General features: G+C 44.5%; 3 protein-coding genes across 5 annotated transcripts; 1 reads left to right on the top strand and 2 right to left on the bottom strand.

Annotated features, from left to right (window-relative positions):
• Positions 1-11,484: 11,484 nt before the first annotated feature.
• LOC311214803 (aldo-keto reductase family 1 member B1-like) lies at positions 11,485-18,685 on the bottom strand. Its single transcript, XM_084295580.1, is given in 12 exon segments — positions 11,485-12,134; positions 12,869-12,951; positions 13,734-13,817; positions 14,323-14,404; positions 14,622-14,722; positions 15,240-15,362; positions 15,932-16,009; positions 17,281-17,370; positions 17,372-17,398; positions 18,164-18,202; positions 18,204-18,332; positions 18,601-18,685. Coding segments are annotated over 12 exon segments (942 nt in total). The 5' UTR covers positions 18,664-18,685; the 3' UTR covers positions 11,485-12,091.
• A 2,410-nt stretch (positions 18,686-21,095) lies between these two features.
• Positions 21,096-26,802, bottom strand: LOC311214811 (aldo-keto reductase family 1 member B1-like). The gene is given in 11 exon segments (XM_084295598.1): positions 21,096-21,216; positions 21,738-21,820; positions 22,291-22,341; positions 22,343-22,375; positions 22,556-22,637; positions 22,801-22,907; positions 23,378-23,500; positions 24,131-24,208; positions 25,538-25,654; positions 26,138-26,305; positions 26,698-26,802. Coding segments are annotated over 11 exon segments (951 nt in total). The 5' UTR covers positions 26,764-26,802; the 3' UTR covers positions 21,096-21,173.
• Positions 26,803-36,471: 9,669 nt separating this feature from the next.
• On the top strand, positions 36,472-52,735 carry BPGM (bisphosphoglycerate mutase). 3 transcript variants are annotated; one of them, XM_084295626.1, is made up of 4 exons: positions 36,472-36,608; positions 39,029-39,088; positions 41,473-42,128; positions 49,687-52,735. In XM_084295626.1, the coding sequence occupies exons 3-4, from the start codon at positions 41,528-41,530 to the stop codon at positions 49,863-49,865; spliced, it is 780 nt and encodes a 259-aa protein (XP_084151752.1). In that variant the 5' UTR covers positions 36,472-36,608; positions 39,029-39,088; positions 41,473-41,527; the 3' UTR covers positions 49,866-52,735. The 3 variants fall into 3 exon arrangements, with proteins under 3 accessions (XP_084151752.1, XP_084151754.1, XP_084151753.1); XM_084295627.1 differs by lacking the exon at positions 36,472-36,608 and adding an exon at positions 38,820-38,836; XM_084295628.1 differs by lacking the exon at positions 39,029-39,088 and having other exon boundaries at positions 36,535-36,608.
• Positions 52,736-61,808: the final 9,073 nt, after the last annotated feature.

Genomic DNA, 61,808 nt, shown 5'->3' with positions numbered 1-61,808 from the left:
TTGTAAGGGGAGAACAGAGCCCTGCAGAGTCTGGGCTGTGTGCTGCTTGCAAGCAGGGCCCTGCGCAAGAGAGGAGGGCTTTGGGATCTGCTAGTCAAGAGCTGTGTGGGGCAATGGCCTGATCCCGCTCATCCCACAGGTGCTGGATATGCCCCCAGGGAAGAAAGAAGTAATTAACTGCAGTTCCTTGCACTGCTGGATTGTGCTTACAGGGAAGGGGGAGGGGACTCTGAATGGGGTGGGTGATCCCTGATGCCATGGCCCAAAAGCCCCAAAGGCTGGGTGGTTACTAATGCCCCTCTGGCATTGCCTGATAAGCTGCTGGGATGTTGTGTGTTGTCCTTATGTAGTGTACTGAGGGGAGCATGCCAGAAGACAGGTGTGAAATCTGCAGCATGGCCAAGGATAATGTTGGGAGCCCAGTAGTGTCGCTGACCTGGGAAAAAGTGTTAGAGAGGGGTAGTAATTTTCCATGCTCCCAGCTGTTATGCAGGGACTGCGGTACCGTGGGTGTAACGCATCACACTGAACACTGCTGCCTTGTTTCACTCAGACATCCCTTGGCTGTGACTGCAGCTTGGAGGATGACCCCGAGGTGCAGGTTGAGTGTCTGCACCTGTGCTGTGTAGGCACCTAAAGTTAGGCAAGATGAATCTCACTCAGAGCCTTTAGCAGCTGCCTGTGACTTATGAGCAAAAGTCACATTTCGTTCTTGGCCTAGGGGGTTGTATATAACTTTTTTTTTTTTTTTTTGAAAGAAGTTTTAGTTGGAAAAGAAATATCAATTCTGTCTACAAAAAGCAGAATCTTGAACTCATGAAAATAATTGACCATTGAAAAGAATTCAATTCCTGCAGCCAAATTGTACACATGGTCCAACATCCTGTCTCACTCCTAACTCTAGTCTATGCAAAACCATATATACTCAGATTTTTAAAGCAGAAAATATTTTTGATCAGGCAGGATTCTTATTTCATTGTTGCATTTAAAGATTAATTTTGTGTGCTTTGTTCGTTTGTTTTTGTTTTTTAAATATGGGCATTTGAATGAATTTGTATGCAAAAGTTTGGCTTCATTAATAGTTTTTACATAAGGATAGAATTTCACAGAGAGCAATAATGTGAAGCACATGTTGAAGTAGTTATATCCAAAAGAAAGTCACCACTCTGCTGTATTTTGACACACAGAAGAAAGCCTGTGTAAAGTAGTGCCCAGTACACACCTGTATGTTTTCTGCATAAGGAAAATTTAGAAAGAGGGATAAAAGGGGTGGCGGGTGGGTACATAAGGGAAAAACAAATGAACAAACCAACTCTTGGGGTTAGTTTTAAAGTGGTGAAATTCCTGGTTGTCTCCCTCATCCACAGGAACCTGGTCTTTACTTCACATTCCTCATAGGAGGTTTTTATCCAATGTTCCCAGGTGCTGTCTTCTTCTGACTGTTGCACTGATGCAAGACTGAGTACAAATGTAAATTTGTATTTCAAGGTCTCTCTGTGTTTTCTAATTCCACATTTGGGCAGGAAATTATAACAGCTCACATTTTGTTCATAGAATCATAGAATCATAGAATATCCTGAGTTGGAAGGGACCCTTAAGGATCATCAAGTCCAACTCTTGACACCGCACAGGTCTACCCAAAAGTTCAGACCATGTGACTAAGTGCACAGTCCAATCTCTTCTTAAATTCAGACAGGCTCGGTGCAGTGACCACTTCCCTGGGGAGCCTGTTCCAGTGTGCAACCACCCTCTCTGTGAAGAACCCCCTCCTGACGTCAAGCCTAAATTTCCCCTGCCTCAGCTTAACCCCGTTCCCGCGGGTCCTGTTCTTTAGAACTAATTCACTCTGTCCTTTTTTTCAAGGAAAGTAAAAAAAAAAAAAAAAAAAAAAAACAAAAACTAACGTCACTGAATACATATCCTGTGACTTCTTGACGTGCAGCAGGAGGACAGATGCAATAAGAAAGCTGGATAAATTAGTAGGAAGAATATCAGACCAAACTCCAGAGGAGGGCAGGATATGACCATCTTCAGTATTTTGCATTGAAATGGCACTCCTCATCAGTTTTGCTCTTGAATAGAAAGGAATTCCTTTCAGCCATCAAAATAAGTTGTAGAATTAATTTACTCCGGATTTGTTTTCCTGGAAGGTATGAGCCCTTTGTATGCTGGGAACACCTTTGTCCCGTTGTCATTCAGACTCTCAGCATTCTAGGCAGTGTTCAGACATAAAATGTGTATATAGTATTCATAAAATAAGGGTTTTGAAAAATAATAATGACCACTACCACTTATGTGCTCATCACGTGGGCTCTCCGGTTCCTGTTAAAGCTGCTAATGGTTGCCATCTCTTTAGTCAGTTCAAAGGCAAACACGCAATAAGTAACAGCTGGAAATCACCCCTGAACATGAGAGATTGTAAACAAGATTCACAGAATTAAAGAACAAGTCCACGCTGGAGTAAGTTAGTGAGAAGAAATGACTGCTTCATGAAGGAGGGAAAGGAAAGAGGCATCTCTGGATTTCCAAGACTTCAGTGGCAGAGGGAATAAAAATCAGAAGCTGCAGTTTTATGTGCCAGCTGTTCCAAGAAGCTTTGTGAGCCCTTTGTGTTGCAGAATGCTTCCATTTCTCAAAGTTGCATCTTCCTGCCCTGATCCAAAGGAAGATTTACAAGGCTTTCATATTCCACTTAATCCAACTAAGCATCTCGTGAAGTACTGATGGCCAGTACCTGCAGTACTGATTAACACCACAGGAGAGCACCGTAGTTCACAGGGAATGAAGAGCGAGGATCCTTTGCATCCTTTGTCATTAGCTGTCCTTCATGCTGTGTATCCCCTGGCTTAGCCCTACGCAGAGAAAAGCTATCAGCACAAACCTGTACCTAGATCAACAATCAATGGTGCATTTGTAGTATCAACCCTTCAAGCACAATCCATGCCAACATCCTTGCTACTTGCAAATCAGTCTTACCATGGCCTGTCAGGAGAGCCAAGGGGGCTGTATGCCAATGAAGCGATCCCTTTGGATTGGCAGTACTTGATCAGCTTCTCCTGGGTCAGGTATGAATGGCATTCAGTCTGTCAACACAGAACTACAGACATTGATAATAATACAACTGATGTAACTTGCTGCAGGGATAATCACCCAATGCAGTTACAGGCTGATTTTTTTCACACTGTGCCAGTTTTGCAGGATATTATACAGCCCTAGTTTTGTATAGTGCCTACTTACAGTAAGGCTTCCTGCATCTTTGGCTCTTTGTGCTGGGGAAGAAGGGTTTCCTGAAGCTTATCTTTGGGTTCCTTCACCCCAGGAAGGAATGTTCTGAAGTACTTCTCTGAGATATCTAAGCTGCAGTTTAGCAAATACTTAAAACCCCTATGCCTTGTACATACAGTAATAATTGTAGAGTGAGATTATAAGGGCATGCTGCATCTGCTATTATTTCATTTTCTCTGTTCTTGTCATAAAAGCATAAAAGCCCCTTTTTATGATTTTGTGTGAAGGGATTCTGTAGGTTTGGATGAAGATGCATTTTGTCTTTTCAGCCTGCTCTTTTTTTTTTTTTTTGTAACTATAAGCAGAGAAAGTGTTAATATATCTAAGGACTGAAAAGCTCAGGAGACTAGTGCTCTTAGTAAATCTACAAGAATTAGTGAATTTGGAACTGTAAGAGTCTGCTGAATCTGTACAAGGCCACTTGGAGAAATAAGCATCTACAGCAGGTGTGTAGCTCCTGCATCCAAGAAGGTAGGGGCTGCTATAGGTAAATGAAGAGTAGGGTGATTTTAATATATATATGTATATACAGTTTATATTTTATATATATATTATATATATACTATTCATATTTTATACATTTTTCAGGGCAGATACCAGGGTGCCTCTAGTGTCAATTCATGCTCTATTTCTGCACATATAATTAAAATTGACTTCCCATTTTTTATTCCAGCAGCATGACTCAGCAAGTTGTGCATGTGCCTGTGTGCGTGCACACACACAAGAAGGAAGAAATGCATGCATTGTATAAACAGTAATCTGCTGATACTAGGAGCTTGATTCTTTCACTAATAGCAGGTCAAATAAGGAGCTTTGGGAAGTTCCAGTTGTAATCCGTGTCCCCCAACTTCAGCCCCATCAGGATACAGGAGATCCAAAACATCCTTATGTATATTCAGAAATAATCATAGGGTGGGATTTAGAGTGCACACTATGTCCACTTTGTTCCCTCTTTTTCCATATCTGGATTCAAGTGCAATCAGATCTTTATAATCCCTGAAAACTAGTCACCTGAGGGCACTTAGCAGTCACTTACCTGTTTGTTTGCAGGCTTGTATTTCAGTCCAGGCTTGTTCAAGGTTCATTCAACCTCCTCATGGTTAAAACTGGAGACACTAGCGGCTTTCACCTGACCAGCATCCAGCAGCTCTTCCATGGCCTGACAGAAAGAGGAGCAAAGTCATCATCTGGAATAGTAGACAGGTTCCGAAGTGACATTCTGATGCAGCTTGTTTCTCTTCATGAGAGGACATGACAACTGTTTGTACTTGGAACATCTGAGGGAAGAGGGGCCTGTGGTACAATTGTGCCATGTCTTTTGTCACACCCGAGCCCAAAGGCTCTTTTCTTAAGATGGTGAAATTCATGCCAAGTTACATGTGGAAAGCAGTTACACTCAATATCCTGCTCTTGTTTAGGCATGAATAGAACCTAAAATGTCTTTATTCCAGCAAAATATATCTGAGCAGTTCAAGGACTGTGGTAAAGTCAACTGTGATCATTAGTCAGGTCCTTTGATCTATAGCTCCACTGAAGATTATCAAGTTTGTTTTGAAAAGCTACTTTGTATGCCATGAAATCAACACATAAGATGTGACTGCTGAAGGTAATGAAGACATGGAAGAGACTGCTGGGGACAGAAAACATGGTTCTGCCACTGAGACTGAGCTTACCTGCCACATAGTGTTGCTGGGTATTGACCTGCCTTTGTCAACTATGGGAAAGGGTCCCCTCCTGCCTGTCAGTGAGAGAACACACTTGAAACATTCCCTGTTGGGAGGTTAGGTTAATACTGCGACAACTGAGGACCATAATAGTTTAAATGTCTAGTGCAGGAAACACTAGTACTTGTCTGTATCCTTCATGCAGGGTTATGGCATTTTCTCTTTAAAAACAAATAAAAGGAAATGCTTAGGTATGAAGAACATGTAGGTTAGGTCTGTGGTGAGTCACACCTGTGGAATAAAATATACTCTGCACACATGCAATTCTTTTGTGGGAATCCTCAGTTCATGTCAGTGGCACAAGGAAAATTGTATCCCACTGTATGAGAGTAGAGCCGTATCCCCACATCTCCATACTACTCTACACCTAGTTTGTTTTGCAGATGTCTTAGTATAAAGCCATGACACTTTCACTCAGTGGCTTTGTTCACATAAAGCTAATCACGACACCTTTGAAAGTACAACGTACAGTTGACAAGATCAAAAGCAAGAGACAGAATGAAGCTCTTGACTTGGCTGTAGCAGAAAGGAAAAGCTAAGGCTAGAAATAGGCTGAGGTGCCGGCTTCTCTGAAGTGCAAGCAGTCTGAAAGTCTCACCTTTTGAAATCTAGGGCCTGTGAAACAATGTGAAAGCTCCTACAGCAAATGTCAGCTCAATCTGTATTGCATTAAGGACTCAGTGATTAAAAAGTGAGACAGAAATCAGAAACATTGTCTTTCCTCTAGTAAGTCTGTAAAATGCAGAGGAAAGAATTACTGTCAGACAGCAGAGTACAGCTCTCCTTCCCCTAAAGAGGGAGCTAAGTCATTGGCAGGTGAGCATATTTTGGATTTGCAGAATGCAATACATAGACAAAAGTAAACCAGCAAGCTCATGCTTACAGCTGGAAGGCCTGACCTTAGTGCTAGGTCTACCTCTCCCAGTATCAAGAGGGCAGAGGATGCCAAGCAAGCAGCAGTCTCAGCATCAGGGTTCAAGAGCCTGCCTCAGGTGGCCAGAGTAGGGCTGAATGAACGGCACCAGAGCAGTGCTGGTGCACACCACAGACACGTGATCTTTCTGGACTGAAACAGCAGTAGTGCTGTGAGCATGACTGTCAGTTTTGAAGAGCTCTCCCATGTAGGAAAGTCAGTGGAGTTGCTGTTGCCGCACCTTGAACCCAAGAGGCCAGTGCATGAGGCAGAGATCCAGGTAATCCAGTTTCCCTTCACCAGATGTTTTTCATAAAACATGCACCACAGCTGGAGACAAAAAGCCAAACCACACTATGACCTGCTGGGTTAAAGCAGTCGTGTGCTGTCCTACACAGGACAGGAACACTCTGTTGTCTTTGGAAGGCCATGAGGAATTAGGACATCCTATTGCTCTTCAAAGGGGGCTTGCTCTGTGAACAGGGCTGGCCTCTGACACTGAAGACAGGATGTGCTGTGGTGGTAAACTGAAAAAACAATCCTGTTCCTTCAGTTAAGACACATACAAGCCACTTCATATAGGCAGATAGTGTTCAAGTTAATAGTTTCTGTGATGAGCCAAATCTAATATTTCCCACATATGAGAAAAAAAAAAAAGAAAAGAAAAAAAAAAGAAGAAAAAAAAAAAGGAAAACAACAACAACAACAAAACCCCACAGTACTCATTCTGGGACAGCGTCAGCTTGAGTTTATCATGCATTTTGAACAGTTGTGGAAATAAAAGAGACTGTGGAGCCTATCTTGCATAACTGCCTACATGATGAAGTGACAATAAGAAGTTTATATCAGCTTTGGTCTGAACTGTGTTCTGAACTGCTCCATGCTGCAGCACAGTCTTTCCCTACTGCTTTGAATTCCCTCCTATGAATGTGCTCTATACACAGCAGATCCTCCCCTGGATCCTACATTGCCTGCTCCCTACCTTACTGGCCACAAAGAGCTCCTCTCGTTCCACAGCACCTTCCTTGATTTTCTGCTGAATCCCTTTTCCAGCTTCCTTCTCATTCTGGTGCATGTAGGGACAATCCAAGTGGTGGTACTCAGCATCTATAGCAGCCATCAGTGCAGCTCCTACCTTATCTGCTGGGGACTGAAAAAAGATAGAAACACGTTCAAAGGCCTTTTTTTTTTTTTTTTTTTTTTTTTTTTAAAGAAGAATTATGCCATACAATGCTCTTAAAATTATATTCATTTTATACGTGCAGGCTCCTGGGCTTGAAGGCAACCCCCAGCCATTTCTCCACAGCCCCACTCGCACGGGCAGGCGGAGCCGAAGCCCCAGCGCCAGGCACTGCTCCACAGCTGACCCAGGAGGAACCGAGTTTTGTGCCAGGGAGCTCTGACTCCTTGCTGCCATTCCTGAGAAGAAAAACAGTCAGCAACTGCCCTGCTGGAGAATTTTAGTTTGGTGGAGGGGGGCATTGGTCTGTACCGTAGTCATCTACCACACTGGGTTTTCAGGCACTGCACAGATCACCATTTGGTTTTCGGTTCTATTAACAATTGCGCAAATCTCTATCAGAACCTGCTTGAAACACCCGAATTGTCTCATAAAGCTGACAACTCAAGGAACTCAAAGTAACCTTGACACACATTTTAGATTATGTGCCACAGAGGCAGCACTCGGCAGTGCTGAGTCTCGCTGGTTGTGCCTCCCCATGACAGGCCGCAGGCTGCTGCCACCACTGCCGGCCCCGTGGCAAGCACCACTTCTCTCTGTGCTGTCAGAGCAGCTCCTTTTGCAGCCAAGAGAGCCTCGGAGGGGCCCTCTGGGGGAACAGAGTGTCCCCCAAAATAGTGGGGGCCAACCGGGCTCCTGCAGAGAAACCTCAGCACATGCGGCCTGCGTGGTTTTGGGAGCTTTCAGCCTTCCATTCCCCCACAAATGTGGGATGGATTCAGCCTTCGTACATCATCATAGGAGAGAAAAGTGGGCTGTTCTGTGGGAATAATATAGAAAACACTGTTTTTAAGAACTTTATTTTGAATGTTGGGAGAAGTTTCTTCTAATTTATTATTATTTTTTAAGTTGCAGACTACTGGGTTTTTAATGAGTGGCATGACGTTCATCACATTGTCCCCGTTTTCAGGCAGGTGCAGTGTTTCAGAATAAAATGTACAAGTGTATAAACAGTAGGTGGCCTGTAATTGCTCATTAGTAGCTGGCTTTAAAATGTTGTGGATAACAGTATGCTGTTCTGTTGAAGGTGTCACAGCACAGCGAGGAAAACAAACATTTACCTGCAGGAGCCACTAGATAGACCAGGATATTACGTCAGGGCTGCCTGGAAGGTTTTGCTGCTTGCTCACACTTGGAGAATTTAGTCAGGCATTTAGTCCATTATTTGGAAGTATAATATAGCATTTTTCTCTGGGTGCCTCTCCCACAGCAGATGTCCAGGTTCTTTGCAGCATCATGCTTTTTGCTCCACTTACCTGAGGGCAGACCTGCTAACTGGTTGGCTCTTTAATCTTCCCGTTTTGTGTCAGCACCACAGCCATCCCCAGCAGGATGCAATGTGTCTCAGTTGTATCAGAAAACAGTTATATAATGCAGTGTTTACCTTTCCATTTTCCGGATTCCTTCTCTGTAAATGTGCTCAGTCTCTTGGGGTTTGGTTCAGGGGTCAGTGAAATCAGTGGAAAGCTTGCAGTTAGCCTGAGCCTGTTCCTCAGTTCTGCCGACAGTATTAAAAGCAAGCTGTTTGCACAAGAGTGAGAACTGCCAGGGAGTGGGCTAACTGGTGTTAGCTGGGTTCGAGGAGAACAATTTTCCATGCCTGACCTCTGGCTTGACCTTAATTATTAGCAGGAGTTATATGGGCTTGTCCTGACAAAGATCATCTCCCTCCAGAGAAGCCACCCTTGTTCGAAACTTCAAAATGAGCATCCATATCTTTGATAGGCAATCCTTTTTTTTTTTTTTTTCCTTTTTTTTTTCTTTTTCTGATGAATGCTAATTTTTACATAGAAAAAAAAACAACACTTTTTTTGAAAATGACATTATGCCATGCCTGTGATTTGCTGAGAGCAGCCTAAAGACCAGATGAAGTACCAGTTTGCCTCTGAATGCTTGAACTAGTGGTATTTTGCTGATGATTTGTTAGTACCAGCAGTGTCATGTTTCAGTGCCAGGTTCAGGAACTCTTGGTGTAGGAACTGCCAGAATCAGTCAGATTTTGCACTGGGACAGTAACAAAGTGAATTGTTAACACCAAAGAGACAGACAAGACTAGGTGGAGAGCACAGATAGAAAATAAAATTTGATCTTCCTCTTATTTTCTCTTAAGTTTTTTATCTTAATTCCTCTGCAAACAGTTAATGTCCTGCATAGGCTGGTGCTTGATTTTCCCCAATCATTTTTTAAATGAAAGATGTCTCAGCCTTTTAACAGAGGATTTGGGACAGAAGATTTGCCATTTTGCACCCCCGTTTGGGCCTATTGGTGTGGGACTTTCCTCTCATCATGCCAAGGCATGTGAGCCATCAGGTCTTTCTCTCAGCTTCACTGGGGTTGTCAGACAGCTGTACGGCCTTTGGGAGAGAAGTATGGCACATGACACTGTGTATCAGCTGGCCTGGGAAATCCTACAAACTGCACGCTTGGTAAAATGCCCAAGGGTTCCTTACAGTGAATGTTGGAGATAAAGTCTGTGTGAGGAAGGGTCTTATTTGATCAAGTGCAGTTTTGTACTGAAGCAGGATGCTTATTCAAGTTTGCTGACATTTGGATTCAGTAATTTTAAATTACCGAAAATCATAGCTTCAGGAGACAAGCAGTGGTTCGTACCAGAGAAGAGCAAGAATCAAGATGACAGAAGCAGGCAAGTCCCTGTAATCTTTACCAACAGGAAGGCTGCCTGATTTGCTTCTGCCTTGTAATAGCAGAGACATGCAAGTCTTCTCCGAGGGCTGGCTGCCCTCTGATGGCTGTAGGGAAAAGCACTGTATGGTTTTACTGAGGGAAATTGGCCCAGGGAGAATTCACATCCATCACGTGCAGATGGCTACAGCTGACCACCTCTGTCACAAGACACTGAGGAGCGTTTCAAATGTTGAAGAGTTTAAATAAGTAAACAACAACCCCAAAAACCAAAAGGTCATTGTGTCCTTGTAAATTCTTTTGTTCCTAAGTAATATTTGTCCAGAGAAGGGTGATGAAGCTGGTGAGGGGCCTGGAGAACAAGTCCTATGAGGAGCGGCTGAGGGAGCTGGGCTTGTTCAGCCTGGAGAAGAGGAGGCTCAGGGGCGACCTTATCGCTCTTTACAGATACCTTAAAGGAGGCTGTAGCGAGGTGGGGGTTGGTCTGTTCTCCCACGTGCCTGGTGACAGGACGAGGGGGAATGGGCTTAAGTTGAGCCAGGGGAGTTTTAGGTTAGATGTTAGGAAGAACTTCTTCACTGAAAGGGTTGTGAGGCATTGGAACAGGCTGCCCAGGGAAGTGGTGGAGTCACCATCCCTGGAAGTCTTTAAAAGACGTTTAGATGTAGAGCTTAGGGAAATGGTTTAGTGGGGACTGCTAGCGTTAGGTCAGAGGTTGGACTCGATGATCTTGAGGTCTCTTCCAACCTAGAAATTCTGTGATTCTGTAATATTAAGATTCACATTCTTTTGGAAGTATTGGTTACATTAACCTTTATAAAAAGCAGCTTTTTTTTTTTTTTTTTTATCACTTTGTTCTTTATTAGTTGTTTCAACTAGATACAAAGTTTCCAGAGCACTGCACCACTCAAACTTCATAAGCTTTTGTGGCATTGTACACCAGGATCTGGGATTAGAGCACAGCAGTTGTCCTGCAGTTGCCCTGTGTCCACCAGCCCAAGGCATGCTACAGCCACAGACCCCTGAAATGCCATGCTGTTGAAACCCCTGCTAGCTCTCCTAGCACTGAGATGTCCTCCTTTCCTTCATCCTCCACCATGAGGGACAGGCTTTTTCAAGGAAAGCCTTACTCATGTGCATAAATGAGTTACAGTTAAATGAGGCCTGTCTGTTACCATGCCAGTGTAGCCTGGAGGGAACATGATGCTCACTTCAGTGAAGTGCATCAGGCTCTGAGCAGCTGCTCAGTATCAACACTTCATTCTACCTTGAAACCTCTACTTCTATGCAGCGTTAGACATCAGCATAATGCTGCCTCCTCTGTCTCTCTTTTCTCCCTCCCTCACTGTTACTCTTGGTATAGAAAGCATCAGCACAGGCTACAAAACAAGTCTGCAGCAGTACCACCATACAGCTTTCCAGGTTTTGTTCTCCTGTTGCTTCTTGATACACGGCCCAAACTAAGGCACATCATACTCTACTGATCTTGTCTGCATTGTTCTGTCAATCAAAGCTTGTTATACTGAGGCATTCAAATCTTGATCACGATAAGATCCTGATGCTCCAATGACAGTTTATAATGGATAATTGCTTCATATGGCAAACCAATGCCCTTGCATTAAAAAAAAATAAAAATAAAATCAATTTTTCATGTTAGACAAGAACTTCCAAACCATCAGTAATCTGTAATCTTTTTTTTATTTTACTTTTGGATAGTATACAAACCCAATCAATGTTCAGTTTTGGCCTGTAAAGGATGTGACTGCAATACAGCCAGTATAAACTGGTATGTAGGTCAGACATTTTTCCTATTTATTCCTCTTTCCAAAGAGCTTTGGGCTGTGCTCTGCAAGTGAAGTTAATCATCGTCTTTCATCTTCAAGCAATGATTATGTAGTTCATTCTTTCAGGATAGATCTTTCTTCTGTGCTCACATATCCCTACCCTACAGGGTTAAGTAGTGTTGATACTAGACAGGATTAAAAAAAGTCATCTACTACTAGTTCATTCTTAATGTTTTCTACTTTGCCATTTCAGCCAGATAAACACACTTATCCAATGAGTAGAGAATTATCACAGCCAGTTATTTTAGCCCATATTTTGTTCTTTAGAACAATTTTACTGTTTTTTTCTACCAAAGAAGAAAATCCCAAACAGTCACTGAATATATGCTGTCTTTGCTGACAGGACAGATACAGTGTGTAAGCTACGTGGTGGACCACCCCAGGCAGTGGTATAAGCTTGTTAGGCCCCAGCCACCTGCAGGTGGACAGGATAAAACTATCTTCAGTATTCAGCATGGAAAGGGTACTCCTTGTGATTTTTGCACCTGAAGGAAAACAAAAGATGAAAGATTACTTTTAAAGATAAAATAAATGCTGTACAGAACTACAGCAGATGTGTCACTTGTTGTGCAACAGCAGAATTAATTTGGGTGTCTTCTGCTTTTACCAGTGTGCAAGTGGCACACAAACAACATATGCAAGTCTTTTCCTGTTATTAAGGCACTGAGCATTTAGAAGTGCTGGAACCAAGTCACTTCTAGATTAAAAAAAGCTGAAGTTCACACTGCTTACAGACCATACAGCAGTTTGTGGCCTTTCAACCAAGGCCTTGTCTGGATATGTTTCCATGGGGCACATCTGCAAGCAGCAGCTCATAGTGCAGTTTAGATAGTCATTCCCTCCCCCAGCCACCTATGAAAAGCTGACATCAGTTTACCACGATCTCAACAATAGAAGAATCATCATGCGTTTAAAACTGCCTAATGCTCACTTCTCTAATACAGAGACAGCCAAAGCTATTAACTAGAACTCTCCTTCCAGCATTCCAGTTACACGCTTCCTGGAGAAAGAAGTCACAAGTACATACTATGACTTAGGCTTATCCTTCAGGCAATACAGTGAAGATATAAAGCTACTAAGATGCTAAATAACAGATGCTTCGTCTCCCTTATGATTTCAGAGTTCAAAAACATGCCCAATTTAAACAATTACACAAGCACCTGTGAGTTCAGAATACAGGGTATTGAAAGGAGTTTGAAAGAGAAAATCTGTCACTTACATGACCATTTCACATATTCTCCAGTTTCTGTTTAAGCTGAGAATGGTTGCCATCTCCTCTTTAGTCAATTCAAAGTCAAACACCTAACAAGGAAAAACAGCTGGAAATCACCTTTTTGAACAAACCAGAATGGAAGCAAAATTCACAAAATTAAAGAACAAGTCCACACGGGAAGGTGTGTTAGAAATGGCTTCATGAGTGGGGTGAAAATGAATTCTCTTTGCATTTTCAAGACAGAGGTGAAAACAAAACAAAACAAAACAAACAAAAAAAACCAACACATAAGTTGCAGTTACATGCATCAGCTGTTCCAAGATGCTTGGTGTGCACTTGGTGTTGCAGGATGCTTCTACTTGTGGGTTGCATTTCTCTCCAATTCCAAAGAAACATCTGGAAGATTTCCATATTCCAATACATTCAGCTATGTTTCTTTTGAAATCCTGATGTCCAACATCAGGAAGACACCACTGACTTAGCAGTGAGAGGAGCAGTGTGCTTTACTGACACCAGTATTCTTGACACTGCTTATATTATACAAGACTTTTCTGGCATGCTACTGCACTTGGGCTCCAGCAAGCCCTGATGCCAATTCATCTACAGTCTGCAGAATAGGAGACTGCATGTCAAGGTTTTCAGCACACTGTTTCCATGACCTCCATCAACCTCTCTTTGCCAATTGCACTCTTCATTTCAGCCCTAGCTCAGCCCTTAGTAGAGTGTACATAAACATACAGAGAGAAAAAGCCCAGCCCTCTTGTTTGAGGAGGTCAGCATGGGAAAACTAAGAAAGGATCCCTGCTTGCTCTGCAGGGGGAAGGGATGCCATCCCTGCAGGGCAGCACCCAGGCCACTTGTAATCACCCACCTTGAAGTTCTCCACAATGCGCTGCGGGGTGACAGATTTGGGAATCACAGCCACATTTCTCTGGATCTGGAAGCGAAGGAGAACCTGCAAGAAGAGACCATCGAGTCAGGGAGAAGGCAGCTCCTGTTGGCACAGAAGCTGAGCCTGTTCAACAGCTGCTTGCCTGAGCTATGGCTACTTCTGCAGAGCTGCATTTCAAATCACTCCTGTCCTGTGGCCTAGGTAGCACTTCCTAACAAGCAAAGAGGGAAGTGGTGGAGCCTCACATGGGAAGCCTCCTTTTCCACCCAGCTTCGGGACAGTCAATTCCTTCTCTTACCTCCTGGATTTTCAGTAACCTATGCAAGGCTTTCATTCTCTGCAACAAGGCTAGAGAGGGGAAGTAACACCTTAAGAGGGCTCAAAAATCTATCTTTTTTAAGCATATGCAGGTTGCTTCCTCTGCAGCCTGCAATATTGCTCATTAACACTACAGAAGACATCCACAGTTCACAGGGAACACACATACAGGCTCTGTAGCCTCTCTTCAGGTCTCTTTTCCTGAAGAACTGTTACATGAAACAGTAGTCACTGTCTTGCACCTACTTACCTGTGCTGGAGTTTTGTTATGCTTGGCTGCAATGTCTTTAATCTTGGGATCATCCAGAATGGGAGGCTCCTCTGGTGTGGCCCTACAAGAGAGAAAAAGTAAGAAACTGTAAAGAAGTACTGCAGAGAGATTCAACCACTGCAGAGAGATTCTACTTAGCATGAATAATTTATGTGGGGGAAAGAGAGAGAGCACTGTGTAATTGTTACATGTGTGTATGTACACATACATGCACCACAACTCTCCCAATTAATCTGAATGATTTGAACCAAGAACACACTAACCCATTGATAAGTTACCTGTCAGGGCGCCCAAGGGGACAATACGCTGTCACAGTGATCCCCTTGGATTGGCAGTAGTCAATAAGCTTCTCCTGGGAAAGGTATGGGTGACTCTCGATCTGCCAACACAGGAGCACAGACCAACAGTTGCAGAACTACTGTTATGTCCCCAGTACTCCAGCGACTTTTCTGAATCTTAATCTCTCATTTACAGGCTGCCTTCATCTTACCCTGCAGGTGGTCTGTGTGATAATAGAAGCATCTAAATTCTATAGGGCACCAACATTTACACTGAGCCCTTATTTGTTTTGTTGGATTTTGTTCAGAGGTTTCACAAATAATGGTTAGTCACAGAATAGCTCTCGTCTGGGTTCCTTATCCTCCCAGAAACAGTGTTTCACAAGGAAGACAAGGAAATACTCCAGCTTCGTTAAAAGTGGATTAGCAAGGTGAGAAAGAAAAGTATTCCAGTTCTTTTCATACCCAGAAATATTCATAGAGTGGGATTTAAAGTACATGCTGCGTCCACTTTGTTCTCCCTTTTTGTCATATCTTTGTTCAACTGTAATCAGATCTTTATAATCCCTGAATTATAATCCCAGAAAACTAGTCACCTGAGGTCACTTAGAAGCTTACCTGGTTGTTTGCAGGCTTGTATTTCAGTCCTGGCTTGTTCAAGATTCTTTCAATTTGCTCACGGTTAAAGTTAGAGATGCCAATGGTTTTTACCAGACCAGCATCCACCAGCTCTTCCATGGCCTGACAGAAAGAGGTGTAAAGTCATTATTCAGATTTCAAGACAAGGCCTGAATACATTCTTTGTGATGTTCCTTCTTGCTTCTCATGAGGGAGAAAAAAGAACTGCTTGAGCTTGCCAAACTTGATTCTCTTGAGGAAATATAGGTACTGGTAATATTTGCACCATGTCCTCCACTGCAACCAACCCCAAATCTCATTTGGGAAGACTGAGAAATTCACTCTGAGTTCCACAAGGAAAAACACATCACTAGTCTACAATCCACTACTGTGGCAGCACTGGAGGCCTACGCCCTAGGATGATGGCAGGATCACAATCTATAGTCTTCATTTCTTCAAAATGTATTTGAGCAGTTCAAGAACTGCATGAGAACAATCGTACAACTGTTATGGCCAAGCAAAGAACTTTTTCTGACCTCAGTCTGCTCTGTAGCTCCCATGAAAGTAATTTGAATGTACTTCTGTAAACTCTTTCCAACTAATTCTGCATCCATGCACTAACTATTCTGTGACTACTGAATTAACACCGCTGAGGACAGCAGATGTGATTCTGCCACTGTGGCTGTGCTTACCTCCCACGTATGTAGAATATCAGCATTGCTGGGTATAGATATGCCTTTGTCATCTGTAGGAAGCAGCTCCTCTCCTGCCTGTTAGAGAGGAAGAAAATGCTTGAAAATCTGTTGACAAGTTTGCCTAATACCTTAAGAGCTCAGGATCATGATAGCTTAAACTTCCAGTGCAGGTAAGATTCTTGTCTATAATCATTTCGTCCTGCTTGAGAAAGTGAGGAATGTAAGGTATGTTTGCCTAGCAACTACCCTAATCAAGGCAGGTATTTCTGCTGGGCCTCTTAAAATGATGCCTCACCCAAATACCTGCAGGGAAAGAAACCACTCAAAACTATAGATTAGAGAATCATATATTGGCATTTCATTAATTGTTTCTTTTCACCGGTTAGGAAGATTTTTTTTTTTTTTCCAGAAGAGCATCTAGTGGAACTTAGTTAGGTACTGAGCACATGTAGCTTTGGTCTCTACTAAATTAGATATGTTGAAAAGAGCTATTACATACTGTGACAGTTATTCTGTGGCAAAGCCCAGTGTAAAGCTGCTAATGCCAGAAAGTTAGAAAAGCCTTTGTGTACAAATTATGTAAAGACACACAGACAGAACTGTGTTTCACAACTGAGTTTGCTGCTGCCACAGGACAGCTTCACTTTCATGGCTTTGCTGACAACGCTAAAATGGAATATGAAATGAAGTTGAGCAATTCCAAAGCAACAGGTAGGACGGAGGCTATTCACACTGTAGCAGGAAGGAAAAGCTAAGATTATAAATAATCAAACTGAGACATCTTTTGCTTTGGTTATCTGAAAAACTTAGCTGCCCCCACCACTGAAGTCTCATCGTTTAAAACACAAGGTTTGTGGAACAACACTAGGGCTCCTATAGCAAAGGTCAACACAATCTATACTGTACTATGGACTTGGTGGTTAAAGACAGAAATGGAGAACAGAAGCATTGTCTTGCTGCAATTCTGTAACATGCAGCGTTAAGAATTTGTCAGGCAGCAAAATGTAGCCTCCTTTCCACAAAATATGATTTTCAGAGCATACTTGGGAATTGTAAAAAAGAAAAAAAGGGAGAACAGCACAGCTTATGCATGCAGCTGGGAGACATGTCCTAGTTCTCAGGTCTGTCATTCATAGGGGTATGACAAGACTTTGACAGGGGTATATAAGCAGCAGTCTCAGGGATAGAGATCAGGAGCCCAGCTCACATGGCCAGAGTAGCGCTGAGCACCAGAGCAGTACTGGTACATGGAACAGACACTCCCAGTGAGAGCAATTATTGGGCTGTAAAGCCATATAGGTCTTGAAAATTACCAGTCGTAAAAAAGCACCTTACTATTACTGTACCTTCAACCCAAAAGGCCAGTGCATGAGGTAGAGATCCAGGTAATCCAGTTTCAGGTCGGCAAGAGTCTTCTGGCAGGCTCCCTTCACCAGAGGTTTTTTCAAAAAACGTGCACCACAGCTGGAGACAAAAAGCCAAGGCACACCGTGAGCTGCTGGGTTAAAGCCCTCAGATGCCCTCCTGCACAAGAGAAAAGCACTCCTCCGTTGGGAGGCAATGTAGAGTTAAAGCAACCTATTGCTCTTCAGACGAGACTTGCTCTATGAGCAGGACTGGACCATAACAGTGAGGGCAGCACGTACAGTGGCACCACATGTAACTGAATAGGGTCACAGGTAAGGAAACCTCTGTTTCTATAGAGAAGACACCATTCATGCCATCCCCTTTAGGAAAGGTCTGCCTTTACAGCAGGAGCCTTTTAAATGAAGGCAGATATCTGTCAGACCTGACTGCACGAAACTCCTGCATCAATGTATCAGGTAGTGCCATGAAAATGCAGAAAAGCCACGAAGATGGAACCAACTCTACCAAGGTAAGAAAGTGACATCAAATCCGTTTAAGTTTTGCATTTTCTTTGATAACCAAGGGAAATAAAACCCGCCAGTCACACCTTCCTCGGGACGCGTGCAGTGCGGATTACACTGTCCCAAACCTCAGCAAGGTGCCATTGCCACGTTGGTTCTGCCAATGCAATGGCTGCAACAAAAACCCGCTGCCAGTGGGTAGCAGAGACTCAAGCACCATCGTCGTGGTGGTGGCGATGGGGTGGAAGGAGTGGTACCGGGAGCCCGACCACAATGCAGTAAGGGGTCTCCAAGCCTTCGGTCTCCTACCATAAGGATGTCACAGAGGAAGGGGGCCTGCCCCAAGTCCCCAGGCCCCTACCTTGCTGACCACGAAGAGCTCCTCTCGCTTCACAGCCCCCCTCCTTGATCTTCTTCTGGATGCCGTCCCCAACCTCGCTCTCGTTCTGGTACACGAAGGCGCAGTCCAGGTGGCGGTACCCAGCGTCGATAGCGGCCATCACCGCAGCTGCCACCTTCCCTGGCGGGGACTGAAGGGGAAGGACAGCGCCTGAGGAGCGCCCACCCAAACACACCGCAGGCCTCGTGCCCGTTAAGACCAAAATTCAGAAAGCCACCCCACCGAAAACACCCCCAATCTCCCTTACCCCCCTAATACACCCCACCCGCCCACCCCCCAAAAATACAAGACCCCAAGGAGAAACACGCAGAGGGCCGCCTTTCCCCGCAGCACCCCGCAGGCCGGCAGCGGCCCGGTGTCCCCACAGCCTCCCCTTTCCCTGCGGTCCCCCCCCCCACCTTCCATGTGCCCAGCCCCACAGCGGGCAGCCCGGCGGCGCCCAGCCGCACGCAGGCCGCCATGGCCCCGCTCCTGCACGGCCCTTGACGGGAGGCACCACCCCCGCGGCGGCCCGCCCCGAGAGCCCGGCCGTCAAGCGCCCGCCCAAGCCGTTATTTTATTTCTTTCTTTATTTCATTTTCATCTGTTTTGTGTTGCTTCTCTTCTCTTCTCTTCTCTTCTCTTCTCTTCTCTTCTCTTCTCTTCTCTTCTCTTCTCTTCTCTTCTCTTCTCTTCTCTTCTCTTCTCTTCTCTTCTCTTCTCTTCTCTTCTCTTCTCTTCTCTTCTCTTCTCTTCTCTTCTCTTCTCTTCTCTTCTCTTCTCTTCTCTTCTCTTCTCTTCTCTTCTCTTCTCTTCTCTTCTCTTCTCTCTTCTCTTCTCTCTTCTCTTCTCTCTTCTCTTCTCTTCTCTTCTCTTCTCTTCTCTTCTCTTCTCTTCTCTTCTCTTCTCTTCTCTTCTCTTCTCTTCTCTTCTCTTCTCTTCTCTTCTCTTCTCTTCTCTTCTCTTCTCTTCTCTTCTCTTTCTCTTCTCTTCTCTTCTCTTCTCTTCTCTTCTCTTCTCTTCTCTTCTCTTCTCTTCTCTTCTCTTCTCTTCTCTTCTCTTCTCTTCTCTTCTCTTCTCTTCTCTTCTCTTCCATTTATTTTTAAACACAAACATCCTCGAGACCGGCTGCCAGCCCACTCAGGTGGTTCAGCCCTAACCCCAAATGAAATCGCTCTGGGAGGCGCAGCAGGACCTGCCTGGCCCTTTCCCTTATTCAAGATGTTTCTGCTAACCTGCAATGGTAACGCGAGTTGTGGAGAGCACGGCTGGGAGCTGGGATTTGTCCTATATTTATGAGGACATTTTTGGGCTGCCTCCTTAAGAGCCTGTCGATGTCCTCCTGCAAAGGCTGGCAAAACAAGGGGTCTTGGATTATACGTTTCTGAATTGAAAGTGGAAATGTGGGAGAGGTCTTCGGGTGCCTCTTTTCTCTAACAGAAGGTGTTATGATCTTCCCACTAAACCCTACACAGAACTTTATGGCTGTTTTGGGGCACCTGTCCAGTGGGAAGCAGTGGAAAGGAAGAACAACTGAAAGCAAACACTGAAGTCAGAAATTAAAGGGGGTAAAATGCAGGCAAGAAACCTCGACTGCTTTGACAGCTTCTGTAATACACAATAAATGTTTGTTCATTGTCTTTTGTATTATAAAACAAGGAGTTCCGTTTGAGGAGCAGGAGTTGCAAAAGCTCCCTGCTGAAGTAAGGAGCTGTATAATACTTGGCTAGACACTATGAAAATTCTTTTGCTTAATGTAACAAAAAAGAGAACCCCCTCCCCTTCTCTCCTTCTGCATCTCAGTTGCCTCTTTTGTTCAAAGACACTGCTGCAAAGTTCATGTAACCATCTCCTGATAAGTTGCTAAACTAGTGTATCAACATCCTGCATTCCTGTCTCACGCTGGGCCAACATGACCAAATAAAAAAAAGAAGTTGAACCACAACGCGGAGGAAGACTATGGCCTTCATCTTCACGACCACCAGAGGGACAGAGACGACCCCCTAGCAACAGTGCGTGCAGTCGCAGAATATACCAGGATGTGCTGCGTAATCCCAGAATTACCAGGATATAAAAAGGGACCCTGGCGGGGGTGAGGTGTGCGCCGTTGGTGGAGCCGAGACTCCCCGGCCGCCCAGCGCTGTTTTGCTTGCTGTTGCTTACTCAATAAATTCCTTTCTATTATTAATGCAATGCTCTCTGAAAATTAATTAAGGGGGCAACTTATAACAGCTTCTAAGTGCAAGGTGAGGAGGCTGTGCGATTGAACCCTTGAGACCTACCCGCAAGCAGCCCATCTCCCCTTGCCAGGAAGACTCTGGAGCAGGAGAGCGTGGTGAAACGAGGTGCCAGGCTCCACTGTCCCTGGCTTGCTGGGACCTGTGGCTCCTCATCCATCCTCTGGGGCTGGAGAGGCCAAAGAGGGCAGTAGGAGAAGGTCTGGCAAGGCTCCTGTGAGGGCTGGCTGCCTGCTAGCTGCGGTTAGACCTGTCTATGCATCCCTGGGTCGGCACGTGAGAATAGAGCATAAACATTCATACATGGTTTATTTAATGTCAAAAAGATTTTTTTTTCCTTAACAAGTCTTTCAGCCAGTAATGTTTTCACATTTTATTTTTATTTAAAACATGGGACACTTCTGATGAAATGCTGGATGTGTGCTTTTTCTTGTGGTTTCTCAGCCTCTGGTCTGTGCTGGTGCAAGGCTGAAAGCACTCAGTGAATGGTGGTTCAAGCTCCTCATCTCCTCCTTAGCAGTTCTGCCCAGTCATTTCAGTAATAATTATCTCTTCTGATAAGCAGAAATTATTACATCCCACATTTTTTTTCTGTAGAACACTACTCTTTCCTTCTTCCAAAAATAAAATCGATGGAATAAGTATTCTTTGCCTTCAGTGGTGGAAGCAAGACAGATGGCGTAAGAAAGCTGGACACATAGCTCAGAGTTGGAGGAGACACCAGAGGTCTAGTGAAGGCCATGTTACAAACATCTTCAGTATTCTGCATTGAAAGGGTACTCCTTGTGAGATTTGGCTCTGAAAGAAATCAAAAAGGGAAGTTTCTTTTCACGGATGAAGTAAATGCTGGAAAGAGGTGTGTTTGGTGCATGGACCAAGGGAAAATCTGAACTGTGTAATTGCAGGAAGAATATGTGGAGATATGTGTCCTCATTTCTCTAATACAGGAAAAGGCAAAATGCTCAGCCAGAACCATATTTTGTAGTTCAAGTTACAGAGAGACTCCTGAAAACTGAATTCAAAATGAGTATTTTGAAAATATTAAACATTCTCTTGAAAAGTTACTTTTTGGGACAAATCAGTTATGATTTGAATTAATTATATATATATATATATATAAATATATATAAATATATAATATAAATATATAATATATAAATATATTTATATATAATATATAAAAATATTTATATATAATATATAAATATATATATATTTAATTAACTGAATTTCATGCTTCCCGGTAGCTGTGACATAAACATTCTTGTAAAGGTTGTTCAAAATGTAAGACTTGGAAGTAAACAATCAGTGTCACTTACAGTGTCATCCCACAGACCCTCCAGTTCCTGTTAAAACTGAGAACAGTTGCCATCTCTTCTTTAGTCAATTCAAAGTCAAATACCTAACAAGAGAAAAAGCTGAAAATCACCTCTTTGAACAAATCTAACAGTGTGAAGGAGACAGACAAGATTAGACAGCAGATCCACTGTGGAGGTTTTCAGTCATGGATGAATGATTTAAAAGATAGAGGAACAACTTTTTTATATACACAAGAATGATTTTATGAAGATTGTTTTTTCTATATGAGACTTTTCTGCCATTTCACTGCTCTTGGCCTCCAAGCAAGTTCTGGTTAATCCTTAAGCCACAAAGCCACAGAATAGGAATCTTCACATAAGCCTTGTTCACCTCTTCAACTGTAGCAATAGATTAGCCCTCAGCAGAGTATACATGTAGGTAAACATGCAGAGAGAAAAAAAAACACAGTGCTCGTGTTTGAGGAGGTCAGCTTGGGAAGATCCCTGCTTGCTCTGCAGGGGGAAGGGATGCCATCCCTGCAGGGCAGCACCCAGGCCACTTGTAATCACCCACCTTGAAGTTCTCCACAATGCGCTTGGGGGTGACGGACTTCGGAATCACAGCCCACATTTCTCTGGACCTGGAAGCGAAGGAGAACCTGCAAGAAGAGACCATTGAGTCAAGGAGAAGGCAGCTCCTGTTGGCACAGAAGCTGAGCCTGTTCAACAGCTGCTTGCCTGAGCTATGGCTACTTCTGCAGAGCTGCATTTCAAATCACTCCTGTCTCTGTGGCCTAGGTAGCACTACCTGATGAGCAAAGAGTTCAGCACCCACCTACCTGTGCTGGCGTTTTGTTGTGCTTGGCTGCAATCTCTTTAATCTTGGGGTCATCCAGAAGGGAAGGATCCTCTGGTTTAGCCCTACACAGAGCAAAGAAAGACCAGTGGCAAGAAACCTCCACAGAAAGAGCCAACCCAGCAACAGGAATCTGTATCTTGATGAATGATTAATGGAGCAGTTGGAGTCTCAATGCTTCAAGCGTAATCCCTGCCAGCTCCCTTGCAAAATGGGAGTGAGTCTTACCATGGCCTGTCAGGAGAGCCAAGGGGACTGTATGCAGTCACAGCGATCCCTTTGGATTGGCAATAATTGATCAGCTTCTCCTGGGTCAGGTATGGATGGCATTCGATCTGAAACACAAGAGTACTGAGATTGACAGCAGCAGAACCATTGTAGTCTTGCTGCGCACCAAGGATTATTTTGTAATGCAGCTAGAGGCTGCCTTTTTCCCTGGCTCATCTCCGTTGTCAATGGCGTGGGTGATAATATGCATTCTTAGTATTGAAGACACCTATTTTTATATGAAATTTCTTTGCAGTTTGGCTGCAGGGGTTTCACAAAACATAGCTCTAGGTTCTTTATTCTTCCAGAAATAATGTTTCACAAGAAAATACTCCAGCATTTATAAACAGTGGTTCAGCAAGGTGAGAGACAAGAAGTGAAGTATTCAAGTCCTTTTTGTACCCGGAAATATCTATAGAGCAGGATTTAGAGTACATGCTGTCTCCACTTTTTTCTCCCTTTTTCCATATCGTCATTCAACTGATCAGATCTTCATAGTCAATGAAAAGTGTTCACTTGAGGTCAGTTAGCAGCTTACCTGGAGGTTTGCAGGCTTGTATTTCAGTCCTGGTTTATTCAAGATTCGTTCAATCTGCTCATGGTTAAAGTTGGAGACCCCAATGGCTTTTACCAGACCAGCATCCACCAGCTCTTCCATGGCCTAACAGAAAGAGGAGCAAAGTCATCATCTGGTATACAAGACATCCCTGAAGATGATTTGATGGGGATTTTTTCCCTTTATGGAGAAGAACAAAATAACTATTTAGACTTGTTATGTTCACTGAGGGAAGAGTAGGTGCCATCTTATCCAAGCTCAAGGTTGATCAAATTCACACCAAGCTGCATGAGAAGAACAGTGATATTCAATAATCTGCTGTCATGCAAGAACTGGAGAGTTGTGCCCCAGGCTGTAGGCAAGATCACAACCTAATATGTCTTTATTCTTGCAAAATGCTTTTGAGCGGTTCAAGAATTGCACAAGGACTGTGGTGAAGGCAATTTTACAGTTGTTACGGTCAAGCAAAGAAGATTTTCTAACTTCAGACTGGTCTGCAGCTCTCCTCAAAGTGATTGTTTAGCTCACTGTGGATTAGGCACTTCAGTAAGGTGCTCAAAGAATAGTAGTACTGACTAAGCATGCAAGTTTTGAAAAGCTACCTTGTATTACTTGATTTTCTTCCAACAAAATTTACACACGAGATGACAGCTCTGTGACTGCTGAATGAAATGAAAACGTGGAAGAGACTCTCAAGGACAGAGAAAGCTTGACTCCTGCTGTGGCTGAACTTACCTCCCATGTCTCTAGAACATCAGATTTGCTGGGTATACACATGTCATTGTCATCTTTGGGAAACAGCTCCTTTCCTGCCTGTCAGTGAGGAACAAAAATGCTTGTAACAATCTCTGTTGGGAAGCTAGCTTTGTAAGGAAATCAAATAGGAATATAAGGAGTTAAACTAATAGTGCATGAAAAACAAACAAAAAACCTCCACACATTAATTCTCATCATAAGTTAATCACGTTTTATATTTAAGTCATATATTTTTGATATATGAGATATATGACTTAATATATTAAATATATTAATTATAATTATATTTTAATATATGACAATATATTTAAGTCATATATTTTTAGTTTATGCAGGGTCATGGCATTTTTGTCATCATCTGATCCAATAAAGGCAGGTATTTCTGCTGGTTCCATTAAAGTGATGATAAATAAAATGTATGCAGGGAAGCAATTTACTCAGAACAGTACTCTGGAGCCTTACATTGTTCAGTTCATATATTGCTCCATTATTTATTGGAAATGTTTAGGAATAATAGCTTTTTTTTTCATTTTTAGAAATGTGTATGGAGGACTGGTTTTGATCCTGTGAACCTTAAAGTTCTAAGTAGATTTGCTAAAAAGGGACTGTGCGCGCAAACAGACTTTCCATTGGGAGACTCACTGATTAAGCTGCTCTGTTAGGAAAATTAGAAAAGCCTTTTAAGTAGATACTATGGACAGACTGCTTTGAATGATTGGAATTTTCTACTGACGCAACAATATTATGTGGGAATGCAGTTTCACTTGGCTGCTTTGTCTGCGTAAAGAAAATTTAAACAATATTGAGCATATGAATTTGAGCTGAAGAGCTCAAAAGCATTAGACTGAATAGAGGTTTTCATTTGGCTGTAGCAGAAAGGAGAGGGTAATGCTAGGTATATACACAAAGTGACTTATCCTTTGAAGCACATGCAGTATTAAGGACTCGGTAATTAAGGACAGATATGGAAAATAGAAATACTCTTGCTCTGTGGTTCTATAACCTGCAGAAGAAAGAATTTCTGTCAGGCAGCAAAGTGTAGCCTCCTTCCTGCAAAGGGTAATTTTGAGATTAAAATACTTTGGATTTGTAAAAGGGAAAGCAGTGTAACTTATGCTTGTAGCTTGAACGTCTGACCTGAGTGCCAGGTCCACCTCTCCCAATATCAAGAGGGCAGAGGATGCCAAGCAAGCAGCAGCCTCAAGTGGCCAGAGTAGGGCTGAATGAACGGCACCAGAGCAGTGCTGGTGCACACCACAGACACGTGATCTTTCTGGACTGAAACAGCAGTAGTGCTGTAAGCATGACTGGCAGTTTTGAAGCGCTCCCCCACGTGGGAAATTCAATGTAAGAAAGAAAAAGTCAGTGGAGTTGCTGTTGCAGTACCTTTAAGCCGAGAGGCCAGTGCATGAGGTAGAGGTCCAGGTAATCCAGTTTCAGGTCAGCAAGAGTCTTCTGGCAGGCTCCCTTCACCAGAGGTTTTTCAAAGAATGTGCACCACAGCTGGAGACAAAAAGCCAAGCCACACCATAAGTTGCTGGGTTAAAGCTGTCGTGTGCTGTCCTGCACAGGACAGGAACACTCTGTTGTCTTTGGGAGGCCATGGGGAATTAGGACATCCTATTGCCTTTCAAAGGGGGCTTGCTCTGTGAACAGGGCTGGCCTCTGACACTGCAGGACAGGTTTTACTGCAGTAAAACCTCTTATTGTGAGATCACATTTGTGTAGAACAAGATGGACCTGCTCAAAAGAAATTTTCTGTCAGATTCAACCATTTATACATTTCTTGTAAAAAAATCAAACGGCAAAGTCATGAAAATATAAGACAAGTCACAAAACAGTGATTGAAATGGGCCTTAACCAAAGTAACTTCACAATCCAGAGAGGTGCTTCATCCTACAATGTAAAGTTTGTTCTAGCACTTAAGCTTCCTACTCTGAAAATAGTACAGGCAAAGCATTTTTTCCTTCCTGCTTTGATCCATACCTTACTGACGACAAATAAGTCTTCTCGTTTCACAGCACCTTCCTTTATTTTCTGCTGGATCGCTTCCCCGATTTTGCTCTCATTTTCATAAACATAGGCACAGTCGAAGTGGCGGTACCCAGCATCAATAGCAGTCATCACTGCAGCTTTTACCTCGCCTGGTACAGACTGAAAATAATAAAGAAATCTTAAGAATCTCAAAACAATACACATTAAATATCCATTTCCTAGAAAAATAAAAACAGGAGAACTGCCTTGCCGTACCTTACCCAAAGCAACTCTCCCACATTTCTTTCCTTTTTTTTTTTTTTTTTTTTTTTTTGGTCAAGAACAGTATTCCTTCCAGAGATGGAATACCGCACAGTATTCCTTGCAGAAACATCAGCTCCTGGGCATGAAGCCAACCCCCAGCCATTTCTCCACAGCCCCACAGGCTCAGCCCCTCAGCCAGGCAGAGCAGATGCCCTGACGCCAGGACACTGCTCCACAGCTGGGCCAGGAGGAACCGAGTTTTGTGCAGGGAGCTCTGCAACGCGGCTGCTTTTCTCTGAAGCTGTTACCTTCCAGGTGCCCAGCCCCAGGAGGGGCATCTTGGCTGCGGTGTTGAGCTGCACGTGGGTCGCCATGGCTGCGTGTGCTGCCCGGAGGTGCTGCTGCAGCTGCCTCCTGCCTCCTGCCCAGGGCCTTTAATAGCGATGGGTCCTGGCCCAGGGCGGAGCAAGACGCTGGAACCGCACCTGCGCTCCAGGTTCTCCCGTATCCAGCAACAAGGCTGTGGTTTCTTCACTGTAAACTCAACTCACCCTGGTTAATGTGCAAGCTGATATCAAATAACAATCATGGTGGTTATCAATTCCGCAGGACGTGCTGCATCATGCTCTGCAGACCTTTCCTCCCAGTACAGTTCCTTATCAAAAGATGAGGGCTGAGGGCAGCTGTGCCCTGCTGGGATTTGTATTTGTGCAGGGCTTGCCCCTGCCGCACCTTGTCCCCATGCCACTGTTGCCCGCGTCTATCTTGCTTTTGATACGCGAGGCTCTTGCAACACCCTTTTGAAGTTCGCCCCGTTGGTTGCCTCACCGAGAGTGTGTTTGAGTCCATGGCACTGTGTCCCATGACTCGGCATTATGCTAAACCAGGGGGTGCCCCCAGATCAGTCAGCAAACACGAGTCCCGAGGCAGGGCATGAGGCCGCCTCAGCTGGGCACCACAGGCCGAGGCAGGGCTGGGCCCGCCATCCAGAGCCCGCAGCGGTGTTGGTGCCCGGGGCTGGGGCCCCGTCAGAGCCTGGTGACCCCGTGTGCTGGGGAGAAACCTCGGCGTGGTTTTACAGGGGAAGAAGCAGTTCCTTTCCACCCAGACACCCGGAGGTGGTGTTATCTATGCTTTACAGACTGGGACGTGAGGCATGGGGGAAATGTGACGTGCTGAAGGGCATGTGTGGCGAAGTTGGGGAAGAAAAGTAGGTCCTTTTTTTCTAGGTTCTTAACAGGCCCATCCTTCTGGTAAATTCCAGAGTGGCCTGTCTTTTCTTTTGACTTTTAATTCTTGCCATTTTATTTGTACAGGCTACGGGCACATCAGTAAGGCTTGTCTTTAATGGCCCATGCATTCATAGAGGAGAGTTTCACAATGCAGAGACGAGCGTAGAAGAGAAAAGGTGACCTATAGCTACAGGATCGTTGTAGAAGTCACATATAATCAGTGTCACAGGCTAATGCATCCTTCTGCACAAAAATAGCACAGGAGCCAGATAATAGAGTGTATTTTAATGTTTGCACACATGGGGGCAGAGTTAAACTTGTGTGTGACAATCGCTGCTTTTGAATTTCTTCAGTAATACTTTAGCAGACAGAATTGCATATTGTGTTCTGAAGATTTTGTAACAACGAGACGGTGGAAATCTCTCTTCCCAGGTCCTTTTGCTAAAGAGAATAAAAAGAAAAAAGAATTGAAGGTGGCTTACATTCGAAAGGAATGTAAGGCATCAAAATTTTCTGGTAGGGTTTCAAGATATCCAGTCTGAGTTTTGAAGAGGAAACTAGCAATTGTCACTAACATACCGACTTTTTGGATTGTTTGATCCTTAAATTATAAAACACTGAAAAAAAAAAATTACTCTGCTGTATTTTGCACTGAAATGAGTGAGACTGCTTCTTCTGCTTGAACTCACTGCTCTGTCTGAAAGACATTCCCAAACAGCGCTTCTAGGAATTGTTATGTGTGTGGGGAAATCAAGTCTGTTTTCCACCTCCTCTTAACCAGGCACTTAGCTTACAGTATCCCAGGGGAATGTTGTATATCCCAGGGGAAGCAGACTGTCCAACATCTGGAATAGTTAGTTTTTTTTATGACTGATAGCACTCGGATGTGTTCAGCAGCTCTAGCTTGTTTTGACTGCAGTGATCGATGGGGATTGTGAATTGTCTACAGCTGGTAGAAGGGAACACACACGTTACAGACTTGGGGTGTCAGGTACACTTTTTTGGCCAGAGCCTACTTCTGCTGGGAGATTTGCCATTGATTCAATGGGATGGGAGCACAACTTTTGTTAAAAGGTCCGCCAACAGTATCAGCTGTGCCTTTCTTCAGCCAGTCAAATGCCAAACTCTGTCTCACCTGCTTTATATATCGGCGCTGATGTCCTCAGAATGGATGGATGTCAGGATTTCAGCACTGTGCATGCTCTCCAGCGCTTTAGCACCAGACATCCCTGTTCCCTCTGCAGCTCACAATGCAGTCGTGGTGATGGCTCCAGCAGTGAGAAAGACAAAATTGCACAGGATTTCCATCACAGCGCTGGCCTGTGCATGCTGGCATCTGGGGGAAAGAACCAAGGACATCAAGCAAAGTAAGAACTGACCTTTTCCCAAGCACTTTTCCCACTCTGTAGTGTAAACGGGAGGGCTCAAGCTGATTGATCAGGGGCTGGGATATTGTGCCAGGCTGAGAAAGTAGAGCCGCTTACAGTGGTTTATGGCCTTTTTTGTATTTTTCCTTGGTGCTGTTGTGTGACCCTGTGGAGAGAGATGAACTTCCAAGAACCAGCAGCCACATTCTGACACTGCCACAGCACACGGAGCTTCAAGAGATATATTTCAGCTTCCAAGGAAGCCCCAACAAGTCTGGCTCTGAGGCTGTACTAAAGAATACTGCTGTTAACAGAGGGAGCAGGGGAGACCCTGGAATATGAGCTTGTAACTATCCTGAAGAGAAGCCTTTTAACTTAGCAGAACTGGAGGAAGGTAAAATTTTTAGAGCTACATCAAATGGGGTAGCTTGGTGCTAAAAAACGAGGTGTAACTTGCCAACAAGTGGGTACCTGAGGGCACGTGAGGCAGGAAGAGAGAGTTAATAAAACTGTCAGGCAGCAGGGAGCAGACCCCTGGAGGCACCGGAGGAGGTGTTGACAGCAGAGAAAGGCAAAACAAGGCATGTTCACAGTATTCCCAAAGTATAATATGGTTACATTTTCTTCTGAGTCTTGTCTACATGAAAATCTTGTGCTGTTTCATTATGCTGATGCAAATGCCTTTTTTGGACACATATCAGTTGAAGTACGTTGTATATTGCCTTAACTTAAATCTGTTCCTACCACTTCAGTTGAAACAGGAGAAAGCACTCTTCAGTAAAATAACATCTATCCTCCCACAGAGTTAGCGTTAATTTAATAGCATCAGTTTTTGAGCTGGTTTAATTAAACTGCAACTTCCTTGCACAGGCCAGGACTGGTTGCTGCGGAAGGCAAGCATGCCAGTGTCTTGCGTGTCTTTTCTCAAACTCATAAAGAGAAGGCTCCTGATAATAGACTGGAGAGGTGGCTTAATGTGAGACTGGCAGATTCTTTGCCTGATTTTCTCCAAGTCAATCCCTGTGAAAAGAACAGGTGCCAAAGAATCAGCAAAGATCAAACCTCCTCAGTTCTTTCCACCGAAGACTGGGCTTTGTAGTGAGGGTATAAGCAACTGAAGGACAATAGGGAGGACACCATGGCCAGCCTCCAAACCCAGTTCATCTACAAATTGAAAATTTGCTTGTCCGAGACATGCATTCCTGTTCAGTAAATGTCTGTCGGTAGGCATGGTTATCAAAGGAATGAGATTTTCCTCTCTCATGTACACAGACTGTAAGTTTTCCAAAACTTGTCACTTTTGAGAACAGTCTGCTATTTTTCTTGCCAAGTGGAGGTTATTGTCCTCATGGAAAAATATTTTCATGCTCCATTTCAAGTTTTAGCAATCAGCTGTGTCTAGTTTTGACAAGGAAGGGGATGCATTGATGCTTAGAATGCCTTAACAGCGGAGGAAGGTATGTTTTCCATTTGAGAAACACAAACGTGTTGAAAATATTTTCCTCATGTTTGAAAACCAAAACAAAATGAAGCCTGCAGTAGAAATAACGAGTTCATCTTGATTAGGAACAACATGAAAAATACTGCTGTGTAATTGTGCAGTTAGAGCTGAATGGAAGCTGCTCTATAACCTGGGCTCACACACAAGAGGGGAACCCAGCTGTTTTAGCTAAGTCACTCAGGTTTTGTGAATGTGTGGGCAGAGCCTCATGTGGTCTTCCTCCTGTCACATGGCAGGACCCATGGACAACGTGATTATCCAGTGGGCATGTGCAAAGTCCAGTGATTCCCAGAAAAGTTTGACTCATTGTCCTTCACTAATTTCACCCTGTGCTCCAGGCTTGCTGCATGGTTGGTCAGATGGACTTCTGCTCTTTCAGCACTGGTCTTTTCCAGGGTGTGCAGGGAGGTGGCCACGAGCTGCAAATTGTTCTGGCAGGATGCCTCCCGCTGTTGTTTTGCCTGGGGACTCTCACTCGTGTAGCCAGAACATGCGAGGACCCTGAGGGGCTGAGGAGAGGTGATGGCCACGCGTGATGTGGGTTGCTGCAGAAGCTGGGAACATCGATTTGGCCTGCGTGCGCCCTCAGCAGCCCTGGTGAACTAGATGTAACAGAGCAGACCAGAGGAAGTGGTTTCTGTGTCTAAATACCTGTGAAAGTTTCTAAATACCTGTGAAAGGACATAAGACCTTCGTCAGACTGCATGGGCCTCATTTTGTGGTATTCTTCTAGAGGTACTATATCAAACAGACAAAAGATAATAGTTCCTTATCAGATACATGCTACTTCTGCAAATGCCTTCTTAGGAAGGGCAGGACCATGCTGCCTGGGATTTATTTGCACAGATCCACTGAGCTGAGCTCAGTAACCTATTTGGCATGATTTGCGCAGAAAGAATAATGGCAGCATTACTTAATATTTAACTAAGTACTAGACTCATTCAAATCATCAAATGTTGGCTTGCGCCCAGTGTCTCTGGGAAGCAGAAAAGTTTGGCATTTTTTCTAACTTAAAAAAGGAGATGCTGAAATACAGGCAAAATATTTTTTCCAGGTTCTGTGGACGGCTGGATCTGATGGCAATAGAGAGGAAAAGAGTGATCCTGAATCAAAAAACAACGCAAGTCAGACACAAAATGATTTAAATTAATAGATCTCCATGTGAACAAAACAGGTGTGAGATGAAAATTAGACTTGAAAAATTCTGGGAAGTTGGAAATCTTGGCTCCCCATCCAAGCATGATATTTTTGCATGAAAAGCAAGTCCCAGCCGCCTTTCCACTCACGCAGTTTTTTCATTAAAGAAATGGAAGGGGCGGGAGGGAGCATGAATTAACTTGTGATATACAGCTGTTGATTTAGGGACTTAACTCCTAAAGTTGCCTGGGAAACAGTCCTGTAAAAGAAAGGCCTGATTTTCTGGCTTTTGTAAGTCTGGGGCAACCCCAACACATTCAGAGAAGTTACAGTAAGGTAGAGTGCTGTGACTCAGCCCTGCTCTTTTTCTAACCAGGATGCACAGGGCAGGTTTTTTATACTGAAAACTCATTATTTTTTTGCTCAATTCAAAACCAAACTAAGCATAAGTCAGGATTTTTTTTTTTTTTTTTTTTAACTGGTATCTGCAAGAGAGCCGCATACCATGGAAAGAAACTTAGAACGGCACAAGACAAATATTTGTGATTTTTAGAGTGCTTCTGAGAAAACAGACATTATAATTAGAGATGGAGACAGCTCTGCACAAGCACACCCGCAAGTTCCTGGTTAACCTACTGCTCACTGTAACATGGAAGTAAAATCTGCTAAGCAGCTTTTAAAGATGAACTGCTAATTTCTAACAAAAGGACATTAGCACAAGCAAAGTTGAATATGTTCTCTACATACTCTGTTCTCTACGACACTGGAGTTCCCTTTTTTTTTTTTTTTTTCTTTTGGTTATATTTGCCCAGATTCGTACGTGCTGTTACCATGCTCTAGTATCAGCAGTATCCAGTTTGTTTTTTAACTAACTTATCATGCCTTCACTAGACACCACCCTGCTGCTTTCTTTTTTTAGAGGAGCCCCTTTTGAATTATCTCTTCATAGACAGTTTTTTACTGACGTCTGATGTCTGCAGCACTTTGTTTATCATGGCAGGGAAAAAAAAAAAAGCAGATTCATCATGGGATTTCCCTCGCTTTTGATATTGATAAAGTAAATTCATTTGTACAGTCTTGTGACTGGAAAACAGTGAAATGCCCCAAACCAAAAGCTGCAATGTAAAACTCTCCAAAAACTGAAAAATTCAGTGAGCTTTGTAGATCTTCAGAATGCATTTCTTGGTTTAAAAATGGGAAAACTTTTGGTTGTGAGAAAGAATTTTGTTCTCCCAGCTGTTAAGCATCCTGTACAACTTATTTTAGAGCTGTTCTGGGGCTAAAACTGTACCTGTTAACGTGGGCTGGATACCTGCATATCTTTGCCTTGCAGTACAAAAGCAATTGCCGGGCCAGTGTTGAGACACAGGGGAGTTGCTGTAATCTCCTTAGCTCTCTGAATCGCTGTTTGAATCATCTTACACTTTAGAAAATACATCAAGTGTATCTAGGCATATAGGATGTGTTTTGGAAAAGCATTTAGACAAGGTAAAAAAGTGCTGGAACGCATGCCATTAAACTTGAACGTTTTCCTTCGGAGCCTTGGGATACACACACCTTACTGTAGCATCCGGGCACCTGGTGTTTGTGGTAAGGTGTTTGTCTGAAGATGTCTCAGGGCTGTTCTCATTTACTGTTGCAATGGCTTTGAGGGCAGAGAAAATTCAAGGTTTTCCCCATGTGTATGATTTCAACTTGTGATATGCAGAAATAAAATATTTTCTTTTTTGGTAAAGATTTCAGATGAACAGACAGAAGGCATGTTTTATTTCAGAAAAATGTTCCAGAACATCTCTAGGGCCTTCTGCCATTCCTCGAAGCACAACCAACTAATACTTCAGACTCACATTACCAAAGCCTTGAAATAGAGGTTACATAAATTCAATTCTCTGTCTTGGATTTGGAGTATGATACAGCACAGAGCAGCTTCCCTCCATCTGTTTTGCATATAATGAAATGAAGGCTTTGATGTATTTTTTTTTCCTTTTTATCAGTCTATCACTTATTCAGTAGTTCGTGATAGAGAAAAACATATACACTCACTTAAAGACTAAAGCTACAGTGCTGGTAACAAATGCGAGATTACTTTGAGTGCTTATACACTCAGTCCTTTTATTTGAACAGATTTTTCTCCCAGGCAATGGAGTTGAAGCAAAAAAACTCCAACCAACTAGAATACTTTACTTGTCTTCCACACGGATTTATGCTTTTGGTTTTGACACAAAGAGAAACCACTCAGATGCGTGAAGCTATATATTGCCTCCATACCCAAACGGGATGAAAGCCCCACTGTATTTACAACTGAAAGCACCATTGTATAAGGCACTAGCAAAACAGAAGGTGAAAGAGGCCATTTGCCGAGGAGCTTAAATTCTAATTCAGTGACTAATTGGTGTGGGGGGGAAGCCTCACTGCTCTGTCAGGTATACCCCCAAGTTTTAGTTAATAACAGGCTTGGTTGAAGATGTGGTTTTGTGATATATTGGCAAATAGGGGTAGGTGTGTGATGAAAAATGACTGACGCACAGGCAAGCATGAGCCAAAAAAATGTTGAGAACCACTTGTCTGATGAAGTCAAGACGTGGTGAGTGGCTGTAACAAAAAGACAGGTGTAGGGCTGGTGTGTCCTTACTCAGTATGTGCTCTCTGAGCTCTGATGGAGAAGGCTTTGTTGTCCTCGTATAATAGACCAGAGCCAGGTGTGTTAGAGATGTATGAAAAAGTTCAGGCCAACGAGAATGTGATGTGGTCTCAGGGACAGGGGAAACAGCTTCAAGTATGTGAACGCACACAGGTTTTCATGGCCTTGTATAGAAGTGGACCATCAGATAAGTGGCAGAGAAATGATTCAGCCCTACAAATGTGAGACAACAATAGCATGGATAAAGACAAAAAAAGACAGGATCTGGAACTTGCGTAGAGGAAAACCCGTTGAAGTGTTGAAACTGGCCTGTTGAAACTGGCACACATTCAGAAATAAAGGGTGAGGATTTCCTGGGCACACATCTGGGTGGCAGAGAGAAAGGTCATGTTGCTGGCAGCAACCAGAGGCGGAAGGGAGTGGGGACAACCTAGGAGGGAAGACACAATGTCACAGTAGAAAAACTCCCAGGAGGAAGCTTTGGAGAGAAGGTTTAGTTATTAAAGAATGTGAGGATTTGATTACAGAAACTTCTTTTGAAGATGAAATTATTAAGGAAGACAGCTCATATATCAAATAGTGCTAAACAATGAGCTCAGGGTGTTCTGGAAATTACTATGGGGATGTCTGCAGTGCTTTATGGCAAATACTTGATCTAGCTTTGAACAAAAGAACTATTCTCTGAAAACATATCAAGGGCACTGAGCATAATCAGCACAGAACCCTCCTGTTTGCCACAGTTTTCGCCAGTCATTAAGCTGCCTTTCTTCTTTCCAACCCTGTTTTCTTCTGTGTCTGCCTCGCTCAGATCCCGGCCGTTCTGCAGTGCGGTGCAGTTGTTCTGGTGCCCAAGCAGAAGCTCATGTGTTGAGGAAAGGAGTTCCCTAGGCTGCTTCTTCTGCAATAAACATTCCAGTGAAAAGCATCTGCTATGGCCTGGAAGGGTTCCAGAGCAGAGACCCTGCAAAACACAGCCCAGCTGGTCCAAGAGATAATTGCTGCCAAAGGAGCATAGCTGTCTGCAAGAAGTCGGGAACAGGATATGGCTTGGACTGCCGGTCCTTGTGCAGTTTGAAATGCGAATCAAAGTCGCTTGGCTGCTTTTGCCATGCTAATGAAATGATCTTGTTCAAAGAGTAGCGGTAATAAGATTATGCATCTAATGGCCGTGGAGATCCTGGCTTGTGTCCTGTGGCTGTGACTGCATATTGGCCTGTAACGTGTCTTTCTGTTAAGCGCATTCTTACCCACTGAAGTACAGCCCATAGGTACCAAGGTCCTCAGGCCCAGGAATACTTATTTTTCTCTAGTATCCCTGCCTCTTTTCTTTACCTCACGGGCTCCATCAGTCGGTTTGCCCGTGCTGGACCCACGGCCCCACCTGCACGCTGGGGCACGAGGCGCTGGGTGCGATCCAGGGCAGGCAGGGTGACGGCAGGTGTGTGACTGCACAGCGGGGGCACCAGCCTTCGGCCTCCCTCTTCACTGGGGTCAGCAGCGGGGTGGTGGACGGAAGGCCAGCGCTGTCCTGGGCGGCATCAAAGCAGCGAGGCCAGCAGGGGAGGGGAGGGAGGGGATTCTGCCCCTCTGCTCTGCTCTGCTCGGCCCCACCTGGAGCCCTGCGTCCAGCCCTGGGGCCCCCAGCACCAGGACAGGGACCTGTGGGAGTGGGCCCAGAGGAGGCCACGAGGCTGATCAGAGGGCTGGAGCACCTCTCCTCTGGGGACAGGCTGAGGGAGCTGGGGGTGTTCAGACTGGAGAAGGGAAGACTCCAGGGAGACCTTACAGCGGCCTGCCAGTGCCTAAAGGGGCCTGCAGGAGAGCTGGGGAGGGACTCTTGGTCAGGGGGTGCAGTGGTAAGACACGGGGGGATGGTTTGAACCCCCAGCGGGGCGCTTTACACCACGCTTCAGTGGGAATTCCCCCCTCGGGGCCGGGCGGCGCTGCCCACAGCCCGAGGCCGCCCCTCAGGGCAGCCCCGCCCCGCCCCGCCCCGCCCCGCCCCGCCCCGCGCCCTTCCCCCGTGCTGGCCGCGGGGCCGCGCAGGGGCCGCCCGCGGCTTCCGGCACAGGTGACCTCCCCCCCCGGCCGCCCCGCCGCCCCGCCCTCCCGCGGCCTCGCCCACGGGCGCGCTCCGATTGGCTCGCGGCGCTGCTCGTCCGCCGGGCCGCCCAATCGCAACCTCCGCTCCCTCCCCGGCGTCACGGGCGCGCGGACGCCGGGGTTTATAGCGGAGCTCGGGGGGCAACCGCTCAGCGGCGGGAGGAGGGCGGCCGGGGTTGGGGGGGCTCAGTTGTGGGGCGCGGCTGCGGCGGTACGGGCAGGCCGCTGCCCCCTGCGGGTAAGGCGGCCGTTAACGGTTGGGGGGCTCCGTGAGGGGCGGGCCGGGGGCTGTGGGGTGCGCTCTGCTTTCGGGCAGCCCCGAGAGCAAGCGGGGGCTGGCGTGGCGGAGCCGCCCGCGGCTCCTTTGTGCGAGCGGCCGCTGCGTGCTGCTTGTGCCTCCTCACAGCGGCTCCCGCTGCGGCCCCGCGGATCTGAGCGGATTTGTTCTCCTGGGCAGCGCAGTTGGTCTGGGCGGTGAGGTGTTGGCGGAGATGCAGCTTGCTGGGGGCTGTGCTTTGTTCAGTTCGTTCAGGGCTGCGCTGTGCGGCTCTTGCTGTAAGCCTGGTGTCTGGCTCAGTGCTGTGTCTGTGCCTGCTATAAGTTGATTTCTTTGCGTAGTGTGCAGCTGGTGACTGTGAGTGGAAGAAGTGGGACGTGCAAGGGATTTAAACTGAGATGCTCCTTGTGCTACGTAAAACTCGAGCCTCTTCTGTGTGAGGTCAGGCTTTACCTTGTATTTACCAACTCTCTGTTGTGTATCAGACAACACCTGCTGATATTACGTAGAACTTTAGTAGCTCTTAGCTCCGCAAAGCCTCTGAGCTGTGCCAGTTGTTGGAAGCTATTGCTGGGGAGCTGTTGCATGGCATCACACGAGGACACACGGTCTTTCCTTGCATGGTGAGGCATGTTGCTCCAGAGCTGGTCAGTTTGGGTGTTGGACCAGGGTGATTTCCTGAGCCAGGGATGCCCCAGGGTGGTGGAGTGACCTCCTGGAAGCACTTGCATGGGTTGTGAAAGCTACCACTTGAAGAATATGCAGCTCTGGGGTGTGCTAATGACTGCAGATATGCACAAGGAAGGTGTGACACCCTGTGTATTTACTAGCACTTGCAGGGTCACTGTCTGGACAGAGTGGTGGGCACTTGACTGAGAGTGAAGGCTGCAGCTCCATCTGGGGTTTCTTCCACCTCCCAAGAGTTGCTGACGCTTCTACCCAGACAGAGCTGCTGGAGGGAGAGGCTGCAGTGCCCAGCTCAGAGTGCAGGCAGCACCCAGACCTTTCCCTTTTGGTGGGGTGGGCAGCAAACCTGCCTGCAAAATGCCTCTGTGGGTAGAGGGCTTCCTGCAAGAGGTGGTAAGGCTGTGATATCAGGAAAGCTGAGGAGGAGTTAGGTGGTTCCACTTGTCTGCAGTGAACTCACAGCCAAAAGCTTGCCTTCAAGCCCTTAGAGAAGGGAGTGAAAATGGAGAGAAAAAAAAAAGCAATGGAAGCTTCTTACAGCAAAGAGCAGCAGGAGGAAGAGATTTCCCCTGATGCCTGAGGTGCCCTTGCAGAACCCCAGGACTGCAGAGAAGGAGCAGTTGCGTCAAGGGAGGTGCAGGTGTTGACTGAGCCAGCTTTGTCTGTTCACTCTATCTTGACCAGTCCAACCAAGAAACAGATGGGTGATAGTAGTAAGAGACTCTATTCTCATTTTGCCTATTTGCTGAGCTGACCTACTTGCAAGAGGTTTGCCTATGTGGCTTTTATTAGGGCTATTGCCAAGAGACTGCTGGGTCTCGTACATCCCACAGATAGCTGTCCATTGTTACTTTAATGTGGGCACCAACAATGCTGTCAAGCAGTCCAAGGCATATTGTGGAGGACTTCAGAGCATCTCTCTAAGAGGCTCTGGAGCACAGGTGGCTCAGTTTACTGACTTAGTGGTTTGATGCCAGAGCAGCAATAGATGCCCAGAACCAGGGAAGGGCTCAGACCAGCAGCAGAGTGCCTGAAGAGCAGCACAGAGGAATGTCAGCCATTTCATCAAATAAAAGTTTCATTAGGAACCAATCTTAAGTGCTTCTACTTGAATGCATGCGCCAAGGAAAATTAGAGGAACTGGGAGTTTCGGTTCAGTCTCCAGGCTGTGGTATCACTGGCCTCAGTGAGATGCGGTGGGGTGGCTTGCCTGTCTGGAGATGGGTGGGATAGGTGGTTTGGGGCTCTTCAGGAGAGATGGGGAAGGAGAGGAGGAGGGGTAGTCCTTGTGTTAGGGAATGCCTTGGCTGCGTGGAGCCTGGGTACTGGTGATGAAAGGGTTGAGTCTCTGGATGGGAGTCAGGGAAAAGGCAGGCTGGTGTGGGGGAGAAGACCAGTATGGCTGAACAGAGCTTCTGGAACTGAACACAAAAATTTGTGTACCCTGGAAAAAGGGATGGGCAGCACAGGAGAACTGCAGCACTATTGTCAAGCTGCGCAGGGTGAGAATTAGGCTGAAGCCCAGTTGAAACTCAATTTGGCTAGTGCAGTAAAAGACAATTAAATGCTTTTATGTATCAACAATAAAAGGAGGATTAAGGAGAATCTCCTTTACTGTATGTGAGGGGAAATCTAGTGATGAAAGATAAGGCTGGGGTACTTAATGCATTTTTTTTTGCCTTGGTTTTTATTAGTAAGGCCAGTTGTTCCCAGGGTACACGGCCTCCTCAATTGGAAGACTGACAGGGAAAGAGGTAAGTAACAATCCCTACAATCCAATGGGGTGACCTACTACATCTTTGAATGTTTGTAAGTGTGGGGCTGGATGGAATTCATCTGAGGGTACTGAAGGAGCTGGTGGAGGTGCTTGCCTTGCCAAGCCTCTTTCAGTAATTTGTTAGCAGTCCTGGCTAACTGGGGAGGTTCAAGTTGACTGGAAATTAGCAAATGTGACTCTGATCTGCAAGAAGAGTTAGAAAGGAGGATCCAGGGAATTACAGTGTGACCTCATTACCAGGGAAGGTTATGGAGCAGATCATCTCAAATGCCATTGCATGGCATGCATGGGACAATTGAGTGATCAAAAAGAGCCAGCGTGTGTTTATAAAGGGCAGGTCCTGCCTGACTAACCTGATCTCCTTTTGTGACAAGATGACCTGTTTAGTAGGTGAGGGAAAGGCTGTGGGTGGTGTTTACCTGGGTTGTAGTAAAGCATTTGACATCACTTACTACAGTGCTCTGCTGGAGAAACTAGCTGCTTATGGCTTGGATGGGTGGCTAGGGTGAAGAAATCAAAGCCACAGTGAATGGAGTTCAAGCCAGTTGATAGCTGGTCACCAGGAGTGTTTTCTAGGCCTCTGTCTTGGAGTTAGTTTTGTTTAACACTTCCCTCAATGATCAGCATGAGGGGACCAAATCCACCCACAGTAAGTTTGCAGACTGGACATGGGGAAGATCTTCAGAGAGGGTGGTCAGTCATGGGAACAGACTGCCCAAGGAAGTGGAGTTGCCACTTCTGGAGGTGCCACTTCTGCATCTTCATGTGAGGGACATAGTTTAGTGATGGGACTCAATGGGGCCAGGCTGGTGGCTGGATTCTTTTGAAGGTCTCTTCTAACCCAGATTTTTCTGTCCTTGTGGATGTAGAGGAGAGCTTAAGGTGCTGTTGGCATGTCTAGTTTGATGTTGGTTGTAATGGTGGGGGTTGGCCTGTTCTCCCACGTGCCTGGTGACAGGACGAGGGGGAATGGGCTTAAGTTGAGCCAGGGGAGTTTTAGGTTAGATGTTAGGAAGAACTTCTTCACTGAAAGGGTTGTTAGACATTGGAACAGGCTGCCCAGGGAAGTGGTGGAGTCACCATCCCTGGAAGTCTTCAAAAGACGTTTAGATGTAGAGCTTAGGGATATGGTTTAGTGGGGACTGTTAGCGTTAGGTCAGAGGTTGGACTCGATGATCTTGAGGTCTCTTCCAACCTAGAAATTCTGTGATTCTGTGATTCTGTGATTCTGTAATGAAATCAACTTACATGCTTTTTGAAAGTGTTTGGTAAAAATCAATGCTGATGTTGTTGTGGGTGCTTCCCAAAACCCAGGCTGTGTGGGTCTAACTCATACTACAGATGGGCCTGAATTTGAGCCATGTGGAATGTGACTGAAGCAGCTCCAAACAATTTATGAATATTACATAAATATTTAATTTCTGGGAATCCAGTCCTAAGTTAGGTCACAGTCCTTTACCCATTAAGACAACCCTGAATTCCAGTTCTATAGTTCTCTGAAATAGAGGAAGGTGCTGTTTGACCTCATGGATGTGTAGCTGTATTTATTGAAGATAAAATGTAAAATGCTAATTTTACCTATGGAAAAAGTAGAATCATAAAACCCAGCCTGTAAGAACAGAAGTGGAAAATGGGCTTTAAAGTCAGGCAGAGGGATGGGACTCATTGTTAAATGAGTTCTGGGCTCCATGAGATGAGGGCTCACTAGCTGTGCATCCTAGGGTTGTGTTGTGGCACTTGTGTGGTGGAATGGTTGAGGAGGTAGCCTGGAGAAAAATGGAGCAGAGATTAGCAGATGAGGAGTGCTGGGGAGAAAATTGGAGGAAACAAGTTATGTGGAACATAATTATAGTCAAATCTCATTTGAGAAAGCAAATAAGGTTTTGTGGTGGCTTTCTCCAATTGCTGAGACTCACAGATGGTGTCTGTGTGCCTGCATTCCCTTGGAGCTGGTGTGGGCCTGGGCAGCTCTTGAGCTTTGGCTCCATGTCTTGCCTCTAATTTCATGAGTCACCACAGAGTGAGGTCTGCCTCTCTGATTGGGAGCCACTGCTGTTGAATGAGGCTCTATTTAAGCACTTGATGGAGATCTGTAGGCAGGAACACCTTGTGCAAATCTACCACTAATCAATTGGGTAAGTGGGCTTGTCCTAGCAAGCTGGGTGGAGGACAGTGCTTTTCCTTGCATGTGGGGGTGGAAAGGAATTCAAGTCCAGGAGACCTCACAGGTAAAAACATACTCACCAGACATTATTAGTCTTAGGTTGTTTTCATCCTGATAGTTGTCTGCTCTTTGCTGCCATATTAATATTTGTAATGCATTATCTGTGGGTTGTGTTTGTGTGTCCCATCTATGCCTAGATGCCTCATTGCTAGATGCCAGACCCATCTTCATCTGTGCCAAGCTGCACCCGCCATGGCTAAGTACAAGCTTGTTCTCCTAAGACATGGGGAAGGAGCCTGGAACAAGGAGAATCGCTTCTGCAGCTGGGTGGACCAGAAGTTGAGCAGTGATGGGATAAAGGAAGCTCAGAACTGTGGCAAGCACCTTAAAGCCCTGGGCTTTGAGTTTGACCTCGTCTTCACCTCTGTACTCAGACGCTCCATCCAGACTGCATGGCTGATCCTGGAAGAGATGGGCCAGGAGTGGGTCCCCATTCAGAGCTCATGGCGACTGAATGAGCGCCACTACGGTGCACTGATCGGTCTCAACAGAGCAGAGATGGCTCTGAATCATGGGGAAGAGCAAGTGAAAATCTGGAGGAGAAGCTATGATGTTACGCCACCTCCCATAACTGAATCTCATCCCTACTACGAAGAGATCTACAATGACCGCCGGTATAAATGCGGTGATGTCTCCCAGGATCATCTTCCAAAGGCTGAAAGTCTAAAAGATGTGCTTGATAGACTCCTTCCCTATTGGAATGAAAAGATAGTGCCAGAACTCAAAAGTGGCAAAATGATCCTTATATCTGCTCACGGCAACAGCAGCAGGGCACTGCTCAAGCATGTGGAAGGTAAGGGTCTTCCTCTTAGCTGTCCTTCCCCTCTTCCCTACACACCTGTGTGGAGTCCCGCATTTTTCTCTATAGCATATTGCTCATCTGGACAGTGTAATGTTTAATGTCTGTGGTCTGTAAGGAGAGTGGAAAGCTGACCTACTGGAACAGGATTCAAACTGGGGGCTGAAGAGAGGTGACGAAGAATCAGTTGGGTTAATGTAGTTGAAGAGCACCGCACTTCCCCTTCTTTTAGCTGCTCATTTTAAACAAGTGTATTCAGACTAACTTTGAGGTTAGTCTAGACAAACTCTTCAGACTGTCTTTTGCATTTATTCAGCTGTTTTGCCAGAAGGGTTGAAGTTATAATCTGTTTATTAAAGAAGCATTGCTTTAACATGGTGAAATAAACCATCCTGGGTTGCAGGATGTGTTCTTGACTTTATTGTGGTACGTTCCTTTTTTTTAAGGATTCAATCCTGGTGATTCTTAAAAGCTTCTGTGACAGGGAGTTCTGTAGGAAGTAGGTACTTGCTAAAGCTTATGAATGTACTGTAATACTTCCAGATATAGAAGATGCCTACCAGTCAACAGCTAAGCTAGTAGCTTAACATAAGGTTTATTATTTGAGACCTGGAAAGTGATTTATTTTTGCTGGATTCTTCCTTCTCTCCCACCTCTTTATAATGACATTGCTTCTAGTATAAGCAATCCTGAACTGGAAGGAAGTCTGTATTTCTTCATGGGCAGCGTAGAATTTAGTGACTACCACGTGCATGAGAGCAGCCTGCTAGGGATGTAGCTGTGAATATGGGCAAACTGGATTTGTGCCCACTCAGTTTTCTCTAGCTGTAAATCCTGTGTACCCTCATAGCTCTGACTCTGTAAGGCATATTTTGCATTCAGGCATGCTGGAACAGTCAGTGCAGCTGATGCTGTAGTGGGAGTCAAAAGCCCAGAGGATAAGCACACCCAGGTGGCTTCCAGAACTACAGAGCCAGTGAATTCTGGGGTACAGATCCCTCAGATGCAGGAGGAAGGCTGGTTCAGCTGGTTCCACTGATGTGGTCAGGATGGCTGTCAATATGTGAAATGATTTAAAACCAGAAGGGATAAAGGGATAAGAGGACCCCCAGCCAGTGCCCCTGCCCTGCCCCTTAAGAACTGCAGCAGTGCAGGAAGCCTTGCTGGCCAAGATGTCTAGGTGTGAGATGCTGCTTTCTGCAGAAACCCCGGGCAGCTGTTCGTGCAGTTATGCACCAAAAGTAGAGAGGACAGCATCAGCAACTGGTAAAGGTTACTTTAAAGTGTGGCTGGACTCCTTTTTGCATTGATATCAGTGAGAGCAGTAAGTTAGAGCCAGCTGCAGAGCTTTTCTGTGAGGCATTTGGAATTAGGTACAATTCTTCAAGAGCTGCCCACATTACAACTATAAAAGAGAAAATAACCAAACAAAGCAGAATTTCTTTTCTGTACTGGACCATGCCTCATCCTTCCCAGTGCATGCCTGCGTAGTTAAATGTGAGGAATCCTTGGCAGAGGATCTAGTTCTTTTCACCAAGGACTGTTCATCAGCTACCACGTGCACAATTGCAGGAGATGTGGTGGCTTTTCTCTGCCCTAAGCAGTGGGGATCTGGATTGCTGCAGAGCTGTCCTGAAGGGTGGTGTGAACAGACCTCTAAGACCTGATATTGCCACCTGCATTTTTTGCTTATCTTCAACCTATATCTAGTTAAGAGGTGTCTTGTCTGTTTTCATGACTTTCTCTTTTTCTCCTGAAAGGCTGTGAGCTGCTCTGGAGCCTTGCTGGAGCTGGACCTCATCCAACAGTGTTTAAAGCTTGTTAGTCTGTTGTACTTCTAGCACCCACTGTGGAGTGGGCTTTATTTCGTGGGGGCTTTTTATAACAAACTGCCCTACGCTTGCAGGAAGTGTCTAGGCTCCTCTGTCTTCACTGGAGCTGTGTTTTCTTGGGACACTGAGAAAATGGGCTTCAAATGTTTCAAGCAGCAGTCATAAATGACTGCTTGGGTATCTTAGTAACAAGTTAATTGTGGAAGCTGTAGCTCAAGTTCTAAATGGCAATAAATAATTTCACTCAACTTGAGTTGATGAAATAATTCCAGTTGTTCTGATGTGAAACTTAATGTATTTTCTCAAAGATTTTGCAAGTTATCCTTGAACTTCCCATTTTGAAGTGTTTCTTCAAAACAGGCATGCAGTCTTCTGAACCAGAATGTTTTTGTTGTTAATTGAAAAAGCGGCTGTTTTCCACTTGCACACAAAAATCATCAGAGCAGTGGAATGTCAGGCGAACAAGCCTTTGATTGTAGGTTTGGACTTTGTTTGTTTTCTCAGTGCTCAGGGTAGACCTCAATAGGGTAAGTGAGATGTCTGTGGGATCTGTCACAGTTTCCATGTGAGAAGATGTAAAAGTAAAACTGCGGTAGTCTTGCTGAAAACACTTTAACAAAATAAAACAACTGAATGGTCATGTTGTATGCACTCAGATCAGAAACAGCAGTTGCTTAGAGCTTGCTCTTTGGTCCCTGTGGGCTGAGTGACCTCTCCCAGAGGGTGCTGGTGGCCTCTGAGGATGCTGGGCAGTGGTCCTTGTAGGTAAAAGCCCCCTGAATTTAATAAATGCCACTGAGGAGGCAGATGCATGGCTGTTTCGTGTCACAAAGATACAATGTTAGTGGCAGATCCCAGTCATAGTATCCAGGCTTATCTAGTCCTTACAGAATACTCATCTTTGCATCATCTTCAGGTGATCTGTGTGATGATGCTGGTAATCACTGCCAATTAAGCTGGCAAAGGAGTGGCATCATCCCACTCTCTGGCTGTGCTCCTGTTTTTCTTGTGAGCTTGTTGGGCATTTTTGAGTTAGCTTTGTCTCTAAACTGGCAAAACCAGCAAGGAGTGGGTAGCTTTCTGCCCCCTTGGTGGCTTGAGTCTCTTCAGGGAAGAGGGTGGCAAGTGCCTGCGGGTAGTGCAGGAAGGTTGGAACAGATCTGGAGCTGCGAGGGCATGGCTTTGGAGACCAACTGTTTGTGACTTCCAAAGCTGGAGTGTGAGGAAGACCTGTGGAGTCGCATCATCTTGAGCAGACTGGTCTGGGGCACGTTTGTGAGAAGGTGGTGATCTTTTCTACAAACTCAGGCTAATAGAGAGAAGAGTTCATCGTAGTGCCCTACCAGGCAGAAAGGCAGTGATATTAGCATATCAGGCCTCTTGCTTGAGGGAATTTGAACAGTGCTTCAGCCAGAGATGGGATCTTTTGCCAAAGCCCTGTCAAGAACAAGGTGTATGCTGGCAGGCTCCGGAGTTGCATGCTCAGAATTGTTGGTCACAGTGTTGCTGTGAGTTCCTGGCTGTGGTAGTGTGGCCTGGGTCACTTCTGAAGGACTGTGGGCCTCTTTCACCCTAATGGCATAGCTGGGAGCTAATCAGATCTAATCTGTGACTGCTGGGGAGTTTAAGGCAGGCTGTGAGTCCTCTACTGCATGACAATACTGTAGATCATGGTTTTTCCTATGCTGTCTCATGGGACTGGCCTCAGTAATGACACCTGTCAAATTCAGGCCATGATCAGGATCTCATTTCCTAATGACATAGGAGAAAAGCTTGGCAGATGTAAGGGTGAAATGTGTTGATAATATGCTGCAGCCATGGTGGTAGCCCATCGTTCCCCAAGTCTGCACAGTGAGATTAGATCCTGTAAAGGTCAAGAGCCAGATCATAACACAGCCTACTTCTGCTACTTCACTGAAGCTAGGTCCTCTGTCAGCCTGCATGCAGCTGGCACCCCTTTAAGAAGGGCAGCATCAGGTCCTGGGTATTTAACTTAGACTAAAGTCACAATATTTTCATTAAGACTGTGGGGAGGATGCAAGGACCTGATCTGGACCTCAAATACAAAGCAGTTCTAGAGGTTACTGCTAGCCAAGGGCACGTTGCTGGCTCATGTCCAGTTGGTGCCCACCGGGACCCCCAGGCCCTTTTCTGCCAAGCTGCTTTCCAGCTGGGCGGCCCCCAGCATGTCCTGGTGCCTGGGGCTGTTCCTCCCCAGGGGCAGAGCTCTGCGCTTCTCCTCGTGGGACTCCATGGGCTTCTGTCAGCCCACTTCTCCAGCCCTGGTTCCTCTGGGTGGCAACAAGGCCTTCTGGTGTATCAGCTGCTCCTTCAGGTTTTGTCATCTGGCAGTACATTTTTTTTTTGCCCCATCATCCAGATTATTACTGATGTTGAACAGGCCTGGACCCATCCCAGGGGTACACCATTAGTTACTTACTGGTCATCATTTAGTCTTTAGAGCACTGGTCTCCACCCTCAGAGCTCAGCCATTCAGCCAACTTCCAGTCAAGGTCTTTGACCAGCTCTTCAAACTACGTTGGCGTTTTTGTTGCTCTGACTATAAGAATGGGAGGAAGATGTGGGAAGAATATGGGAGGGAGAAGCTGAACCATCTCTTGTGGGATTTGGCTGTAGGTGCTGAAAACTAAGCCCCATGGGGTTTGTCTCTGCAGGACTTGCCAGGGTGCCAGTACTTCAGAGCTACCAGATAAAAGTGAACTTTTAAGCTTGAGATTTGTGGAGAAATGTACTCTGTAGTAAATCTGTGAAGATAATACTGAAGGACTGTCTACCAGTCAAAGTCCCCCCCCTGTGTATTTCACACCTTGAAGAGAAGTAGCAGCCTGTTTGATCATCCAGATCAGTTAAATGAAGTTTAAGTGAGGTGGAATAGTTCTAAATGTGACTCTGAAAAATCTTTAAGTACTGCAGCAAATTCTTATGATCATGTACCTAACTGCTTCCTGCCGTACAGCTAATAAAGAACCAATGCTTCAGAGGTGCTCAAACGAACATGGAGAATGCCCACTTGAAGAAGGTGGCTGACCAGTCAGCATTTTATCTGACCTCCTAAAGAAGGCTCTGAGTACTTTGGTAATGTCTGTATTCTCATGACTACTTTCTTAGGGATGATTAAACCTCTCTGGGGGAAAATCTGCTTCCAGCAGCATGGACTCAGCCCTGCTGAAGAATACTTAAGCATCAGTATTACACTAGAGGGAAGAGTGTTGCTGCTTCAATGGTCTCATTTCCTGTGGCACCTCATAGTCAGCAGCTGAGTTCTTGTCCTCACTTCGCTCTCCTTCATGTATGAGATTGGATGCAGTTGTAACACAGGCCAGGTCAAATGAAATGCAGGAAAAGGTCACTGTGCTATAGTTAAAGCACATGAAGTAACCAGATAGCAGTTTAGCTTGCTCTTGGAAGGGCCAGAGTGTAAGATGTGATCTCTTACTGTCTTCCTAGCCTGCTGGGGGTATTCTCCGGGCATTTTGCTTGCAACTGAGGGGCTTGTGTTAAGCCTGATCAGTATCTCTCTGGCTGGAGAAAAGTGCTGTACAAATAGAGTAACAATGCTGAAATAAAGCAGCAGGACACTATTGGCTCTTCAGGATTTTCATGTCTCAACCCAAAACTCCAGCCTTCTGCCTGTGAGGCAATGCTTCCACAGGAGGAAGAATCCCAGTGAGAAAGCCAACATTCTTGCCACAGCCTGTTTATCCCAGGCTGTACTTCTTATTTGTACATCCATACTGGTTGTCTCTGGTGTGGTCGCTGTGTTTGCCACAAAGGTAAAATGCGTTTGAGTCTGTGTAGCAACAGCCACTTTTATTTAATCCAGATTTAGAGGAAACCTTTAAATATCCAGGCAGCTGACTGCATTGTGGTTTGCCTAAATTCTCCTGTATGACTTCATCTGCTTTGTTTAAATCCGGATGGTTTAGTGTGGGAGGCTGAATGAGAGGTGGGCAGAATGCTTCCTAGGGCCAGATTTTTGGTGGATAGGTGGTGATGTGTATGTTGTTAAAATCTGTGTTTAAGAACCATGAAAATAAGATCTCAGACAACTTGGCTGCTTGTTTTACAAACCAAAGTCCTTAAGGAAAATGTTTGTGCCTAGTAAATGGACTTTCCCGTTGTGCATGGTTACAAAACTGTAGATGCTCCTTGGTGCTGTGATGTAGGTCTGGGTTCCTACTTCCTATAACACGTGAATTTACCCGTGTATACAGGGATCAATTCAACTGGCCGAGTATGTGACTTTCTTGATGGACTGATGGTTCAATACAAAACAAGGAGCTTCTTGCAAGGGTTTATCTGTTTCTTGCCCCATTTCCTTCTGAAACAGCTGATCTACAGCTAAACCAAGTGCTTGGTTTAACCAAAACAAGAACAGGTCACTGCAAAAACTTTGTGTTTGTGTAGTCTCAGGGTGGTGGCATAAAATGATTGTCACCTCCTGATTACTTTTTTTTTTTTTCTGACCTGCTCTCATACCACTGTTGCTGAGTGGCTAGACTTTGTTTTTCTCAATGTGTTGGCTCTGCTCTTTCACTTAATGTGAAGAGTACTGGTAAATTTGCACCCATGTGTTAGGAGAGCCACCTGTTTTGTCAGCTGCTCAAGAGAATGTTTTCTTGTCCTGTAGTTTATATGGAGTCATTGTTTTTAGAAGCTTGTGTGATTTTTTTTTTCTTTTTTTTGTAAGCATGAATTACTTGAAGGTGTCCTGCTTCTCAACAGCAGACAGGCTGAGACCTCAAGTGCTTCTTAAAGCAGAGATGGAAGGGGAAATGCTGACATTCCTCCAATTCTGGACAGAAGAAAGTTGATGTTATCAGGAATAATGTCTCCAGTCATTGCTCTTTAATGCAAACATTTAAACTTATTAAAATTTTTACTAGAGGCTTGGTCTCAAAATTCACTTGATGCTTTAGACCAGTGTGCTTGATGTCAACATACTCGGTGGTTTCACTAAGACTGGAGCCCCAGAATACTTAAAATGCATGAAATTTTCTCAATAGGTATACCTTATTTTTAGTTTTCCTACATTTGTTTCACTAAGTTGTATAACTTGACTTCCTTCTCTTCTTCTTTCCTTCCTTTGAAAGTGGAAATGGGCATCCTGATCTAGTAATTCTGGGAATAGTACTGTAGGCAAAAAGCCATAAGCATGCTTTTGGGAAATCAGATGTAAGCGGTGATCCCTACAGTGGGAGACTTAAATATTGATTTAAGATGACTGATTTAAGATACTTTCTCCTAAATTCTCTCTCCAGTGGCTTCTCATGCAAATTATCTGTATCCTGTGTCTTTAAAGATAGTTGTATTGGTTACTTATCAGAGGGCTTTATGTTGGAATAACATGTAGGCTGTGATCTGTCCAATTGTGGTATGTGAATTATGAAGATGTAGAGGAGAGCCTATGGCCCCAATGCCCTATATTAAAGGGCAATCTCTTCCTCATTTTCTCATCTGCACGTGAACTGAACAGGCAGTTGTCTTCAGCTTGTCAGAAATTCCTTCCTGTAGCTCTTCTTAAAATGCTAACCAAGCTGGGGTCTAGCTGAAAATGGACCCTTCAGTAGCTGCTGGTGCTGCTGGAGGCTGGAAACAGTTCTTGATTGTTTTAAGACAGGTTAATCTTGGAAATAAGGCTGAGCACATGCAGTTTGGAAGCTGTTCACTAGCTGTAACTGTTTTTTTCTCTTTGGCAGGCATCTCTGATGAGGACATCATCAATGTTACGCTCCCCACTGGTGTGCCCATACTTCTTGAACTTGATGAGAATCTGCGCCCTCTGGGCCCTCACCAGTTTCTTGGTGATCAGGAAGCTATCCAAGCTGCCATCAAAAAAGTGGAAGATCAAGGGAAAGTAAAATCTACTGAGAAATAAAATCCTACTGATGAACACAATTATTTTTAAAATGTATGTTAGTAAGTGATAACTTCCATATGACTGCTAGGTTGCACTGTGTGAAAGTCTTAATTTCAAGCAAAGTAATTGGAAGGGACAATTGAGTCTCAGGTTGGCAGATAAAACCTCTGCCTTACAGAAACTGGAATTGAAATCTCAACATGGGGTTATGGATACTGAAAAATGAAATCAAGAGAGCATTTGGGTAATGGAAACTTGAGGGGCAGTCTGCCCTAGAACTGGGATTGAGGAAGTCCCAGGACAGAAAAAAGGGATATGCTATTGCCATCTACCAATAACTAGAGCTGATCTGTTAAGTGCTGTACAGCACCAGCTTACTGGACTAATTAAGTCCAGGTTGTTATAGGCACTAACACTTTTTCACTGACAGTGGTGTCAAGTAACAGTAACCCAGTATGATTCTTTGTCAATGGCCATGGCAGTCTTTCACAACACTTCCAACTGTATAACTCTTCCTCCTTTTCTTTGGAGGTCTCCCAAGGCCAGTTCATGATCCTGAGGTGAATTTTGTAGTGCTGTTTGGACTGTTACAGCTACCACAGTTGTCTTACTCTACACTATGCTTCAATTTTTTGAGGAATCTAGAATCAGGAATATCCCTCTTTCACCATCTTTATGAAGTCTAGCATGACTGCATTTTGCTGGTTGCAGTAATGAGATCTAACTTGGACTAACCACAGACTAAGCACAAATTTTCCTGCTCAATGTTTAAATGATAACTTAGTCCTTTAGGAGGAACCCAAACAGCTTTGAAACACAAATAACATGTACTAGGGACTTGATCAGTTGTTAAAATCATTCATGTTTACCTCAGTGAAACTTCATGTATGAAACCCCTCTCCAAACTTTCCTGAATTGCAAGGAACAGAGAAATCTGTCCCATAGTGATACAGCTATAATATTGTTTGTACTGATTTCTCTGGAGGGCAAGGAAGTGATGGGTAAGATGTGAAAGGTGATATGAGCTGCACACAGTTCACACAGCTGTCAAGCTTATCAGGGAAGGTTATGCTGCAGTGCTTGGAAGTAATTTCTTATAAAGCTTTCCTCGCAGTCATAGCTGAATTCCTGCAGTGACCTTGCTTCTCTGCTTGGCGCTAGGCGTGAGCAGTTTGCTGTTGCTGGGTGTAATACAGTGTTCAGGCTGGGTAGTTCTGGTTTCACTTGCAACTGTGAAACTATTGTTACTTATATTTAGGTCTGACTCAATGTCTTAACATTTGAGCATCTAAATTCTGATCCCAGTTACCAGCACGGGTGGCACTTGTATATGCTGTATGAGCTGAATGTGTTCTCAGCATGGCCCAGCTACAAATCCAAGAAGCTGATGAGAGTTGCTTTGGTATGATGGTATAAACACTTTAGAAATCCTAGAGGAGCTCCTTTGTAGTGAGCAGTTCTGTGGCTCGCTTTGGAAGTGTGAAGATGTCTTTTCCTTTGAGAAGAGCCGTGTGATGGTGTTGTGCTTCTAACAATCTCCCTGCTGTGTGGAGGGAGCCTTTCCAGGTCAGATACCAGCTCACCTTAGTGTAGTGTGTATATCATGAAAGACTTACAGGCTAGATTGTAGTTTCTCTTACCTGAATAATGCTTGGGCTTCACTTGGTTTATTTTGCAGCCCTTGCAATAGGAACAAGTTCCTTGTTTTTTCTTAAAGATAGTAATAAACTTAAAGCTGGTAGGTTGCTTCTCTTTTTGTACAAATCAGGATATTCATTTTTCCTCTGAAACCCTGTTAGCAGCTTCCCTGCTACTAGATTTGTGACACTGGTTGACTTCTTTCTGGGTTTTTAGCTTTCAGTGCGTAGTTTCTGATCTTGATTAATACTTTGAGTCAGTGTTGTAGAGCTGCATTGTTGATTAGAAAACATTTACCTGTCAATGCCGTGTGGGAGGACCCCTGGCACTGAAGTGATGTTTCTCCAAACATTCAATAATGTATGAAGTCTTTTTACCAAGTAAAAATCACTGTAGAATCATTAACAAGGCAAATCTAGCCACGTGTCAGCAGTGGGAGCTGCATGCATCAGGATGTGAGCTTACAGAGTGTGGCTGTGAGTGCCTGTATCCTTTTGGCATTGTAGTATTGTAATGTAGGACTTCGTGAGGGCTTGAAAATAGCTGGGACTGCATGAATAAGAAGGTGGATCACTGTGAAGGGCATTCATATTTCTTTCTGCAGCTGGCTGGATGGAGTTTGACTGAAAGCAGCCTTTCCAGATCTGTGGATGGTAAGAAAACAGTGATGTTTCCAGGTAGCACTGTTTCTGCAGTGCTTCTCAGGACAGGAATAGTGATAGTGCCCTAGGAGGTTGGACTTCATCTGCTTTGGTTGTGATGACAGGATTTTATGTGCACACTTGGCAGCAATACCACATCACAAAAGTATCAGGTGGAACCAACTGGGGATTTCATTGTGCTCTAAGATTATTTTAACACCTTGCAGTACTTGTTTCTAAATAGTCTTGTAATTAAACTTGACTCATAAAACATGTATATTGAAAAGAAACCAGCTTTCAACAGTTGGATCAGGAAGGATGCCTGCTCTTCAGGCATAGCTACATTAGAAGAACTGAGAATCTTGCTGCTGCTGGCTTTATAAATCAGTGGTTGGAAAACATTTTTATGCATGTTTGAGTACACCTCAAAGTCCTGTAAAGGTAACCAGTGTCACTACAATGGAAGTTATGGATGTGGTTGACTGGATTTACTTCTGTATTTTTTAACTTGTGGATCAATAGAAGTAATAGCTCTAGAGTAACTTTTGAAAACCTTTTGTAAATATGGTAGAGCTGAGAGGTTCTTTATAACTCAATAAATTCACCTGAAATAGAATTTAACTTGGCTTCAGTGTGTCTGTCTTCTAATGCCTTCCACTTTGCCTCCTTTCTAGGGTGGATAGGTAAATAAAGCTGTGACCTTCAGGGGCCTGGAGCTCAAATCAAGCAGTACTTGATCGCATATCATGTGGTCAGTTGGATAAAAATAGTTGAAGCAAACACTGCCTCATCTTTGTGTGAAGAAGTCCGGCTGGAAGGGAACACATACCTATTTGAAACTATGGGGACACTTGCATAGGAATAGCAAGTTAAACACAATTAGTTCCAGAACACTGGAGCTGAACAAATGTGCACTGTCCATGTTCGCTCTTTATAAAAAGCACTATTTGATGGTGTGCTCAAAATTGTAGCTTCTGGACATGAAGCCAACTCCTTGACTCTCCAAAAGACTAATGTCAAGCACAGTTCTGACTCCAACAAGAAGTGCAGGGGACTGCGGGGCTGCATTGATCTTCATGCAGAAGGCCTTATGTATTGCACTGGGAGGCAGTAAAGGCCTTACAGGTGGAACATTCAGGTAGAAATGGGAAGATACAACTGTGGCTTAAAGCAGAAGTATACTGAAGAAAATGACCTTTCAAAAGCTAGTCTTAAAAAGCTAGTCTTAAAAATCTAGTCTTAGTATGGTATTAAGAGTGGGGAAGAGAGCAAACCTGTCAGAGCTATTTGCATACTGCTGTTTAATGCTTCTGAGGTGGTGTGGAAGTGCTGCCAACTAATTGAATGTCTATGGATGTTAAGATATATCCCCCACATCCTTTGCTCTCTGTGCCAATCACCTTTTGTACTTTGCTCTTAGTTAAACTCTGCCTTGTTTATACCTCACACCTCAAACTCTTCCTGAGTTATGCCTGCTCTTTCCTGTGTTGGGAAAAGATCATCTAAAGACGGGCTTGGCTGAGTCCTCCTTGCCTTCTTATTCAAAGTTAGTGTGAAAGAGTTGCTGTGGCCAACCTGGACTCTGTGCAGGGTGAGGAGACAGGCTGTTCAGTCACGTTTTCAAAATTTACACAGCTTTTTTTAGTCTCTGGCGTTGATGAGAACTCAGTGCCAAACCAATCCAGTTCTGCCTCCCCAACTTTGCTGTCATTTTGTTTCAGAGCTGCCAGCTTGCAAAGTTCACAATAAATAGCACTTGGAAATTGCTTTGTCTGTCTTATGTTGGCCACAAACTTTCCTCTGCCTTAAATTCCCAGCAGCAGCAACAACAACAAAGTATGGTGTTAACAGTGCTGCTGCTCAAAGCTCTGAGCTATGCTGGAAACAAACCTCAGGGATTCAAATGTAGACTGCGGAGGCTTGGGGAGAAGTAAGCCTTTCCCTTGAGAGCTGTGTAAGACGGATTGAATGGATTGCTGCCTTTTCCTTCTGTTATAGTGGCCAAAGGTTCTAGAGATGAATACAAAAGGGAATGTGACATTAACATTGTATGGCAGAATTTCAGTCTCCTTTTGGCAGGCTGGCTATGACAAGAGTGTAAGAACTTCTGCCTCCTACTGCTCTATTTAGCTCCCAGGCCTTCTCAGGGCTGTTCAGCAGAATTTAGCAGACCTGTTGTGTCTGCCCCTCAGAAGGAAGCAGGGAGGAGGAAGAGGCTCTATTCTCGCTCTTCAAATTAAGCTGACAGAGGAGGGAAAGGCAGCAGATGCCAGACCGTAGATACTGCTGTGCTGTAAAGCTGAGCTTGTAATAACGTGGCCTGAAGATCACGTCTGCTTGCTGGTTTTGAAAGGAGGTGTTGACCACAGCTCTCATGGCAATGTTGGTGCAGCAATTGTCAGGCTCCAGGGGAAGTGGCTGTGGGGACCTCTGGCATTGGAGATGCTGTCTGCCATAATATCACTTTGTTTTTTTTTTTCCTTCCAGCTCACTCGGCATTGTATGTCAGATTTTCTTCACTTTTTGTCCGGCACTTGCATGAAAGAAAAGTACTAGTATGTATTAACTAGATGAGAAGACTCTCTTTTGTAGAGGAAGTCTGAGCCCAGGGGCAGCAAATGCTGAAGTGCAACCTTCCCTGTCAGTCATTTCTTGTTGTTAGGAACAAGCAGCACACATGAATATTGCAGGGGACCCTGATGCTGCTGAAGCTGTGAAGTGGAAGTGTCCCTGTTCATGCTTCTAATCTAGCAGAAGCAGTAGTGCTGGAAAGGAAGATCGTGTCTTTGCCGTTAATCTCATCCTCTAAACTGGGGGTGCTTTGAGGAGTTGCCTCATAAAGTCATGTTTTCTGGCAGATGCCCGTCAGACTCCTGGTCATCGTGTGCTCATGCAGTGCTGTAGCTAAAGCTGAGCCAGTTCTCCATAGAGCTCACATCTGCGACTGCCTGGCTTTGCCCAACCACAGGCTGAGCTTTCTGGGATCTGTATGGGAGGCAGTGGTACTGGCTAAGCTAGGAGTGAGTAAGCAGGTGTCAAGGTCCATAACTACCTCTAAAGACGAAGTAATTTGCTCTTCCACCGATTACAACCCTAGATGCATGTGCAGAAATGCAAACGGACAACAGGTGGAGCAAGTGCATTGTGGTAAGTGCATGGGGGAAAGCAGCAGCAATTCTGCACTAATTCTACATGCTTGGGAGAGCAAAACGTATATTCAGCCCCTCTTGAAAGGCAGCATGTTCCAGCTGTGCCAGCACTGCATAGTCTAACAAATGGCACAAAGGTGGCTTAGTTCTGGTGTGCAATTAATTGCAATCATCTAGGCTGCTTGTACAAATTGATGATTAGCCCTACTTTGTTCTTGCATCAGCAGCTTCAGTGGACTAGATAAATTCAACAAGAGCAAGGTGGGTATTTGCAGGCATGTAACACACCACTCCTGCACCTTTCTCCTCCCAAAAAACACACAACAAACCACATGATCTTAGTGATAGTAATATCATAATATATTTGGTATTAACATATTAATATATTAATATCTTTGCATGCCTCAGGAAAGGTGCGGGGAAGTCACTGTTGCATGAGAAAGGAAGCTCAGCAATGAGCAGGTGCCAAATACTTTAAAAATAAAAATTGGAGGATGCAGTATATGTCATGGATTTGATTTCAGACATTCTTGTCCTCATTTACCAAAGGGCCATGTTGACAGATGTGACAAACCTAGGCCGAATGAGTCTGTAGGTGTAGCAGGTAGAAAGCCCTCAGCAAAGCTAATTCCCAGTCTTGTACTGCAGGCCACAATATCATGTCCTTCTGCATCATGTTAATGTGGAAAAAAATGCTTGTTAGTGTGATACAAAACTCTTGAGCTTTTTTTTTTTTTTTTTTTTTTTTTCTTTTTTTCTTTTTTTCATTTCCCTACGAAATAATGTTTTGATTTTTATGTATATGCACAAATAAATTCTAGATCAAATGACCTGCTATAGCAACTGATACTCATTTATTTTCAGGCAATAATAAAACAAAACAAACTTTAACTGGTCTCGTTTTCTGAGGTGAAAGCCTTAGGAGATGTACTGACACGAAAGGTACTGTCTTTCAGTACTGGGATCCTTGTGTTCTGTGCTTCCTCTTCTGTGTGGTTGGCTCAAGTGATTTCCGCAGCTAGCAGATAGGAATACCTTCCGTAAAGCTGTAAATCCTTCACACGCACTGTTGATAAGAGGTTGCTGAGAAGACCTGAGTGATAATTTCAACGCCTCTTCTCAGTATTGGAGATAATTACGGTACCTGTGCAGGGTGATTGTTAGTAATACAAGGTGACACATTCCTCTCTGTTAAGAGCTGCACACTTTCTCTTATTTACAGGTAAATTTTGTTTGTCTCGAGTCCACGCTATATGCCATAATTTTAATTCTCCCTGATGCCAGACTGGGCTTGATCTCAACCTAGTCAGAGGTTAGCTTATACAGTACATGAACAATGTTTTAAGATTAAGTAGCATGTGTTGGCAATACCAGAGGCAAACATACAAATAATGATTACAAATATGCACGATTATTTTTATACATATGTAAATAAGTGGGTAAATTGCATTTTATTTTTCTTTTTTTCACTAAACTTTCTAAAAAAACATATATAACTTGTATATTATTGGTGGTATGTTCTCTTCATGTCGGTTTTATGTTAGTGTACATCTGAATATCCTCTTCTAAAGTCCTCTATATAAAGTAGAAAGTGAGAGCCCATCAGCACTTCTTATAAATAATCCTGGGTTGTTTTGCTGAATTTTGGGTATTTGCCTATAAAATGCAAACATTTTGGTGGCAAAGTTTGTATTTTTAGTTGAAAAAGGTACAAATACATTTTACATTTGAAGTGGGAAGAGTTTCTGTGTAGACTTTAGAACTGAAATTTCAGGTATATCAAGTACCCTTGGTGTTTTTTACTTCCCCAAGTGCATCAGAAGGCAGGATTGGGAGGGTTTGATTCATTAAAAAAGATGATGAAAAATAACATTGAGGCTTCCTTTTGTGAATTAACTAGGATGTGATTTGTTAGTGTGATTTGTCTGAAGCACAGGAATCCTGCATTTTGATTTTTCTTAAATTAGGAACTCGGTAAGACATGGCTTTAAGCATAACAAGTGAATTAAGTTATATGAGCAAATTATTATTCATTAGGAGGCTATGCTAGGGGTTTGGTATTTCACTGAAAGTTGGAAGTTATGGATTCAGTTTTGCCTTAAGTACCTCATTACAGGCAAGTCACTGATTTCTTTCACCTGTGAAAATGGGGAGATGAGACTTTTGCTGCCACATGTGGCTGTGCTGCTTTCATTTGGAGTTGAGGGGCTGCAGTATATGTATGAAAAGAGGGCTTGTTTGGTAGGATGTGGAAGTTCTAGTTTGGGGTTTGCTTCAACAATTTGGCTCTTGTTTCAGTGCCTGAATATGGGTGGAACTCTTCTGATAAAATTTCTACAGTATTGAGAGCACTTGCCTACAAGCATTTAGTAATATTGATGTTCAGCTTTTTCTTATTTCTTCAGTAAGTGCCTGAGAACCTGACAGTTTGGGCTGAAGTCTCCCATCATTTCCAGGACTAAATATCTTTTTGACAGTTCATAGTAATGTTGGTAAATTCAAACCTTCTTTATATTTAGTATAATACAAACGTGTTTCAGACATGCCTGAACCTACAACATGAGCAGGGTTCTCTCTGATGGGAGTATTGTTGCCCTGCTTCTGACTTTCAGTTCTCCTCGCAGGTGCAATTGCAGTGGGTATTGCTGGCATAGGAGGAATCTCAGCAGTTCCCTCCCTCTGCTGCAGAGGACAGCCTTGCCATTGTGTTGAGCTGGCAATTTAAGGTGAGCAGGCACTGTACTGAGCAGCGGCGGTCAGATGGCAAGTGTGCACTCAGGTGGGTTCCCCTACCCGGCTGCCATCTTCATACCCCAGACTGGGCGTTAAAGATGCTCATGAAAAAATAAATACTTGTGGTGTATAAAGGAAATATGTTGGGTTCACATCACTCTGAGCAATGTAAGTAGTTATTTTTGAAATGAAGCATGACTTTCAACAGTTGACATAGTCAACAACATCCAGGGTTTAATTTAGTTTAACTTGCAATTACATTTATATTATGGATGTAATTTTCACTTCTTCTGCATAAAATGGTAAGGAAGTGATGCTTGCAGTTATTCTTTTCCCCTCTTCCCAGTCCTGATTTAAAAGAGAAAAAAAAAGAGTTCATCAAAGCTTAATACTTGATGTCTTCAGAAATACAGATAATCCAATTTCATTTCAAGAGCTGTAAGGTTTAAATCCAGATTACAGCCTGGCTTTAAACAGAAATATTCCAGAAGGTGCCACTGTTCACCAAACTCATGTAGCTAGCAGGAGAGGGAAGTTGTTAGGGTTTGCCAAATGAGGAGATACCCTCAAAGCACTTTATCTCCTATCTTCCTTCAGGTCCTTGCTCAGCTTCTGTGCCCTTACCTGCTCCCATCTTAGAACTTGACCTCCAAAGGAGCTTGGATTTTGGTGTGGATTTATAGGCTTAGAAAGCACTAGTTTTGATCAGAGCCCCCTGGAAATACTGTTACATCTTTGTTCAGACTGGGACACGAATGAAAAACACCAGCGAGTACAAAAAACATTTGGGTAAAAAGCTGCTATCTACGCTATAAAGAAACGAATACCAGTTGTCTGAAACTCTTGTGGTCATTTACATTTGTTCGAGGGAAAGAGTCACTGCAGGGCTCTGTGATCCCCTTGGCTACTGTGCTTCTCCCACCTTCACAGGCTCATGGCCCTGCCCTAAATTTCTTCCTTCAGCCACTCTTCCTTGCGCCTTCTCCAGCAGCTCCTGTGCTTCACACCTCCACAGCACCTTCCTCAGCATTGTGCCCCCTATTTTCAGAGCTGCTCATGAGTTCCAGTTGGATAACTCCTTACATTTTATAGTCCTGCCTGCATTCCTGTGATGCACAGGGGAGGATGAGGGGTTTTGTATTTTACTTGGAGAAATCCACCCACGTGAGAGAAACATTAAATGAACCGATCTCCTTAATTTTTCTCTACTCATTTTGTTCTTTCTGCTGCTCCAGTGAAACTCACTGTCCCACAAGCAGCTGTTCACGCACAGCAATTTTCCAGAGCTGACAGCAGAACTCCTTGTGTAGCAGGACCAATTGGATGTAGCGTGAGTGTATGTTGCAAGGCGTTTCTGCTGTGCGTGGGCTTGGCGGTGCTACGTGACAAATGGTTTTTACTGCTCTGACTTGCCAAAGGCTTCAGTCTGTGCCTCCACCACCACTGGTGAGATTTGTGGTTGCTCATCACCTCATGGATCAGGTCTTTTGTTAACAATGTCCCTGAAAATGTGTCATGCTTGCTTACAGACGCCACCTGATATTATTTCCTTCAGGATTCAAGGACAGTGTGCCAGAAATGAAGAAGAATCGGTCAAGTTAATGAAGGGAAAAATCAATTACAGAAGTACTAGTGGTGCTACATTAGATATGCCTGCACTCCCGAAAGGCTAAGCAAAGGGCTGCAAAAACATCATAAAATCTATTTTCCAGTTTTATATGGCTTTACATTTGGTTTTCATGGAGAGAAGGGAAGAGGCTGCAGAAAGCCCAGTTGTTTGGTTTTGGTTCAAAAGGTGCTTAGGTTTGCCTCTGCTGTCCCTGTTTTTAAGCGTTGCATGCAGTGATTTCCACTGAACTCAGCATTTCTGAAAAAAACAGGTCACTTGAAGAGTTGTCTGACTAGATGCAGAGAGTGTGGATACGTGATCTGCTGCAGCTCCCGGCAGCAGCGTGGGAGGGGAAGGATGAGGCAAGGAACTGCCTTTCTCACTTCGCCCTCCTGGGTTTAATGTTCCCACTGATGGCAACAGGACTCCTGACTGGAAGTGTAATAGCAGACCTAGTGCTTTGCACTTGTATTTTGCTGCGTTCACCTTGGTTGTTATAACCTGGGGTCCCGATCCTCCTCCTTGCAGTAAATGGTGGAAGTCCCACTGACAGAGGGAGAGGACCAGGCTCTCCACAGACTTCCCACTTTAAAATGCAATCTCTGTATCTTGTCAGCGTGTTTCTTTCTAGATTCCTGTCCCATTAACAATGGCAGCCTCTGATGGACAGACAGGAAGAGGGCTGGACCTCACAGAGGGTGAATAACCATGGATTCTAGCTTGTTTGTTCACCCAACAGAGTTGTGAGTAATGAACAGAGGCTTTTGAGAAAGCTCGAGCTTTCCACTCACTCCACCTGTTTGCAGCAGTTCTGTGCGTGTGCTGGAAGGGCAGATTAATTTGTTTTCAGCGTGGGGTTGTGCCCTGCCCCTTGCCCAGGCGTGTGCACCCCGGGGCTCTGAATGCTGCTGCGGGCTCCGCTCGCTGCGTCAGAGCGCGTGCTGCCCTGCGCCCTGCCAGCAGTGCCCTGTTCTGCAGATACACCACTAATCAGAGCAAGCAAAAGGGCTTTCTACGAGCCCTGCTAGGAGTGGATAACACCAGAAACTGCTTTGTGGTGTATGCAGCAGGATGGGAGAGCGGAGAGAGCAGACATCCCCTGGGAGTCAGGGACCAGCACTTCTGACATGGGGAAGAAATCCATAAATGTATCTGCATATACACGCATACTGTGTTTTTGTCTCCTCTTCTTGTCACCACAAGAACTGTTACAAGCATTTAAAAAAAAAAAAAAAGTAGAGAGAGTAAAGCTTACAAGTCTTCGGTGGCAATTTATGTTGCGTTTGGTGTGAGAATGCTGAGGGTGCCAGTCAGTACTGCTTCAGGTGTTTTTTTCACACAACTAAGTGAACCTCTGAATGCTGCCTAAAACAGGGCAGTCTGACCACTTCCAGCTCTGCAACAGGCACACAGCTCATTCTCACAAATCTTTGTAATGCTCTTACAAACAGCCAGAGACTTTTTCAAGTTAAACTGTGATACAAAGCTAGATCTGGAGGAAGAACCGTTGGTGGCGATGCAGCACTTTGGGGCATGTTCCTGATAGCGCTCTTTTCTTTACTGATGGGACAGGCTTCACCTCACCTCTTTGTATATGTCTGCAGTATAATTATCCCCACTTGAGCAAGGATCTCCCTTGTTTCCTTTTAGTGACAACAGAGTAACAGGCCTCTTCGGGATGTGAGTCACCGGACCTTTTTTGGACATTTCATTTAGGTAAGATTAATAGAGTCTTCCTGCTGTTTGCCTCTTGCTGGTAACTAAGGGAGCTCCAGTGTGACTAGGTCTGATTTAGCATCTGTTTCACAGAGGCCTACATCTGCTCTGAGGTGTCCCCTTGCCTGATTAGAGCTGGTTTCTTAGCTGCAGAGTTCATTTAGGTAGGTGAAATGTGTACACACACAAATAAAACCATGGATGGGTACGTTAATGCTCTGTTTGCTCCAAAGCTGTATTTGTTGTCTGTCAGCAAACTCTGTCTCATATATGGAATTGATGATCTTGAAGGTCCTTTCTGACCTCTATGATCCTATGGCTGTAGCTTCTCTTCCACCGTACGTGGGGCCAGCTCCAGCGTGCCTGGCAGTCTCATATGCTGCCCAAAAACACCCCAGGGGATGTCTGCAGGCCCCCTTCTACTCTTGCTCCTTAGCTGCAGTGTGCATGAACCCAAAAAAAGATGTCAAAAGAT

The sequence above is a fragment of the Netta rufina genome, assembly GCF_964035555.1.
Source record: "Netta rufina genome assembly, chromosome: 1".
In the NCBI taxonomy this organism is placed as follows: domain Eukaryota; kingdom Metazoa; phylum Chordata; class Aves; order Anseriformes; family Anatidae; genus Netta; species Netta rufina.
This window is presented reverse-complemented; position numbering and strand designations above follow the sequence as displayed.

Excerpts from the sequence above, each read along its gene's own strand:
- BPGM (XM_084295626.1), top strand. The coding sequence starts at position 41,528 with ATGGCTAAGTACAAGCTTGTTCTCCTAAGACATGGGGAAGGAGCCTGG. Across the intron at positions 42,129-49,686 it reads ACTGCTCAAGCATGTGGAAG|GCATCTCTGATGAGGACATC; the intron begins GTAAGGGTCTTC and ends TCTCTTTGGCAG.